The sequence below is a fragment of the Primulina eburnea genome, chromosome 14 (genome assembly GCF_022965805.1).
Source record: "Primulina eburnea isolate SZY01 chromosome 14, ASM2296580v1, whole genome shotgun sequence".
NCBI lineage: Eukaryota > Viridiplantae > Streptophyta > Magnoliopsida > Lamiales > Gesneriaceae > Primulina > Primulina eburnea.
The window spans coordinates 32,951,066-33,023,154 of record NC_133114.1 but is presented as its reverse complement, the minus strand read 5'-3'; the positions used below and the strand labels follow the sequence as shown (position 1 = coordinate 33,023,154).

At 37.4% G+C, this 72,089-nt stretch overlaps 7 protein-coding genes and 1 pseudogene across 7 annotated transcripts; 6 read left to right on the top strand and 2 right to left on the bottom strand.

Moving 5' to 3' along the window:
- Positions 1–2,176: 2,176 nt before the first annotated feature.
- LOC140812433 (tetrahydroberberine oxidase-like) lies at positions 2,177–3,887 on the top strand. Its single transcript, XM_073170693.1, has one exon. It carries the CDS (start codon positions 2,200–2,202, stop codon positions 3,811–3,813), a length of 1,614 nt encoding a protein of 537 aa, XP_073026794.1. The 5' UTR covers positions 2,177–2,199; the 3' UTR covers positions 3,814–3,887.
- Positions 3,888–13,157: 9,270 nt separating this feature from the next.
- On the top strand, positions 13,158–14,907 carry LOC140813275 (tetrahydroberberine oxidase-like). The gene has a single exon (XM_073171767.1). The coding sequence runs from the start codon at positions 13,165–13,167 to the stop codon at positions 14,782–14,784; it is 1,620 nt and encodes a 539-aa protein (XP_073027868.1). The 5' UTR covers positions 13,158–13,164; the 3' UTR covers positions 14,785–14,907.
- A 21,914-nt stretch (positions 14,908–36,821) lies between these two features.
- LOC140813111 (berberine bridge enzyme-like 8) lies at positions 36,822–38,583 on the top strand. The gene has a single exon (XM_073171544.1). It carries the CDS (start codon positions 36,840–36,842, stop codon positions 38,448–38,450), a length of 1,611 nt encoding a protein of 536 aa, XP_073027645.1. The 5' UTR covers positions 36,822–36,839; the 3' UTR covers positions 38,451–38,583.
- A 5,344-nt stretch (positions 38,584–43,927) lies between these two features.
- On the top strand, positions 43,928–45,677 carry LOC140812502 (berberine bridge enzyme-like 21). The gene has a single exon (XM_073170778.1). The coding sequence runs from the start codon at positions 43,952–43,954 to the stop codon at positions 45,569–45,571; it is 1,620 nt and encodes a 539-aa protein (XP_073026879.1). The 5' UTR covers positions 43,928–43,951; the 3' UTR covers positions 45,572–45,677.
- Positions 45,678–45,680: 3 nt separating this feature from the next.
- On the top strand, positions 45,681–47,159 carry LOC140811376 (O-acetylstemmadenine oxidase-like; annotated as a pseudogene).
- Positions 47,160–47,778: 619 nt separating this feature from the next.
- Positions 47,779–49,980, bottom strand: LOC140812999 (dihydroceramide fatty acyl 2-hydroxylase FAH1-like). Its single transcript, XM_073171401.1, has 7 exons — positions 49,786–49,980; positions 49,437–49,495; positions 49,259–49,348; positions 48,976–49,172; positions 48,701–48,806; positions 48,301–48,447; positions 47,779–48,217 (listed from the first exon to the last, which is right to left on the bottom strand). Exons 2-7 carry the CDS (start codon positions 49,485–49,487, stop codon positions 48,098–48,100), a joined length of 711 nt encoding a protein of 236 aa, XP_073027502.1. The 5' UTR covers positions 49,488–49,495; positions 49,786–49,980; the 3' UTR covers positions 47,779–48,097.
- A 7,158-nt stretch (positions 49,981–57,138) lies between these two features.
- LOC140811375 (uncharacterized) lies at positions 57,139–61,041 on the top strand. Its single transcript, XM_073169218.1, has one exon. The coding sequence runs from the start codon at positions 57,139–57,141 to the stop codon at positions 61,039–61,041; it is 3,903 nt and encodes a 1,300-aa protein (XP_073025319.1).
- A 3,026-nt stretch (positions 61,042–64,067) lies between these two features.
- LOC140812820 (uncharacterized) lies at positions 64,068–65,639 on the bottom strand. Its single transcript, XM_073171188.1, has one exon. It carries the CDS (start codon positions 65,495–65,497, stop codon positions 64,151–64,153), a length of 1,347 nt encoding a protein of 448 aa, XP_073027289.1. The 5' UTR covers positions 65,498–65,639; the 3' UTR covers positions 64,068–64,150.
- Positions 65,640–72,089: the final 6,450 nt, after the last annotated feature.

Here is a 72,089-nt window from a genome sequence, read left to right as displayed (position 1 = left end):
AAAGTGTGTTAACGACCATTAAAAATAGCTGAAATGATTACCCTTTAGCTACCAATCAAATCTTATATATATCCTCTCAAAATCATGCAGCATTCCTTCAGCATATTCTGTCAGCTTTTTAAAGCTGTCAACAACATCATTCTGCACATTTTTAAGCAATCATATGCAAGCAAAGTTTTGTCCAAATATGATTTCACTGTTCAAAATATATTTTTTTAATATCATATCCAAACTTTAATCAAATCTAATGGTATACTTTTGTATATGGTCTTCAAAATAAAACTGCTAAATTTCTAGACGAGAATGCTAGAACTATTATTTATCGTCCATAAACTAGTCCAAACAAAAAACAAATCCAATATTTACCGTTCACAATTTAGTTCACTACTTGAGAAAGTGTTGTCTAAATTTATGCTCGATTCAATGGTTCAATTAGTCGCAAATGTCTCTGCAAAGTGACTGATTTCTGATGACGAAATTTCATCTTGTTCCTTAAAATTTTGGAGCATAAATCTGTAAGTGGGCTTACTACTGTTTTTTTATAGAAATGATATATGTAAGTACTTGAAAATTCGATTTACATGATATATTTGTTTCTATTTGATATGTTATCTTTGAATTTGTTTTTTTATCGATATTAGATATGATATTCGGAAGCATGTTTGAAATATTTGAAATGGACTGAATTGATTTGAGTTAGAAATGATAAAAGAAATTTTGATGTTTGATTTGATATGATATGAACATGATGCATTGGGGTATAATAAATATTTATTTGGCATCGTCTCTTAGAGGAGTAACATATAAGGAACTGGTCAGTAAACCATGGAAAATTAATTGGTTTTCAGTATTGTGTGTATTTTTGTTTGTATTAGATTCAGCATGATTATAATTGAAATTATAATTATGTATACCTATATGTATCCTTGATATTTGTTGTGAATGATCGGCCCCCGCTTACCGAGTGTTTTCCCAAACACTCACCCCTCACTCTCCATCTCCAGATAAAAATGAAGATCAATTAGACGAGGATGAGTAAGCCATGTTTTGGGGCTAGTGATAAAAGATCAGGTCGAGATCTAATCTATTTAAATTCTGTTATGTTAAGATATAATTCATTTCCGCATTTCCGTATTTACATTGTAAAAACAATGATTTATATTATGAAATAGACTAGGTTTTGGCAAAATTTGTATGACGAAGCTTGTTGTTTACGATTGTATGATTAATAAACAACGTCAGTGTCGTGTGACAAACATGATTTCCTTTGCATATGTGTCGTATAGTTACATATTCAGTATTAGTAATATTAGAGCTTATTTGATTTTTTAAACCTGGGTAAATATATATTTATATTATTTATATACATGTTTAAGATTTTTAAAATTTAAATATATTATTTAATATATTATAAATAATATAACAGTTTTCCGGTTCAATCATCATGTTGAATCGTTCCAACCGATTAAATTGATGTTTTAAAATAGAAAGATTCGATCACGAGTCCGATTATGAAAACATTACTCGGGTCCGTGAAAATATTTTAATTTATAAGTTTATCTTCAATAGTTTCGCATGTTACACTCCAAAAGTTTTAAAGCAAGTTTATGATCGAGCATAATTTTATGGAACCTTATATTTAACTTATGCGGTTATGCCTGTGGTCGGTCAAAATTATTTAATATATTAAAATATTGGTATAAGGTAGTCAAAAATGGCGGGTGAGTATGCCTGCAGCCAGTCATTGGTCAAGCAAAGATCACTATAATAATAACGAATGAAAGAAATCAAAACCCATATCGAAACGTCACCTATGACATATATATTGTATATGCCAATGGCTGTGAGTCAAATTTGGCTGGTAAACAAGTCGCCCATCAGAATGAGACCTTCCATACTTTAATAACAACACACTCAAACCATCAATAATAAGCTTTTCTATTGAGGTTTTAATATGTTATTTTTTTGACAATTTTAATATTTTTTTCTTTCTAAAATGACGTTAATATCACACAAAGTATTTGTCACATTAGCACTTTTTACGAAAAGTTCAAAATTCTAAAAAATGGGAAGACAATGAACTTAAATAATATAGAGAACCAAAATTGAAAAAAATAAATATAGATGACAAAATTAAAACCTTTATAAATATACAAATGATGGCATGCATCTCATTTCATAGACATTAATGATGTATCAATGAAGACTAGTAGTGCTCCGACCATGATCTCTTCACTTGCTAATTTTACTCTTCTTGTTATCCTTACTATCTCATGGGCAGCTTCCGCCTATGGGCATGAATATTTTCTGGAATGTCTCCAAAATGAATTCAAAAACTTCACCTTATTCTCCAACACTGTTCACACCCCGACCAAGTCCTCCTACAAATCCGTCCTTGAATCTTCAATCCAGAACTTAAGATTCAAGTCGGAATCTACTAAAAAACCGCTGGTGATCGTGACCCCAGAATATGAAACCCAAATCCCACCGGTCATCCACTGTGCCAAAGAAAATGACTTGCAGATTAGAATTAGAAGTGGTGGCCATGACTTGGAGGGACTTTCCTCTGTCTCACAGGTCCCTTTTATGATTCTTGATATGATCAACCTCAGTGAAGTTGCAATTGATGCTGAGCAGAAAACCGCTTGGGTTCAGTCTGGAGCAACTCTAGGCTCTTTGTATTATAGAATTGCAGAGAAAAGCCAAACTCTAGGATTTCCTGGAGGCCTTTGCCCCTCTGTTGGCGTTGGCGGGCACTTGAGTGGAGGAGGGTACGGTACCATGCTGAGAAAATATGGTCTTGCTGCCGATAATGTCATTGATGCAAGAATAGCTGTCGTTAATGGCAGGATTCTTGATAGAGAATCCATGGGTGAAGATCTATTCTGGGCTATCAGAGGTAGCGGAGGTTCCAGCTTCGGAGTGATTCTTTCATGGAAGATAAAATTGGTGGACGTTCCTGAAAGAGTCACTGTTTTCACAATTGATAGAACTTCGGAACAAAATGCAACCCAACTCGTTCAAAAGTTGCAATATGTCGCCCACAAAATAGATGAAAATATATTCTTCAGAACTGTCATAAGAAAGATCCCCAGTGGCACCATTCAGGCGTCTTTTCATTCGCTTTTCCTTGGCGGGATCGATGAGCTACTGCCAATTATGCAAGAAAGTTTCCCTGAGTTGGGTTTAGTGCGAGAAGATTGCACTGAAATGAGATGGATTGAATCTGTCCTTCACTTTGCCATGTTTCCTGCAGACCAACCACTGGAAGTGTTGCTGAGCAGAATCCAACCATTTGTGCCCCACTTCAAAGTAAAAACAGATTACGTGCAGGAATCCATCTCGGAACATGATCTTGAAGGGATTTGGAGATTGCTAGACGAAATTGAAACGGGAGAGATCGACATAATCCCGTACGGAGGAAGAATGGATGCGATCTCAGAGTCATCCATTCCCTTTCCTCACAGAGCTGGAAATCTTTACCAGATCGAGTATATCGTGTTTTGGTTAACAGAAGAGGGAAATAATGCGGAGAAGTGCGTGAATTGGGTCAGAAAGCTTCACAGCTACATGACTCCTTACGTTTCAATTTCCCCGAGAGCTGCGTACATCAACTATAGGGATCTTGATCTTGGAGTTAATAATAAGAGTAAAGCTGGGATCACAAGTTATGAAGAGGCAAGAATCTGGGGAGCCAAGTATTTCAAGAACAATTTCGAGAGATTGGTGGAAGTGAAGTCGAGGGTCGATCCAAAGAATTTCTTCAGAGATGAGCAAAGCATTCCTCCGTTAACTAACATGTGTGATGCATGATGCATATAAGCCAAACATTATGAGTATTTTTAAATAAACAGTAACGTAGCTAGGCCCGGCCACTTTTGCCTCCAGTTGTCATCTATATTATTAATTCAATTACAAGTAAGAATTGTTCAAAATAATAAAAAAAAAATTAGTATATTTAAATAAGAACTTACAAAAAAATATATTGATTCATTTGAAATCCTTCAAACTGACCATTTCTCTTGGTTATTTTGCAGTCACAAATAAAATATCATACTAGTTGATACCAATGTTTGTTACAATCACAGCCATATACTAGAACTTCTTATGGTGATCTTTTCGTATGCCCCTGTTTGGCTAAAATTGCTTTGGCCACGATGTTGGCAAGGAATCGAAGTTCCATCTTGAGATCATGTTTCTCTGCCTAGATATAGATAGGGACACCGACCATAGAGAACCCAGTGCTCCAAATATCGACATTTCCGTCTGGAACATTTGAAACTTTTGTCAAACCGGTTGTCGGCAGTTTCAGAGCATCTCCGAAAAACTGTTGGGAGATGATGTAGTTTGACCCTCTGATGATGCAAATGATGCTCTCATGCTTCATTTTGGTAGAGGCGCAAAACTTCTTAACAAATAGATTGAAAGTGGAGCTACAGGTAAAAAACTTCCTCAGACCGGAAGCTTCGAGCATCTTCAGAACAGAAGAGATAGCATCATTCTTAATGGAGGTGATGGCTTCAAAATCGATGACATGATTTGTCTTAAGATAGATCTATCAAATTAAGAATGTTTCTAAAGTAAAAAAAACTTAGCGTCCGATAACGGTTTGATACGAATATTTGTTGTCTATTTATCGGTTGAGATGTGTTCCAATCAAATCTTTTTCTTCATGACATGATCTCTTATGAAATAATTTCTTGCATCAGTGTGCTTTGTTCTGGAATGCAACATGAGATTATATATTATGGCAATAACACTTGTATTGTCACAAAACATGGGAACTTTATTGACTGGACCCCATAGTCTCTAAGCAATTGTTAAATTCATAGGATTTGTACACAACAACTTCCGGCTGCGAGATATTCTGCTTCAGCGGTTAAGTGAATATGAATGTTTGCTTCTTGCTAAAACATAATATCAGTCTGTCGATAAGGAATTTATATGAACCACTGGTGCTCTTTCAGTCAATCATTCAACCCGCATAATTTGCATCATAATATCCAATAAGAATAAAACTTGAGTCTTTGGAATACCAAAGACCCACATTGATAGTTACTTTAAGATATTTAAGAATACGTTTAGCTGCAGTATAATGAGATTGTTTGGGAGCAGCTTGAAATCTAGCACAGGCAGACTAGAAACATAATATTTGGTTGACTAATAGTTAGATATATCATTGATCTTATTAAACCGCGATACATAGTTACCTTGATCGGAATTCCCTCTTTATCTTTATCTAACTTGATTGATACGCTCATGGTGGTGGATGTAACAGAGCAATTGTTCATTCCAAATTTCTTGATGAGCTCTTTGGTATACTTGGATTGATTGTTGAATATGCCTTTGTCAAGCTATTTGACTTGGAGTCAAAGAAAAATGTAAGATCACCCATCATGATCATCTCAAACTTTTCTTGTGTAAGTATATAAAATTTCTCACAAAGTTTGGGGTTAGTTGACCCAAAAATAATATCATCAAGGTAGATTTACATTATAAATATATGATTTCCCTTGTTGAATTTGAACAAGGTCTTATCGAACATTCCTATCACAAAATCGTGATCAAGTAAAAAATTTTGGAGAGTATCATACCAAGCTATAGTTGCATGTTTAAGTCCATACAAAATTTTATCTAATTTAGAAAGATAACTAGTACAAATATGATTGATAAAATATGGATGTTGTTTAACATAAACTTCTTCTTACAAGAGACCTATCATGAATACTTACTTTACATTCATTTGATAGAGTTTAAAGTCTTTGAAAGCCGTGGAGGCCCGTATTCCTAATTATCGTTCAATGATCAAACCACCAGAATTCGTTAATGTAAACAACAAAAGCAATTAAAAATTTCTTTTAAGGACAACAGAAGTTTCGGCATGATCTTCCCGTAAGTAGGACATCCCAAAGTGAATGACTCATCAAAGTCAATACATTCTTCTTTTTTGTACCCTTGAGCTATAAGACGGGCCTTGTTTCTTTCAACCCTTTCATTCTCATCTATTTTGTTTCTGAACACCTATCTGGTATCAATAATATTTTGCATGTCCGGTCGAAGGACTAATGCCAAACTTTGTTGCGCTCAAACTGGTTGCGTTCCTCTTGCATGGCCTCTATTTAGTTAGTATATGCTAATACTTCATCAACCTTCTTTAGCTCAAGTTGAGAGAGAAAAGTTGTATAAAAAAACTCATCAATTATCCGTTTCTTAATTCTAAAAAGAGCAGACGGGTGAGTTACCAATGATCAAATTGGGTGGATGATTTCTACTCCACCGGTACTTTTGTCCAAGATGATGTGTATCTTGTAATGTCCCGAAAATCGGAAAGTCCACATGAACCACATGCATGCAAGTTATTAAATTTCTTAGGTATTTTATTAAATTGTTTTAAAGAATTAAATGCATGATTATTTTATTAAATTGTGTTTAATTATTTTTATGCATTTTATGTATTATTATTGCATGATAGGATTTATTTTATGAAATCTTAAAGGTTCATGTATTAAAGATTTTTAAATTTGCAATTCACGCTGGAACGAAGAACGGAGACAGATAAATTTTAAAGAAAATTATTTTTATTACACGATTAATTTTTATTAATTAATATAAGATGTTTTAAAGTTATTTTTCAAAAATTGGGATTTATTGGGTATTTTTACCCGTAAGATTTTAATTTTTAACGGTGCGTAAATTTTATCAAATCGGGGGATTTTTGAGGGTTCGGCTAATATTTTCAAAAACTTTTCAACATGAAATATTTTTCGGGAGTGTGTTTGGATTTAATGAGACAACTTTTAAGCTCGTTGGACTTAAAACTCTTTTAATCTTTTAATTAAACCATTTAGGGTCATTAGTTATTTGATTAATAATTAATTAAAGATTATAATTGCTACCCTACAACCATTATCACCCACCACCACCTGCCGACACCCCATTTATATTTTAGTACTCGGTTTCAAATAAATACACCAGCTGAAGGCCACAGTTGTTGGCTTGTTCTTGCATCCAAGGCTATCCGGCGTCTCCTCCGTCTCGTTTTCGTTCATCAACTATCTAAGGCACGCATTTGTATCATTCTTTTCTCATCACACACTCCATATTAGGCTGTTATATGTGCATCCTCGTAGGGGTTAAAGGCATTGCAGGTTATGTTGTTTATGCATCGGTTTTCAAGAATTTGTACATACTATATTATGCAAACTCACGTTTCCATGCATGCTGGTGTAAGGGGTTGCTGTCTTGGGTGGTTAGGAAGCTGTTTTGGTCAAGGATATCAGTGGAAAGGGGCTGGAATTAAAGCTGTTGATGAGTGGAAGGAAAGTTGAAAGAGGTTGCCGAGAGTTGGGGTTTGAGGTGTTGTGATGGTTGTGGGGCACGGTCTGGTGTATGGGTCGGCTGGGGGCCTGGGGCTAGGGTCTGGTGTGTGTTTAAGGGTCCTAGGATGAGTCTCTTTATGGTGGTTCATGGCCTGGAGCGGCAGCTAAGAGACTGAACAAAGAAAGCTGCGGCTGTGCACTTTGGGTTCTTGTAGAGCAAGTCACGGCTGTGGGTTTTAAGGCGGTTGTTGGACGGGGTCTGGGCGTGGGGCAGTGTTTTGGGTCGTTCCTTAGGGTCCTAGGGAGGGCCTGGTGGTGTTGGTTCAGGGCTGGGTTGGCTAGGGAAGGTGGCTAGACTAGGAAGCAACCAGCTGCACCTATGGGAGACGGGTTAGGCTAGTCACGGCTTTTGCTTGCTTTGGGGCTCAGGAATTAGTTCTGAGTTTGAAAGGGGTGTATCATGGTCTTAATTTATGCCTAAGGGTTGGGTCTAGGGCCTGGTTTGGGTCCGGTTCAAGTCGGTTTAAGCATGAGAGTCGAATTAAGGAAAGATGGTGACTAAGGCTTTCGGGTTTGCACATGCTGGAAATTCCAGCAGCTTGCTGCCCTATTATTCGAGTTTCTAAAGGTCTGGTTTTGAGGTTTTTAAGATATGACAAAAAGTTGGGAAAAATTTGGTTAAGTTTCGGTTCGATTCGGGTTAAAACCGGGACTCCGGTCCAAGTTTTTAAAATAAATCAATTAAGTTTTGAAATGGGCTCGAGCTTACGTCTAGGGATACTTTTAAATATGTTTTGGGACATTTTAAGGAGTTTGGTAAGCTTCGGGTCAATTTTAGGGGTCCAGGCGTGAAACGATAATTTTTGGGTTCCTAGGGGCGAAATAGTCATTTTACCCGGGGTGAGGTTTTGGTCCTGGCAGCGCCCTGAGCACAAATTTACTATATTTTAAAGGTTTATGCATCATGATCACGATTTTTAAGATTTTATGAAAATATACATTGCATGTTTGGTTTAAAAGAAAAATTACGTATATGCATGTTTTTATTAAGTGGTGAATATGATGATGTTTTTGAAGGATGGGAGTTGGTTGTGACTGACGATGTATATGTATACGATGATATGATTGGAGATATCGTGAGGGAAAAGGCCCCAAAGGGAGCCCGTTTACGGGAGAAGGCCCTAGAGAGAGCCCGACGATCGTATTTCCATTGACATGATATGATGAGCTGAGGCCCGGGCTCAGTGGACGGGTAATGCTGTCGCTGATGTCCCTCGCCGCCGGGTACCACGGTTACATGTAGATGGATCCATCGATAGAGCTGATACAAAAGTCATAACTAATGAACTGAATTCAATTAAAAAGAAAATGTATACGTATATGACGACATGAGATGACATGCTTTAATACGATATGATTTTACATGACACATTTACGTATATGATGACATGAGATGACATTCTTTAATACGATGTGATTTTACACGACATGCTTATGTATATGATGACATGAGATGACATGTTTTGAGATGAAATGATTTTACACAACACGTTTACATTATGCTTTTAAGTTCTTTAAAGGTATGTTGGCATTAATCTTTTTAAGTTCATGAAATATATGTTGACTATGATATTTTCAATGTTATGTGCCTGTATATGTACTTGTTATTCCTGGTACAGGCATGCTGAGTCTTTAGACTCACTAGGCGTGTGTGATGCAGGTGAGCTGAATGCTGAGGAGACTGGAGGTGCCGAACTCTGAGTAGGCAGACTTGGTGGGTGATACGACCCGAGGACCACATGTTTTCCGCATTACTATTTATGAGATTGAGAGGAGATGAATATTTTCATACGTTGATGATTTTAAGAATTTTTATACGTTTATGTTTACGTATGATTTTAGACGAGTTGGGTTATTTTTGGGTTATTTTAAACTGCGCTATTTTTACTGACAAATATTTAAGATCATTTTTATATGTTATTTCAAAAATGCGAGCTTTTATTAAAAAAAATGTCCAATAGAATTTTAAAAAAAAATGAGTGAGACGTCACATATCTTGTTGATCTTATTGAAGTTGATCATCTTCTTCAGTGATAACCTCTTCTTCTCATATTCCTGGATCAGTCTCTATGACAGATTCTATGAGCTATGGATCAGGTCCTGTCAGATTGTTCTCTATGATTAATGTACCCGTAGGGACATCTTCAGTTTGCCTCAGTAGCTCAATCTCACTACCACTCTCATAGATGAGATTTGTATTTCAAATTTTTGACTTAACTAAGTGACATTCACATGTTCTTTAGCTGCACATACGGTTGATTCGTCAAAGAAAATATGAATGATTTCTTCAATTGTCAGAGACTTGTTACTAAAGACTCTATAAGCTTCGCTGACCAATGAGGAACCAATATATATTCTTTCAGCTTTAGCATCGAAAATAGTTAAGTGAGTTTTGTCATTTTTGTGAATAAAACATTTGCAGCCAAAATTTTTAAATAGGAGATATTTTGTTTCTATTCCATATCTCATAAGAAGTTTTGTTATGTCTTTTATTAACCATAAATCTGTTTTGAGTATAACAAATTGTGTTGATTGCTTCTGCCCAGCTTTTAAGAAACCTTTGAATCAGTAATCATTGTTCTACCCGCCTTGTTTAAAAGTCTGATTCCTTCTCTCATCAGCATCATCCTGTTGAAGAGACAAGACAGCTGAGAACTCATGTTTGATTCTCTGATCATCTAGATAAGATCCAAGAATTTTTTTTGTAAACTTAGTACCCGTTTCACTCTTTATCTTATCTATCATAGCAGATTTCCCATTTTGCAACCGTTTTAAAACTCGATCAAATTTAAATCAGCTTGATCTTTGGATGGTAGAATGTTTACCCAAGTGTATTGGGAGTAATAATCAACTATTACTAGAGTATGCATCATTCTCGCTATGCTCTTTACCAGTATAGGACCAAATAGATCCATATATAATAAATCTAAGCATTTAGTAGAGGAGTTACACCATTTGCTTTTAAAAGTAGATCTTATTTTCTTTCCCAACTGACATGTGGTGCAAATCTTATTTTTGATTAAAAAAAGCTTTTAGGCCAACCGGTCACCAACTGTTGTTTACTCATATTTTCAATGGATTTTAAATTAAGATGATGCGGTTGCTTGTGCCACAACCAATGCTTGTCACTATTCTGAGCAACAAAACATGTAGGAAAATGAAGTTGATTATCTTTTAACTTATCATATATGTGTTTCGTTCTCTTAGACCGATTAACATAACATCACAATTAGATTTCACAATGCAAGTGTGTTGGTGAAATTCAACTGAGTAGCCATTGTTACACAACTTACTTATGCTAATTAAATTATAGAAAAAAATTTCAACTAGTATGCCATATTTAATAATCACTCTATCATGGATAATCTGACCCTTACCAACGGTAGATTTATCACCAAATGTGATTCTTGGTCCTTTGCATTCAATCACTTCCGTTAGAAGCTTCTTTTTTCGATCATGTGCCTTGAGCATCCACTGTCAAAGTACCAGGTTGACTCTTCGACCGTTTTAGCCTTATATACCTTTCTATAGCAAAAAAACATTTTTGGTACTCACATCTAGTTGGGTCCATATCGGATTAGTTCTTTCAGGACCCACACATAAATTATCCTAACAGGTCGACTAGTGTGTTTGTCCAGAAATTCAATCGATCGAATTAAGTTGTGTGCATTGCTATCTTGTGTTCTCTATTTAATCATATGTTGTTTAGGTCGTTTGTCCTTACAATCTAGTTTATAACTAATTTGAATTGGCCTGAAATTAAAATATTATCATGGTTTCACCTTTTGGATACTTTGTCTAGATTGAATCGACTTCTTCCAAGACCGGTTGGAACTTGACCGGTTACCATGTCCAGTTCCATTTAATCTTGGCTTTAACCATGTCTTTCCAGACTTAGCGATCTGAGGCTCAATGTATTCTTGTCCTCTATGCTTAGCTTTGTTATCATAATGCACGTTTTAGCTGCTTGGATTTCGGGTTTATCATTTTCTTATATCGCACTGGACCGGAAAAAGTTTATCATATTAGACTTGCTTTTGTCTATATGAGATTGAGTAGTCGTTTCAGTATGATTGCAATCAACATTGCCAAGTATAGGCTGGTTTTATCACTAGCTTGCTTTTGCTTTTCATGCATCTTATTGATGAAATCGAATATTGGTTCCACGTGTTGATTACTTTAAGAAACTTTTGGTTTTCATTCAAAGTGGTTTGAAACATTATTCTCATGTTATCGTTCTCAGTGTCTAGTAAACTTATTTTTACCTTAAGACCGTCAAGTTCCTTTCATCATAAGCAATTGGATTCACTTTGCTTATATTTTGGGCAAATTTTTCTGTCTTTCACTTCCTCAAATGATTGAGAGAGAATCTTGTACTCTATTACCATATCATGCAGTGACAAGGTCTTCTCATGTAAATTCACTAGAACCGAAATCATATACTTCATCATCATTTTCTTCTGGTTCTGAGTGTGCCATCAAGCACTTGACCGACTCATCATTACTGTCACTTGAGCTGAATTACAATCCAATGGACTCACTCTCTGAGTCTGCCTTTTTGCTCTTGTTCTCCTCAACAAGAAGAACCCTCTTATCTTTCTTCTTCTTGAAATATCTTTTCACATCCTTCGACCGTCTTTTCTCAAACGGTTTATTTTCATCTTTTTGGACTTGTTACAGTCTTCAATAAAGTAGTTTTCTTGCCATTTATAACAAGCTTAACCATCCTATGTCTGGTCCTTTTTATAATAAGGTTTAGTAAATTTAGATTGATTTTTGAACATTAATTTACTAAACTTCCTGACAAATAAAGACATGGCCTTGTTTCTTAGTTGCTCAGCAGACTTCTTGCTTGAAGTTTCTTCGACCGGAGAAACAACAAAGATCGCAACTAGAGCCTTTGTTGGGATGTTTGTATTGTTCTGAAACTTTTTGGATGTCCCACTTACAAAGAAATTATGTCGAAATTTCTGTTTGTTCAAAAGAATTTTTTTTAATCGTTTTCGTTGTTTACGTTAATTAATCCTAGTTGTTTGGTCACTAAACGTTAATCAAGACCAACAAGTAAAATAAAATATAACAAAATTGTGTTGATAATTTGTTATAAAACAATATAAAAGATTAACCAAAAAATAATATAAATACAAGTAAATTCAATATATGAAAATGTTACACGGGTTACCTATTTATAGGTGCAAGAATTCTGAGGTATGATAGCTATGACATTATAAAATCATGATTCTTTGTCATCTTTTGAAAATTTGATAACGATTTTCTCTGATCATAATATTGTAATAAAGTTGATTAGAAATTTGTGATAATTTGAAATTTATAAAACCCAATTATTTATACTTTTCAAAAGAAAGTTCATTAATGTACAACTTGCCGGGTAATAATATTAATTTCAAAGGGGGAAATTCTCGATCAATTTACACACCCCAATTGAATGGTTGGTACGAACTTAATATATGAAACGTTCAAATAAATATTTTTTTCCCAAAATATAAGCAGAAGAGTATTTTTAGATTCAATTACTCATCAAATAAAACAATGTTCTATTTAAATTAAAGTTCGTTTGATATGTAATATTTTTTTTATTTAATAAATAAGGAAAAACAGAATTAAGAAGATCAATAATTTTCAACGGGCATTTAAATCTAGATAACACAAATTCTAGGCTAGCCCAGAGGTCACATCTGAAGACTAGCTAGTTTCCCTCCTTGGCAGCCGCAGCTGCAAGTATAAATTCACGAGCTTCTTCTCATCTCATGCACATCTCTAAATCATGAAGTTTCTAAACATTTCTGCGCTCATTCTTCTTCTTATTTTTTCGACTTCTCTGGCAGTTTCTGCTGCCGAACACGACCCTGATTTTGATGATTTTCTTGAATGTCTAGGAGATGAACTAAAAAATGACACCTCGTTCTCTGATGATGTTTACACACCAAACAACTCCTCCTACACATCCATTCTCAGATTCTCCATCCAAAACCTCAGATTCGGGACACCGTCTACTCCCAAACCGTGGTTGATTATAACCCCACAGCAAGAATCACAGATCCCGCCTGTTATTTACTGTGCCAAGGAAAATGGAATGGAAATTAGAACACGAAGTGGAGGCCATGACTATGAGGGACTTTCTTACGTATCTAAACTCCCTTTTTTGGTCCTTGATTTGATCAATTTTAGCCAAGTAACTGTTGATGCTGAGGCAAAAACCGCTTGGGTCCAGTCCGGAGCAACTCTGGGCTCTCTATATTATAGCATTGCAGAGAATAGCCAAACCTTAGGGTTTCCGGCGGGTGTGTGCCCAACTATTGGCGTTGGTGGACACTTCAGTGGAGGAGGATACGGCACGATGCTGAGGAAATATGGTCTCGCAGCTGATAATGTCATTGATGCGAGAATAATAGACGTTAATGGAAAAATTCTTAATAGAGAAACCATGGGTGAAGATCTTTTTTGGGCCATCAGAGGTGGTGGAGGCGCCAGCTTTGGTGTAATTCTTGCATGGAAAGTGCAATTAGTGGATGTTCCTGAACACGTCACCGTATTCACAATTGCTAGAACTTTGGAGCAGAATGCAACTCAGCTTCTTCACAAGTGGCAGTATATAGCGCATCAATTTGATAAAGACCTATTCATGAGAGTCCTCTTATCCAGGATGAACTCCAACCAAGATGGAAGAAATTATACGATTCAGGCGTCATTTAATTCTCTTTTTCTTGGTGGAATCGATAGGTTGCTTCCAATTATGCAAGAAAGTTTCCCTGAACTGGGTTTGGTGAGAGAAGACTGCACCGAAATGAGCTGGATTCAATCGACATTGTATTTTGCTGGGTTCCCCATAGATTCACGTGAGATCCTACTCAACCGGACCCAACCCAGTGTTCGATACTTCAAAGCAAAATCAGACTATGTGCAGAATCCCATTCCTGAATATGGACTTGAAGGAATCTGGAGATTGTTTTATGAAGCTGAAGCAAATGAAGCAGTCCTGATCTTGAGCCCGTATGGTGGAAGAATGGATGAAATCCCTGCATCCTCGATTCCATTTCCTCACAGAGCTGGTAATTTGTATAAAATCCAGCATTTGGTGTATTGGGAAGAAGCGGAAGCACAAAATTCAGACAGTTACATAAGCTGGATTAGAAGACTTTACAGTTACATGGCTCCTTATGTTTCAAAATTACCTCGGGCAGCATACATAAATTACAGGGATCTCGATATTGGAGTCAATAATGATAATGGAGCCACAAGTTATCCACAAGCTAGCATTTGGGGTTTTAAGTATTTCAAGAACAATTTCGACAGGTTGGTTCGGGTGAAAACCATTGCTGATCCTGAGAATTTCTTCAAGAATGACCAAAGTATTCCCTCACTTCTCTCTCAGTGGAAAAATTAGATGGTGCATGGGAAATAAAAAATATTTGCTCTTCATTTATGTGATATATTATTTATAACCATATTAATTAAGATTTGTTTGAATAAGTATTGTACAATAACTTGATGTAATAAATAAACTAGATCTCCTAGTTCTTTGAAATCATATGTAACAATAAATTTATTTGTATATTATTAATTTCTATAATTATGGGTTTTCATTCATGTATGCTTCCTCAATCAGGTCATATTATATCCGAAGCAAGAAAAGCCATATATGGCCCTGCCACAGTTGACATGTACGGTACTTGATAAATTGTGACATCCAACTATTAGAAGATCGGTGGGTTGTGACTGAAGAGATAACCAAATGTGAATGGTTGGTTGAAAGTGCCCTTCGGTTGTAATTCTTGAAGGCTGGCAGTAATGTTCATATATAATATATCGTGGGGTTCTTAATTCTTAATCGTTATTATAATGCAATTTGATTATAGTTAATTAATTACAGCGGAAAAAACGAATAAAAATTTTCTATACAATGAACCTAAAATGTGTCAACTATAATTATAATACTAAAAATAGTATATAATAAAGTCGCGTCTAAACATATCACATTTTAAAATAAGCCCACACATGACTGACATCAACTACATCCAAACAACTCATATTCTGGGAACATGCTCCTGTATATAGATACATATATGTACTGGTATAGACCACTCAACCTCAACTCAGATGTGACTCCCTCTAGAAGTATCTTCTCTGGTCTCCTGATAACTTGTAGTATGTAAAATCCAAGATTTGCTTTAATCATGATAATATTTGGTAATTGTAGGATACTAGGATTTTCGCAAATCGTCGGGTGTCTATTTCATTTTAAGATGTAAGATTTGCTAGATTTTCTAAAGGTTGAGTGGATAATTCTATCGTGTATATATTTTCGAACTTTTGAGCAGATAAAAGATCTAAGATTCGAGATAATATTGAGATACCGAGATAAAGATCAAGCAAAGGATAATATAATCCCTAAAATTCGAATTCCATAGTGTATATATTATATAATTTCGAAATTTATTTGGATAAAAGATTTAGATTTCGGTTATCACCCAAGATCACGGATAGATCACCCAAGATCACACCTTAAAACTCAGCATATATATTTTCGAGTTTCTTTCCCCCTAGTCTCCTGTGCTGAGTAGCGAAGAGCTGTTGCAGTCCAGCCACTGAAGTAGGAATTTCGAAAATTCCAGTGCAAGAAACCCCTTTTCTTTCACGTTTTCCAGCAAGATCTAAGGTAAGTGGGCTATTTTAAATGATTAAATTTTCAGTTTACGCATGTGCTCGTTTTTTTTTAAAAAAATAATCGATCGAGCACCTCCGTTCTATCTTTACGTTTTTAATTGTTGGTACGTTTATGTGTTGGCACTGTGGTGATTCCTCGAAAATGGATGAAATTCCAACATATAGCCCTTCACGGTGGGATAGAACCATTTTATGGCCTCGCCCCTTTAGAGAATTAAAACTTAAGGACTGATATCAGTAAACCATAGCAGGTGGAAAAATCGCAGTGCTGTTATGTTATTAATACGAAGTTACGTTACGAAAAGTATGATGTATGTATGTGTTGTTCTTTTTCGAAAATGGAATAAATATTTTTGTTTTGCTCGATATGCCCTCACTTGCTGAGTATTTCCCAAAATACTCACTCCTTACTCTCCCCTCCCCAGATTTATCCGAAGAACAAGTCGAGGAAGAAGAATCCGAACGATTTTGGGGCTGGTGATTTACGAAATTTTATTAGTCATGTTTAGTTATTTCGGATTTTCGTCTTTCCTATTCCTTGTATACGTTTCCGAATTAATTAATTATTTTCAGTTGTAAAGACGTTGGTATTTTTTTGAATTTATGAAATAAATTGGTTTCGGTTTATACTGTGCTACGAGGCTGGTTGTTTTTCTATTGTGCGATTGATGATCAACGCCGATGTCGACTAACCCCGATCTCGGGGCATGACATAGTACCTGTCATTGTCCATACACAATGATATATGATATACAATGCATGTCGTGGAGATATCAGGTCAAATTCTCATCCACTGAGCAAGTATTGGAACCAATCGAATCGCTATCAAATCAATGTTCGAGCTGGCACACCGGCCTCAGTCAAGTATCAGGGATGATCCGTATGATAGCATCGGCAAAGCGCCATAAAATCTCAAATCTCAACCAATCAATCAGAGGGCCAGAAATGGCTATGTTTTATGGGTCACATGATGCCAAACATAGTATCGTGCTCAAAACCCAGAACCAAAATCCAATGGTATCAAAGTATCCAAGGATTATATCTCAACATGCATGTCATGTTTCGATGTACGTATAAAACGATGTGTGTTAACAAAATAATTATTTTATACATCAATCTACTAATCAAGAATGTCGTGTATGTCATATCAACTCAACAAATAAGGCATATAGACACATATTTCAGTCAAATCAATCAAGCATATATCATATGACACAGATACATGTCGTATGTTACTCGGTCGCAACATACATCAATTCTTCGTTTCCAACTCAATGTAGCTTTAAGATTTTAGTACAGAAAATATATCTACATAATCAAAATATTTATCTCAATCAATTAATTCATTCAAATTCAATACTAATAGCGTACTTGAATGCATCAATTCTTTCTACACTATTCAGTTTAACCTTTTCATTATTAGGATAATTATATCGCATTATAAATCTTAATAACTCAGTTATTATAAAATCATTATTATACATCCATTCATTTACAATCAAAAGTCAAGTTTCAAATATCGTTTTGAAACTTTGAAAAATCATATAAAATTGAAATCATAATATAATTCAATTCCGACTTTGAAAGTTAGTTTCTCGTCGTTTATTCTATCGCATATATTAATTTCAAATTCAAATATATGCTTCTCCGGCAATTCAATAGTAAAAGTGCTGAAACCAAAAGAAATTTACCTCAAAATAACGCTCTCAATACGAGGATTCCAAGTATATACTTTGTTTCGAGTTTCGACAACGTTTCAAGGTAGATTCGGACGATAAAACTTGGTTTTCTCGTTTTTCTCTCGAAGCTTCAAAGGAAATAGAGAGTAAATTCATTCTTATCAGCCTTAAATCATGTGTAACTAAGGGCGTGCACACAGGGGCGCGAGAACTGGCGCAGTCGCATGTCCTATTCTGTCCGAAAGGTGTTCTAAGATGTCTTGATCCAGGGATGGAAAGAACAACGATAAGTGGAGATGTAACATTTGTTGAAAATGAATTTCCCATGATGATGAGTAAAACACTGTCACAAAAGAAGATATTAATGATACTAATGATACATTAATTGAGGTGTAGTTGCAACCAATCGCATCAACAAAGGAGATAATAGAAATTGATGTGGGTATTGACATTCATATAGAACCAGATAAAAAACCACAACCTCGAGACTATCGACTTACTAGAGATAGGCCTCGAAGGGATATTAGACCACCAAATAAATTTGGATATGCAGACATGGTGTCATATGTACTAACAGTGGCCTCATCAATAAATGAAGATGAACCCATCTTTGTCCAACAAGTTTTAAATTCTCATGAGAGGTTAAGGTGACAGCAAGCTATGAGGGAAGAACTTGACTCTTTGAATAAGAGTCATATATGGGATCTTGTTCCAAGACCAGCAAATACCAGAATAATTGGTTCCAAATTAGTATTTAAGAGGAAAGATGGGTTTCTAGGAGTAGAGGAGGCAAGATTCGAACTTCGTCTGGTTGCAAAGGTACTCAAACTTAATGAATAAACTTTCATGAAATATTTTTTCCAATTGCAAAACATAGGTCGATACATATCATGATATCTATTGTGGCTAAAGATAACCTTGAATTAGAACAGGCTAGACGTCAAAACTGCATTATTTCATAACGAACGCAAAGAATTGATTTACATGAGCCAACTAGAAAATTTTGAATTCAAATCAAATGTTCAAATGTGCCATTGGTATGCAGATTAAATAAATTTGTGTACTGGCTTAAACAAGCCTCTAGACAATGGTATAAGAAATTTGATGATTTATGGTTAACTATTGGGTTTAAGAAGAGTGAATATGATTGGTGCGTGTAAACAAATACAATGGATGCAGGTGTAAATATGTATCTACTCCTCTACGTGCATGACATGCTACTAGCATGCAGCGACAAGCAAGAAATAAGTTCTCTCAAAAATCAGCTCTCTACAGCTTTCCTTGGGGCAGAAAAGAGGATTTTAGGTATGGATATCCATAAAAAAGGTGTTGTGAAGGAACTTCCACTCAATCAAAGCAGATACCTAGATAATATACTTGAATGTTTCAACATGTAAAATACAAGATAGTACGAGGTCATGTAGCTTCACACATTAAACTCACATCAGCACAATCACCACAAACTGAGGAAGAGTGGAATGTAAATGGATAAAGTCAAGTGTTGTGGGTAGCGTTATGTATGCTATGATCTGCACTAGGCCACACTTAACATATGATTAATAGATTCATGGCAAACCCAAGCAAGAAATATTGGGAAGTCATGAAATGGATACTTAGGTACATCAAAGGATCCTTGAATGGCGTGAAATTTAAAATGGACAGTGGAAACAATGAGGTGACAACAGATTACGTGAATTCAGACTTTGCTGGGAATATTAACACTTGAATGTCTCTCACGAGATATGTGTTCGCGGTCTATGGAACAACAACAAGCTGGAAATCCATGCCGTAATCTGTTGTGGCCCTGTCAACCACATAAGTGGAATACATATGCGGCCACGTGCTATTCACCTTACAAAACATCAGGTCTTCCATGAACGGTCTAAGCATGTCGATGTTAAGCTACACAAAGTAATGATTTAATGTGACAATCAAAGCGATATTTGTTGGTATATCGGGTAAATAAACGACGTAACATCACAGCGAAACATTATAAGTAATATCAACAATAAATAAGATGAACACCAATATTTATAGTGATTCACCCCAAGATTGAGCTACGTCACTCTAAACCTCTCAAAAAGATCACTTCAAAGAAGACAAGAAAATTGAGAATACAAAGTATTTCATTCAGAATACTCTGATTTTAACACTCACTTTTTCTCCACTAATCATATTCTTCCAAGGATAAACACTCCTTAATAAATCTCACACTAAATCATTTATCTCACTTATACAATTAAGATTGTAGATGAGAGGATTTTGTGTTTTGATGTGATCTTGAAATGAAGAATGAATGAGTATGTAACGTCCGAAAAACCAACCTACGTAAACTACATGTATGCAAAATTATTTTAATTGCTTAATTGTTTTATTTAATTACTTTTAAATGCTAGCATGATATTTATTATATGATTCAATATATTATTGGCTGATTAAATGATAATATGGCATGATTACATGAAAGTAAGGATGTTACCCGAATATTCGATAATAGGCAAGGGAAAGAAGACCGGGGACGACCAAGACAAGAATATTTATTTTTCATTAAATAATGGCAAGGCTTCCTAATATGATTTAAAAATGATTTAATTTTTCTAAAAACATTGGAGTTCGAATTATTTTACGAGTCGAGCTTGATTTTTCCCGGGAAGCCGGTTTTGGGCAAACAAGGAGTTTTAAAAGATCGAAAATATTACTTTTGAGAAACTAATTTTATAAACTTTTATTATTTAATTAATAAGTGTTATTGGTTCCAATTTAATTATTTAAAGAAGGCCCAATTACCCTTAAACTTGCAAGCCCAAAACTAAAGCCCATTAACATGTTAATTATTTTATAAATAAGTTTCCAAAGCTTGAAAAACACCACAACTCACCCTTGAATCAGCCGAAATTCATCTCAAAGCACACACAAAATTTTTGAAAAATAGGAGGAAGAAAAAGGCTTGTGTTCTTCGTCGTTCGGTCGTCCAACGTCGCACCCTCGCCATAGATCGTATATTCGAGTGTTATAAACGCAAAGTCACGTTCCTACACTCTTTTAAACATCATACAAATCATATAATGCATGATTTAATTGTTTATATATGAAAAAAAATGTGTTTGAATATTTTTACGAAGGGACGTTTATTTTCAAAAACACGTTGCTTTTACGCTTGTTTTGAAAAATGTTTTTGAATCCAACAGACACACTGCAAAACATGATAAATTATGATAGAATATGAACAAAACATGATAAATATTGAAGAGAAACCAAGCTGGAACAGCTGAGAGAAAACAAAAAAAAAGGTTGTGGGGTTTTTGAAGGCTTGTGTACTTGTGGTGGTTCAAGAGGTTCGGCTCTTATGCATGGGGCTTTGGGGCTCGACCAAGTCTGTGGGTTGGGTCCTAAGGGTCGTGTTCTAGGGCTGGGTTGGGTCATAGGGCGGCTAGGTGCGTGGGAGTGGCTAGGGAAGAGTCCTAGTGAACTAGGAATCTCCCCCAAGCTAGAACGCGCTGATGTGCTTCGGGAGAGGGGTGCAGCGGGGCTAAAGGCGAGCCAGGCTGGTCAAGTAGGGTTCTAGGGTGATGGGCAGGGGTTGGACCAGGGGCTGGAGTGGCTGGGTGCGCTTTGGCTCGAGCCAAACGTTGAAAACGTGAAGGAAGAACCATCAGACGCGTGCAGGCTATTGCTTTCTTCAGGTGGCTTGTGCGCTGGTTCAAGGGCTGGGGCTGGTCTGGGCGTGGTCCGTTGATGGTTAGAGTCAGGTGGGCTCGATGGTGGCTCGACTGGAGTAGTCCTAGTGTTTGAGTTTATAGGCGTGATTTCCAACCAAGCGCAGGTTGGTGTCTCTGTCCAGGAGTGTTTGAGCACCTTAGGGGTTGATTCTAGGGGCTGGGATTGGTCAGGAGGGTGCCTAGGTGGGTTTGGCTCAGGCGTGGCTCGAGTATTGTAGGAGTTGGTCGGGTGGTTCGATCATGGGTCATTATTTCGAATTAAAAGAATTAAATTGGAACCATGGGTCCACTGGTGTGGTTCATGTCTCACAAAGGTAGAATAAATAATAAAAATGTGAAGTTTAAAATTTGAGATCAAAATAATGAGTTTTGGATTTATCCGGGATTTAATCGCCGCACGAAACGTTAATTAAAGAATTAATTGAAAAGCATAGTTTTAGGCTTTATAAATTATAGAAAATTATATTTAAACTTAAATAATTATTTAGAATAAACCCATGTCATTAAAAGTGATAAAAATATAAATTCAACCCAAGGACAAAACAGTAATTTTACACATAGGAAAAAACGTAAAAGCTTGGTAGCGTCCCGAAGGATCATAACGCAGGTTAAATGATATTTTATGAATTAAAATGATGATTTTGATGATAATACATTATTTTATGATTTATTATTAAAGTTGTGCAATTTCTACTGTTTAAAATGCTATTTTTGAAAAGTATGTTATTTTTTATTTTTAAAGAAAAGAAAAAATATTTTGAGGGATGTGAATTGACTGTGACATATGATATATGATTTGTGGGGGTTCCGTTTATGTGAAGATGGTGAACTTACAATTTTATGGAGATGTCGTGAGGAGAAAAGGCCCTAGAGGGAGCCCATTTCGTGAATTTGATTAGACATGCAATATCTCTGCAGTATTCAAACTACCATTTCGGCAATACCTTGGTCACCATATCAGATCCATTTTCAAATGTGTGAATCTTCTCAAGTTTTAACAACTTCTTCTCCAATACATCATGTATCTAATAATAGTGAACTTCAATATGCTTAGATCTTGAATGATTCTTTCCGAGATGAATTGTACTCTGACTGTCACATAAAAACTTGCATTAATCTTGCACAAAACATAATTCCTCCAAAAATTGTTTCATCCATAACAGCTCCTTGCATGCTTCAGTTGATGCAATGAAATCCACTTCAATGGTTGACAACGCTACACACTTTGGCAACTTTGACCGCCATGACACAGCTCCTCCTGCAAATTTAATCAGGTACCCCGATATCGATTTTTTGGAGTCAACATCTCCTACCATGTCTGCATATGCGTAGCCTACAAGCTCAAGTCTGGATCCTCCAAAAATTAATTTATGTTTAAAGGTTCCCCGTAAATATCTTAATATTCATTTTATTGTAGTCCAATGTTCTTTTCTCGATTTTGAAAGGAATCTACTCACTAAACCTATAGAATGAGCTAAATCCGGCTGAACACAATGGCATACATCAGACTTCAAACAACTAAAGCATATGGGACAATTTTCATTTCTTCTTCCTCATCCTCCTTAATAGGACTCTGCTTGAGTTCAACTTGAAATGTTTGTCAAGAGGACATCCAACCACTTTGCCCTAGTGCATGTTGGACCTCTGAAGTACATTCTCAATACACTTCTCCTGAGAAAACCAAGCCTTCTTGGCATCCATGTCTCGATGGATTTCCATGCAAATAATTCTTTTTGTTGGCCCTGAGTCTTTCATATGAAAAAAATCTTGCTTAGTTGTTTCTTTAGGCCTTCGATTTCAGAAGCATTTTCGTCAACAATCAACATATCATCTACATGTAGCAGAAACGCCGTCAAATCATCATCAGAAGTATTTTTGACAAACACACAATGGTCTGCAATGGTTTTCTTGTATCCATCTTGAGTTATCATTGATGCAAACTTCTTGTACTACTGTCTTGGTGATTACTTGAGACAGTGTAAACTCTTCTTTAGTTTGCACACGAGGTCCTCTTTCCCCTTCTCTGCAAACTCCTCTGGTTGTTCCATGTAGATTTCTTCCTCCAAATCCTCATGAAAGAATGCAGTCTTGAAATCCATTTGTTCCACCTCCAGATCAAGCTTAGTTGCTAACCCTAGCACAATCCAGATGGATGTCATCTTCACCACATGTGAAAATATTTCGTCAAAGTCGTCCCCATCTTTCTACTCGAAACCTATGACGACAATTCTAGCTTTGAATCTTGGTTGACTAATGTGTTCTTCGTGCTTCAACCTAAACATCACTATTCTTCAAAGTTTTCATACCTTTCGGTATCTTCACCAGCTCAAATATCTCATTCTCATGCAAGGATTTTATTTCATCTTGCATGGCCTCCATCCACTTATCCTTGTGTTCACTCGTAGTAGCTTCCTCGAAGCTCTCAAGTTCTTCCTCGTCAGTTAGTAAAATATATTTATTTGAAGAATATCTATTGAGGGTCACATTTCTCTTCTAGAACGCGTGATCATTGTACCACGAGAACTTTCTGCTTGTGTTTCAATGTGAACACAGATTTCATCAACATCCTCATGATCGTTCTACAGTCCTTCACCTTCAACCGGTTGAAGATTTACCGTTGAAGGCCACCATTCCAGATCTTGTTCAGATCCAGGATTCTCCTTTCCCGCAGTCTCCAAGAATTCATTCTCCTGAAATATAGCATCACGACTTCTTATAGGCTTTTTGAGATCTGTATTGTAAAACTTGTAACCAAGTTGATCCTCGACATAGCCTATAAATGTGCACTTTCTTATTTTAACATCCAACTTCTGTCTTTCATTCTTTGATATTACATACAAGCAACACACCCAAATATCCATCCCAATTTCGGGAAGAAAAAAAAAAAGAATTGTAGTCCCTTACTTCATACCGATACCACGAGGTTTGTCCTAATTAAGTTGTAGAAGTCGAAGGTGGGATCGTGCTTAATTTTAGCCTGGATTACTCGCTCACGGAGATCATTGTGAAGGCTAGTATTGTTCTGGTTCTACAGATATTTCATGGGATGGTTGTAAAGATCACCATCGTGAAATTTTTACAACCAATTATAAGTTGGAAAATCGAGAACTTTAAGTAAGAGTAGCCAATTATCGGCGTTGAAACTAAAGAAAATGGGAGAGTGATCGAAAGAATTTTAAAGAAAGAACGTGAGTCTAGAAATTGTTATTTCGTTTGTAAAACTTTTTATCTTATTAACAATCTCCATCATTCTCGAATGAATGGAAATAAAGACAAAGTCTATCTCTTTTGTAGTCGGATTCGTAGGTAGGACAACAATTTAATCCAATTTTCATCCCGATATAATTAAATTCAGTCAAAAAACTTTAACATCATAATTAAATTCTTTGCAGTGTGTCGGAGGCGGCGGACAACGTCTTCAATTGTGAGATATTGGAGATTTTTAGAAATACAAAAACCTTACAACGAAAGCAAAAGAAAATATTGATACAAAAACATAGGAAGGAAAGCAAAAGAAAATGTAGAATTTCGTGTATATGTGGGTTATTATGGCGATATTTTGGTCTACAAAGTATTAAAATAAGATCTTGAAAAATAAGTTCGGATTTTTAAAGAGCTTATATTTTTCAATGGATAAGCTCTTTAAAGCTTCCAATATTAGACTTTGACATTTCCAAATTTGAAATTTCAACAACTTATAAATAATTAATTGGTGGATGGAAACTAATCAGCATAGATACGTGACTAATTCGCCTTTTATCTTTATCACTTACAAATGAATTATAGCTACCAAATCAAATTTGATTTGAACACCATCAATCAAAATTTAGCTTATGAGAGGATCTCATTTGAGACCATCTCACGGATCATAATCTGTGAGACGGGTCAACCCTACCCATATTCACAATCAAAAGTAATACTCTTAGCATAAAAAGTAATACTTTTTCATGAGTGACCCAAATAAGATATCCCTCTCACAAATATGACCTGCGAGACCGTCTCATACAAGTTTTTGTCTTAGCTTAAGGCTCATCTGACACCACCAAAGTCTCGAGTTCGAGATCTAGTTATAATAAACTCATCTGAAGCTCAAAATAAAAATGTTCAAATCAAAACAATTGGCTCAAATTTATTTACTTATTGCATGACAATAACGTCTGATCAATTTATATACAATTATTAAATATTACTTACCCAAACATATTTTGAAAATTTTAAAGTTGAACGGTAACTTCATCAAAATTAATTCGTGAACGAAGTCGAAAATCAGATCAAACGATACCCCCATATTATTTAAGATATATATCGTTTGAGTAATAAATGAAAACTTTGACAGAATCATAATAATAATAAAAATAATTTTAGAAAAAGACGTTGATTTTGTGGGAAAAAAAAATCATTCATAATAACGTGTGATTGTGATCATAATATATATCATATGTAAGAGGTTATGGGAATTCAAACAACTTAATCATTTCATTGGTGAAGATTTACTCCATATAATGATTAAAAGTTAAAAATGGAAAGATATGCTTTAACATATTAAGTAAGGAGTGAGTCTCATGTGAGACCGTCTCACGGATCTTAATCTGTGAGACGGGTCAACTCTACTCATATTCACAAAAAAAAGTAATACTCTTAGCATAAAAAATAATACTTTTTCATGGATAACCCAAATAAGATACCAGTCTCACAAATACGACTCGTGAGACCGTCTCACACAAGTTTTTGCCTTAAGTAAGAAACAATAATATAATAGGAGATCCATTGCAATTTCATTCACGTACCGCATATATAACATGCAGCACGTGTGAAATATTTTATCTCACTACAAGAAAAATAGTGTAAGGACCGTGTATCGTATTATCGCAAATCTTGTATGATTATCGATAATTAATGAAATTGTCATGGATTATGTATATTGATGTATATCGTGACAATGAATTGAGAAATGAGATTGAAAAACGAATATTGTATATGAATTGAGGTGGTATGAATTGATTTGATAGGCCGGACGCCAATTTAATACAAAACCAATCTTTTGTACAGAACGTGTGGCGCCCGAGCGGTAGAAAATTACCGCCCGAGCGCCAGGATATCTGGAAGGTGATGTTCGGGCAGAACATGCGGCGCCCGAGCGGTAACTTTCGACCGCTCGAGCGCGGCACAAATGAAACTCGGGGACAGAATGTCTCGCGCTCGGGCGCGAGAATTCTACCGCCCGAGCGCGAGAGCGGTGGCAAGATAAGAATGATTTCTGCTGTTCGAATTCTTCATTTCATTTACGTAGCTTCGAGAGAACACGAGAGATTTTCATTTTCTTTCGTCTGATTCGACTTCGAAACGCTGTCTAAACGCGAAACAAATTATATATTTGTGATCTGCGCGTTGAGGGCTTCTGATTGAGGTAATTTTCTTCCAGTTCCATCAGCTTTAAATAGCAAGGTTCTGGAATATTATGTATTTGAAGTTGAATTTCTGATATGTAGTAGAATATCCGACAATAAATTCGTATTCGAAGTCGGACTTGAATTATGATATGATTTTGATTTGATATGAATTTTTGAAGTTTCAAATGATATTTGAAACTCATATTAATGATTTTGAGGTATGTTATTGATTGAAATGAATATGTTATTGATGTAGATAGATTATTATACTGCAATCTAAAGCTACATCAACTGGAAACGAAGAATTGAGGTATGTTGCGACCGGGTAACATACGACAGGTATCTGTATTATATGATATATGATTGGATTGATTTGATTGGATTGGATTGGATTGGAATATGTGTCTATGTGCCTATTTGATACTTTGATGCGGCATACATGACATTGAGATTGGAGTATCGATGTATAAAATAAATGTTTTGTTAACACACATCATTTTATGCATACATCGATACATGACATGCACGTTGAGCTATGATCCTTGGATACCCTGATATGATTTGATTGGATTCCGGGGTTTGTGAACACAATCGCTATGCCGGTATTATATGACCCGTAAAGCATAGACAATTGTGGCCCCCATATGATTGGATATGAGATGTGGGATTGATGGCGCTTCGTCGACGCTATCATATGTGTATTCCCATATCGGCCGGTGTGCCAGCTCGAGCATTGATTTGATTTGATAGCGATTCGATTGATTCTGACATGTGCTCAGTGGATGGGCATTTGACCCTATACCTCCACGACATACATGCATTGCATACCATATATCATTGTTTAGATACTTGTGGTATATATTGTGGTTGTTCCATACGGAGCTTTGCTCACCCCCAAGGGGGGCTGTTGTTGTCTTTGTGTGTGGACAATGGCAGGTACTCCAGGATATCAGGAGACCAGAGAGGGTACTTCTGGTGGGAGCCACAGCTTGGGCTGAGGTTTATGTTTATGTCTTGTTCCCAGTATATATATGTATATATATCTATATACCGGGGCATGTCCCGAGGATATGAGATGTTTGTATGTGATTGATTACGTGTGGGCGTGTTTATGATTTGAATTTAGATACTATTTTTAGTATTTAAATATCAGAAGAGATATTTTGGGCTCATTGTAAAGAAATTTTAAACCCGTTTTCCGCTGTGATTAATTAAATCCTAATCAGATTGCATTGTAATAACGATTAGGAGTTAAGGGCCCCACACTAGATGGTATCAGAGCATAGCTGGGAATGCTCTATTGAGTCTTGTGTACACTTGAATAGGCACAAATGAATTGTGCGTATGTGTTTGACTTATTTGTATTACTTGCTCTTATGTGATTTGATTTGAGTAAGTATCTGATGAGATTGATGATATGAGGTGATGAGATTATGAAATTGATATGAAATTGTGATATTCATCTTTTGATTTGTAGATGGATCACACAAATGAAACTGCGAGTAGCAGTACTGAGAGGATTGTTGGGCAATTTGAAGGATTGTCCATGGATGTCGTGATGGCTCGATTCCAGGATCTGAAACCACCGAGGTTCTTTGGCACTGAGAGTGCTGAAAGAGCTGAGGCCTGGCTAAAGGATATCGAGCACTTGTTTAATATTGTTGAGTATTCCACGGCTCGGAGACTGAAACTTGCTCTTTATCAGTTGAAGGACCGAGCTAAATCTTGGTGGGAAGCCGCTGAGATTGGACTGAAAGAGGCTGCGACTGAAGTCACATGGGATGTCTTCAAGGCCCAGTTTTTGGAGCAGTATTCCCCTCCTTCCTATTATACTGCTCAGGAGAATGAATTCAATAATCTGCAGCAGGGAACGATGACTGTTGCAGAGTATGCTTCGAAATTTTCTACGTTATTGAAGTATGCACCTCACGTGGCTGGGAATGCGAGGGCAAAATATAACAGGTTTGTAAATGGTTTACATCCTGTCTTGTATACATATGTTGTTTCGGGATTGCCTACCAGCTACGCAGAGGCAGTTGAACGAGCCAAGGCAGCCGAGGCTGGACTTAGGCGGGGAGGTCCACAGTATACTCCTCCACCACCGGTGTCAGCTCAGCAGCCTACTTTGCGACCGAGGGGTAAGAAGTTCAAGAAGACTGGATCTGCTTCTTCGTCTTCTTCGAGCTCTAGTGGATCACAGCGAGGGAGTCCTGTGATAGCTCCCTACTGTAGTCATTTTGGAGGCAAACATACTATCGAGCAGTGTCGAGGTATGTTTGGTACTTGTTATCAATGTGGGCAGGAAGACCATTTCTCTCGAGTATGTCCGAACAGGGGTACGACTTCTGCTCAACCCCAGCCAGGATTTAGAGGTGGCCCTATTATGATGAGACCTGCTGTTCCTGTTCCATCTTTTCAGCAGTCGAGTGTCCCACGATATCGAGGACCAGGTGGTCAGAGTGCCCAAGTTCCTCCTCAAGTGAGAGTGTACGCCATGACTGAGGATCAGGCAAGAGAAGCTCCTGGAGGTGTGATTGCAGGTATTTGCACGCTTTGCGATTATCCTGCACGTGTTTTATTTGATACAGGAGCATCTCATTCATTCATATCTCATGCATTTGTTGCATCTCACGATATTGAGTGTACCCCGTTGTATGATACTTTGTCGATAGCCACGCCAGCAGGGAAGATTATATTGTCTGAGAAAGTTGTGCATAATTGTGTATTGATATATGAGGATAATGTGATATTTCTGAATCTGATTGTCCTCCCTATGCACGACTTTGATTGTATTGTTGGCATGGATATCTTGATGACAAATCGAGCTACCGTTGATTGTTGTCACGGAGTGGTTCGATTTCGACCTATTGATGGACCCAAGTGGAATTTTTATGGCAAGGGTTCCCAAGCCAAAATTCCATTGGTATCTTCCTTGGAGATGTCTCGATTGTTGAATAGCGGAGATGAGGGTTATCTTATCTACGCTATTGATATTTCGAAGAAGGAGTCTTCTTTATCTGAGATTCCTGTTGCGAAAGAGTTTCCAGATGTATTTCCCGATGAGATTCCTGATTTTCCTCCTCATCGAGAAGTTGAATTTAGTATTGATCTTGTGCCGGGGACTGCGCCTATTTCTAAAGCTCCCTATCGCATGGCACCATTGGAATTGAAAGAATTGAAAGAACAATTACAGGATCTTCTCGATAAGGGATATATTCGACCGAGTGTATCACCTTGGGGAGCTCCAGTTTTATTTGTTCGAAAGAAAGATGGTACAATGCGAATGTGTATCGATTATAGACAATTGAATCGGGCTACTGTGAAAAACAAGTACCCACTTCCGCGTATTGATGACTTGTTTGATCAGCTTCAAGGTACTTCTGTGTACTCGAAGATTGATCTTCGTTCTGGGTATCATCAAGTACGTGTTCGAGACGAAGATGTACCCAAAACTGCTTTTCGTACGAGGTATGGCCATTATGAATTTCTGGTTATGCCTTTCGGTCTTACGAATGCTCCTGCTATTTTTATGGACTTAATGAATCGGGTCTTTCGAGATTATCTGGACCGATTCGTTATTGTGTTTATCGATGATATTCTTGTGTATTCGAAATCGAGAAAGGAGCATGCTGAACATCTGAGACTGGTACTTTAAACTCTTCGTACTAGTCATTTATATGCTAAATTGTCCAAATGCGAATTCTGGATGAACAAAGTGGTATTTTTGGGCCACGTCATTTCGAGACATGGCATATCTGTTGATCCTACGAAGGTCGAAGCTGTATTGAATTGGCCGAGACCTACGAATGTTCCTGAGATCCGTAGCTTCATGGGTTTAGCTGGATATTATCGTCGTTTTATTGAAGGATTTTCGAAAATAGCTAAACCGATTACTCAACTGACACAGAAGAATCAGAGATTCATTTGGTCAGATGAATGTGAAGCTAGTTTTCTTGAATTGAAGACGAGATTAACCACAGCACCTGTGCTTACTATTCCCTCAGGTACCGGAGGATTTGTGGTTTGTACAGATGCGTCTGGTAAAGGGTTGGGCTGTGTTCTGATGCAACATGGCAAAGTGGTTGCTTATGCGTCTCGTCAATTGAAATCTCATGAAACTCGTTATCCTGTTCATGACCTCGAATTGGCCGCCATTGTGTTCGCTTTGAAGATTTGGCGCCATTACTTGTACGGAGAAAAGTTTGTTATCTATTCGGACCATAAGAGTCTGAAATATCTCTTTTCTCAATCTGATTTGAATATGAGGCAACGCAGGTGGATGGATCTCCTGAAGGATTTTGATTGTGAGATTCAATATCACCCCGGATCGGTGAATGTTACTGCGGATGCCCTGAGCCGTAAAGTTCATGATTCTGTTCTAGCTTCTGTCAGTGTCGCCAAGGTACATGAAGATATATGTACTTCTGGTTGGACTTTTCACTCGAATTGGAATTCTGTCACTGTCTCAGCATTGCAAATTGAGCCGAGTTTGATATCGAAGATACGAAAGGCCCAACGAAGCGATGCTCAGATTCAAAAGTCGAAAGAACTTATATCTGCTGGACATCAGTCTGGATTTCAGATTTCTTCTGATGGTTCTTTACGACTTAATGGTCGGCTGGTAGTTCCTGATGACTCTGATTTGAGATCTACCCTTCTTCGAGAAGCACATTGTAGCAAATATAGTATTCACCCGGGAGGTCGGAAGATGTATTTGACATTGAGACCTCAATTTTGGTGGAAACGTATGAAGAAGGACATTGCTGAATTTATTTCTAAATGTCTTGTCTGCCAGCAAGTGAAAGCCGAGAGAATGAAACCGGGAGGATTACTCCATAGTCTTGAAATCCCAAAATGGAATTGGGAGCATATTGCTATGGATTTTGTGACTCATTTACCTCGTTCGCCCAAGGGTTGTGATGCTATTTGGGTGATTATTGATCGGCTTTCGAAATCTTCACATTTTATTCCGTATGAACGGACTTATTCTTATAAGAGAATGGCCCGTTTATACATTGAGAATGTTGTGAGACTGCACGGGGTGCCAGTCTCAATTGTATCTGATCGTGATCCCAAGTTTGCTTCTAAATTCTGGGGTAGTTTCCAGGAAGCGATGGGTACGCGTTTGGCTATGAGTACTGCTTATCATCCTCAAACTGATGGCCAAACCGAGCGTACAATTCAAACGTTAGAAGATATGTTGCGTGCTATGGTGATGGACTTTAGAATGGGATGGCAAGATGCCTTACCATTGGTTGAATTTTCTTATAACAATAGCTTTCAGACGAGTATCGGTATGGCTCCGTTTGAAGCTCTATATGGGAGACGATGTAGATCACCGTTATTCTGGGATGAGATTGGTGAGAAACAATTGACTGGACCTGAAATGATACAGGAAATGAACGATAAGGTTCAGTTAATTCGGCAGCGGATGAAAGCTGCTCAGGATCGTCAAACGAATTATGCGAATAAACGAAGACGACCCTTGGAATTCCAGAAAGGTGACAGAGTGTTTTTGAAGATATCTCCCTTTAGAGGCACTGTTCGATTCGGCATGCGAGGGAAGTTATCTCCTCGATATGTTGGTCCATACGAGATTCTGGATCGAGTTGGTGATCTTGCGTATCGATTGGCATTGCCACCAGCTCTATCTGCTATTCACGATGTGTTTCATGTTTCTATGTTGAGGAAATTGAACCTGATCCATCACATGTACTTGCACCTGATGAGGTTGAGCTGGATCCTTCTCTTTCCTATGTTGAACAACCTGTTCGCATTATGGATCGAAAGGAAAAGATATTGAGAAATAAATCGATTCCTCTGGTACGAGTGCAATGGACACGACATGGTGTTGAAGAATCAACGTGGGAATTGGAGAGCAAAATGCGAGAATCATATCCGCATTTATTTGATGCTGATCCATCTGTTCCATTGTATTCGATGTATTCTGATCCTTATTCTGATTTTAGTTTTGATATGTACTATAACTGGTGACATATGTATGTTTACCAATGTTATGTATATAGTGATGTTTGAGATTTCGAGGACGAAATCTTTTAAGAAGGGGAGAAATGTAAGGACCGTGTATCGTATTATCGCAAATCTTGTATGATTATCGATAATTAATGAAATTGTCATGGATTATGTATATTGATGTATATCGTGACAATGAATTGAGAAATGAGATTGAAAAACGAATATTGTATATGAATTGAGGTGGTATGAATTGATTTGAGAGGCCGGACGCCAATTTAATACAAAACCAATCTTTTGTACAGAACGTGTGGCGCCCGAGCGGTAGAAAATTACCGCCCGAGCGCCAGGATATCTGGAAGGTGATGTTCGGGCAGAACATGCGGCGCCCGAGCGGTAACTTTCGACCGCTCGAACGCGGCACAAATGAAACTCGGGGACAGAATGTCTCGCGCTCGGGCGCGAGAATTCTACCGCCCGAGCGCGAGAGCGGTGGCAAGATAAGAATGATTTCTGCTGTTCGAATTCTTCATTTCATTTACGTAGCTTCGAGAGAACACGAGAGATTTTCATTTTCTTTCGTCTGATTCGACTTCGAAACGCTGTCTAAACGCGAAACAAATTATATATTTGTGATCTGCGCGTTGAGGCTTCTGATTGAGGTAATTTTCTTCCAGTTCCATCAGCTTTAAATAGCAAGGTTCTGGAATATTATGTATTTGAAGTTGAATTTCTGATATGTAGAAGAATATCCGACAATAAATTCGTATTCGAAGTCGGACTTGAATTATGATATGATTTTGATTTGATATGAATTTTTGAAGTTTCAAATGATATTTGAAACTCATATTAATGATTTTGAGGTATGTTATTGATTGAAATGAATATGTTATTGATGTAGATAGATTATTATACTGCAATCTAAAGCTACATCAACTGGAAACGAAGAATTGAGGTATGTTGCGACCGGGTAACATACGACAGGTATCTGTATTATATGATATATGATTGGATTGATTTGATTGGATTGGATTGGATTGGAATATGTGTCTATGTGCCTATTTGATACTTTGATGCGGCATACATGACATTGAGATTGGAGTATCGATGTATAAAATAAATGTTTTGTTAACACACATCATTTTATGCATACATCGATACATGACATGCACGTTGAGCTATGATCCTTGGATACCCTGATATGATTTGATTGGATTCCGGGGTTTGTGAACACAATCGCTATGCCGGTATTATATGACCCGTAAAGCATAGACAATTGTGGCCCCCATATGATTGGATATGAGATGTGGGATTGATGGCGCTTCGTCGACGCTATCATATGTGTATTCCCATATCGGCCGGTGTGCCAGCTCGAGCATTGATTTGATTTGATAGCGATTCGATTGATTCTGACATGTGCTCAGTGGATGGGCATTTGACCCTATACCTCCACGACATACATGCATTGCATACCATATATCATTGTTTAGATACTTGTGGTATATATTGTGGTTGTTCCATACGGAGCTTTGCTCACCCCCAAGGGGGGCTGTTGTTGTCTTTGTGTGTGGACAATGGCAGGTACTCCAGGATATCAGGAGACCAGAGAGGGTACTTCTGGTGGGAGCCACAGCTTGGGCTGAGGTTTATGTTTATGTCTTGTTCCCAGTATATATATGTATATATATCTATATACCGGGGCATGTCCCGAGGATATGAGATGTTTGTATGTGATTGATTACGTGTGGGCGTGTTTATGATTTGAATTTAGATACTATTTTTAGTATTTAAATATCAGAAGAGATATTTTGGGCTCATTGTAAAGAAATTTTAAACCCGTTTTCCGCTGTGATTAATTAAATCCTAATCAGATTGCATTGTAATAACGATTAGGAGTTAAGGGCCCCACAAATAGCCTTCAACAACGTACCCACGACAACGGTTTTAATAAATACCGTTGTCGTATGCTTTTTAACAACGATTTTAGTGACAATCGTTGTCGTATTTGCGTTTTTTAAGCAAACCGTTGTCTTTTGGGGGTCAATGACGACGGTTTTTAGGGTCAATGACAACGGTTTGGTTTTATAAAACCGTTGTCTTTGAGTATTTTTTCGATTCAAATGAACCGTTGTCTATTAGCGTGTTTTTTTGGATAATCGACAACGAAAATTAGCGACGGTTTCAGCAAAACCGTGGCTAATTTAAAAATACAGATGGTTTTTAAACCGTCGCTAAATTTAGCGATGGTTTATAATCCGTCGCTATATAATAATTAAAATTGTAGCATGTTTTAAATTAGCGACAATTTTACTAAAACTGTCGCTAATGTTAGCGATGGTTTTAGCACAACCGTCGCATAGCGACGGTTGTAAGCAAAATTGCCGCAAATTTAAAACATGGGACGATTTTGCGATTACCGTCGCTTAACCAAAAATCGTCGCAAATTGTCTGTAAATATCCTTTTCCTCCACACCACTCCACAACACTTAAAATTTTTCATTCTTACACGATTACCACTTCACAGCACTTAACATTTTTCTTCTTACACGATTTTAGTTTCGATTTAGGGTAAATTTTTTCGCTTTAATTTTTGATAAATTTTTAAGTGTTAGTTAAAATCATGAATATTGCTAGCATAGTCAAATTGTAAGTTTTTTAAGATTTATTAAATTATTAAAATTAATTTTTTAAAAAAATTTACTGAAAATATTAGCGACAGAAATCATTAAACAACTGTCGCTAGCGACGGACTTTATGGCATACCGTCGCTAATTAGGGACGGTTTTGCATAAATCCGTTGCTAATTTTTTTGCGACGGTTTTTTAAAATCGTCGCAAATTTTAGCTGCAACAACGGATAAAAACTGTTGTCTTTGAGCGTACTTTTAATCACAAGGCTTCTAACAACAGTTTTACAAGACTTTCACCGTTGTCTTAGGCTTTTTTTTTGTAGTGTGTGCAAGATTTCATGTAATAGTCAAAGTCAAGAATTTGGTCCGAATGATTATTACTACGTTGAAATTGCTCTTTAAGATTATTTTTCTAAGTATTATTGATATTCATTATCAATGCAAATTATTGATATTAGTAATTGTCGAATTGAGTTAGAAGCCAGGGTTTCATAATCAAAGAAATGATGGAATTTCATGAAAATCCGATACATATCTACAAAGGAAATGAAATTCTTTTACAAATGCATGCAGTCTTTTTTCTCAAAAAAAAAAAAATCATTTCTTTATTTTTTAGATACGTACGACTTTGTCCAATAATTGTTGCAGCAAAATTTGACTAAAAATCAATCTCAAAAAGTAAAAGATATGTAATTAATTAGACTATAAATCTTGTCAAAATTCCTATTAAAATGTGTTTAAAGAAAACCTAATATATCATCTATATGTTTGCTTACGCGTGCTGTTCTATTAAAACTTGTGATAATCATAATCTACACGACATATATTGAAAACCCAAATTTTTTAAAAAAAAAAAAAAGGGTTATATCATCGACCCATCGACCCACCCTGTCACGTAATCTTGCGTGGCCCCTTTCAACAGGAAAACTTGATGCATGCATGGCCAACAGTTGAGCTACCACGTGATGCCAAATTTAACTAATTATCGATCTTATATGCATAATAATTATCTCTACCAGCTAGCTAGCTTTATAAATTTTTCTGAGTCACAGTGGTTTGTTTTTTCGAAATTCTAATGCGAAAAGAGCATTAGGTTTCGGCTCAAAGAAAAATATATATTATGGGAATGGAAGAACACTGCGCCCATTGACTTTTGGTTATTTTATAGCTCGTTTGAGGTAATATTATTGGAAAAGCAAAATATATATATATATATCTACTAGAATGTCAAAGGCTGATTGTACGTAGTATGCGAGTCTTATTTCCCTTCTCTGAATTCGTCGTTTTCAAATAATTGAATATTTGAATTCTCTCTTAAATATTTGTCTATATAATCCAACCCTAAAATCCTTTCAATTATCATATCATAATTTAGCAACAACAAAATGAAAACTAAATATTCAATAATTGCATTTTCTTTCTTCGTGGCCCAGCTTGTATTTTGTGTCTCATTGGCGAGTTCTAATCCATCTCAATATGAGGCCTTCATCCAATGCCTTGAAAACTACCCTAAACCCTCTTCCGCTCCAATCTCAGCTGTACTCTACACTCCAGATAATTCATCTTATTCATCTGTTTTGCAAACTTACATTAGAAATTTAAGGTTTAATGAATCCACCAGCCCCAAACCACGTCTCATTATCACAGCATTGCATGTTTCTCACATCCAAGCGGCCATTATTTGCGCTAAAGCATACAATTTCCAGATGAAGATCAGAAGCGGCGGCCACGACTACGAAGGTGTTTCGTACGTGTCCGAGCATCCCAACTTCTTCGTTCTTGACATGTTCAATCTACGGGCTATTAACGTCAGCATTGCCGACGAGTCCGCCTGGGTTGAATGTGGCGCCACTCTTGGTGAAGTTTACTACAGGATTGCTGAAAAAAGCAACGTTCATGGCTTCCCCGCCGGAGTTTGCCCCACTGTTGGCGTTGGTGGCCATTTCAGCGGTGGCGGTTATGGTAACATGATGCGAAAATACGGCCTTTCGGTTGACAATATACTTGATGCTCAGATTATCGACGTCAACGGGCAGCTTCTCGACAGAAAGTCAATGGGAGAAGATCTTTTCTGGGCCATCACCGGCGGAGGAGGATCAAGCTATGGAGTCGTGCTGTCGTACAAAATCAAGCTCCCCCGAGTCCCACCGACGGTAACCGTTTTCAGGATTCGTAGAACTTTCGATGCGAACTTCACAAATCTAATCTATCGTTACCAAGTAGTTGCACCCAATTTTCCGGATGAATTATTCGTGAGACTCACGCTGGACGTGGTAAACAGCACCTCCGGACAAAAAACAAATAGGGCCACATTTCGCGCTCTGTATCTGGGAAGTTCGCAAGACCTTGTTTCTCTGACAAAAGCGAGTTTTCCGGAATTAGGAATAGAGCAGGCAGACTGCATTGAAATGAGCTGGGTTGAATCAGTTCTTTTCTGGACTGATTTCTCGACAGGGACCCCGGTAAACGCCCTTCTCAGTAGGGTTCCTCAAGTTCTGAATTACCTGAAAAGAAAATCCGACTACGTGAAGAAACCGGTGCCAAAGCCAGGGCTTGAATTCATATTCAAAAAAATGGTGGAACTGCAATTCCCAATGCTGACATTCAACCCTTACGGAGGTGAAATGGGTAGGATCCCAGCTTCTTCAAAACCCTTCCCGCATAGAGCAGGAAACCTCTTCAAACTGCAGTACGCAACAAACTGGAACGACGGCGGAGTCGAGGTTGCAGACTACTACATAAATCTGACGAGAGCGCTGCATACTTACATGACCCCGTTCGTGTCAATGAACCCAAGGGAAGCCTTCTTGAATTACAGGGATCTCGATATCGGAACGACCGATAATGGAAGGGACAGTTACAGGGAGGGACAGGTTTATGGCTTCAAGTACTTCAAGGATAATTTGAACAGGCTGGTCAGAATTAAGACCATGGTTGATCCACAAAACTTCTTCAGAAACGAGCAAAGCATTCCTGTCTTCCCCCGGACTAAATAGTATTCATAACGTACGAGTGTTATTTCTTAATTAACAATTCTGCTGTAATATATATGTATCCACGATGTTTACTCGATGATTTGGTTTGTGTACGAATGAAATAAATGAATAATTTATTAAGGTCTTCGTTTTATAGTAAAGTTTTTCACTGTACACAATATATCTATTATATAAATATATAAGATTTACATTATATTTAATTAAATAAATAAAATAAGTTGGTGAATATTCCATTTTTTATTAGAATGAGAATGAGGCACTTATATATAGTATATACTCATTTTATTAGATTCAATTAAGTTGCGTGAGACGGTCTTACGGGTCGTATTTTGTGATACGAATCTCTTATTTGGGTCATCCATGAAAAAGTATTATTTTTTATGCTAAAAGTATTACTTTTGACTCGTCTCACAGATAAAGATTCGTGAGATCGTCTCACAAGAGACCTACTCTGTTTTGTATTGTTGTGTTTTGACTAAGCTTATGCAAAACGTACAAATCAAGTATTATTGTCACATAGCTACTTGAGATTTTTATACGAACCATGGATACTAGCAATATTATCGTTCACTCATTGCAAGTTGCCACTTTCTCCAAGGAAAATCTGGAAATGTGGGGAAGCCAACTCAAACACAAAATGAAAAGAAAGAAAGAAAGATAAATATATAAAAAGCTTCTCCAAGATATTAAAGGGAGTGTGTAGCACATGTCTCACATTTCTAATGAAATATCTCCCAAAAAAAGGTGATGGAGCCCTTATATTCAACCCTTGTGTCGGCAATTAGCAAATCTGAAACCGCTCAAACGTTGATGGAATTGTTAACAGAACCGTACCTTTTATGAGGCCAACCAAACGGTTGCCTCAGGGCCCGACCCAATAAAAGGCCCTATATACATAAATATATATGATATATTTTATTTATTCTTTAACTCACTCCAAATCTCAACCTTGATTTTTGTTCTCATTCAACAAATAAAGTTTATGGTCCCCTACTTCTATTAAGCTTGAAGGTAAGTAATTTTCTTCATGAATTAAATAATTTTTTTCATGAATTATGCTTTATTTCTATTTCAATCTTCTTTATAAATACATATTTATATTTATATTTATACTTGTAGATTAATCTATCAAATAATACTCACTGAAAATGAAACTTACTTGCGATATGAGCAATGTAATGTGCTTAGGGATCATAATAATTAAATATATAACTTAAAGCACACATCACATTATTTAAATTATTTATGAGTTATAATTGAATTATGAGTTTTATATAAATTTAATGTGCGACTTATATAATTAATAAGTAGACAGTCTAAGGAAATAAAGTAAATTGTGAATAGAGCTTGAATGTGTGGACCGCTGAAAGATGAAATTCATTGTTTTTTGGGATTTCTTTGTCCTTTCATTTTGTGATTTGTTATTTCGACTCAAAGAATTCCTTGATTTTGTAGTTTTTACTATCATAGAGACTAAAAGTGTAGTTTCTACAAGAATTATCTTCGATCACCAATATCGCAAGATAAACTAAATGGGCCAACTATGTTGACAATTGGATTACACAGATTTGATAAATATTTTCGCTTCTAAAAACTAGACGACGAGTAGTATTTATGTAGTTATTTTAAATATTTATTGAGTTGTTATTGATGTAATATATTGATTTTGATATATTTATGTATTTATTAGTATATTTGTTATTTGCAAATTGAATTTTATATTTATTACTACAACAAGAGGGCTCATTTTTCAATTTTCGTTTCAAGCCTCATTCAACACAGGTACGGCTCTGATTGTTAATTCCACTCGTCGGGAATTGGTCCAATTACTGGGCTCCGCTACCTGACGTTTCACCAAACCCGTCAAAGCCTCTTCGATAACATGCTATGTTATCAAAAACAACCACAGCATAAAAAAAAATAGGATCAGGTCTCAGTACAACGAACCAGTAAAATTATGACAAATATAACTGTCATGAAATAAAATCAAGTAAAATACAATGAAATGCAATTAAATGTGTGTTGGCAACAACGAAATAACGGATACCAAAACGGAGTCCAAATGAAACACATCAGCAACAGGAACAGTGCTCACATGTGCCAAGAATGCAGCAACGAAACATCAAGCCGCCGCTAATCCATGCATGTAGCATCGAGGGTCCTGTAGTGACTCGGTCAGTCCTCATGCAGTCATCAGGAGTATGCTAATCCTATCACTCGCTCCATAGATGACTCAATATCTCAACAGATCAATAATGATATTAATCAATGGAGTCAAGACTCGAAATTTATTCATAAATAGTTAATATGACTATTCAACAAATGTCTCAAATATTCCCTTCAAAATAAACATATTTTTATTTTATTATTTTCAAAATATAAAAATAGGGAATATTTATCAACCAGAGCATATCAACTCAAAAATATCGTGAATGCAACCATGTTATTCACATAAACATATAAGGCACATCACAACTCGGTACAAAATACTTAACGTCATTCCACATCATTATGGATGTCATAATGAAACAGTTCATGCGTACCTCAACTCATATTTAATTTACCACCGAAATATCCTAAGGATTTTCCCGAAGAATCCGATCATGTGGCAAATAATTTATTTTATATCGACTTTCATTTATTTTTCCAATATTCACCAATTTAACCTAAAATTCCAAAAATCCATAATTTAGACTTTAATATTTCTAAAATTAATGTAAGACAATTCTATGTCATCTAAACATCTAATTATTGAACACTAATATTCGAAAACTCAATTATAAAATTCTGAATTTTCGAAATTATGCCCAAATAAATTCTGAAATTTTATGAATACCTCCAGCTAACTCTGATATAGCACCTACAAGCAACAATATCGGCGAAAATAGGCGACGGTCTCCGACGGATTTACGGGAGTCGCAAGTTTTCCTAGCAAAAGGTATTAATAGATAGCCCTTTTCGGGAGCTTTCCGAAACTATGCTTACTTTCGAAAAACGATCACCGATGACAAAGATATGACCGGTCAAATATTCAAGAATTGTTGAAGAAGAAGAATAAGCTTTCAACATATTCATGATTATTCTTGTTTTATTATTATTATTTTATTTAACTTAGTTACTAAAATGGGCTAGGCTTGGGGTGTAAATTGGGCTGGGCTCTCACAACTTTGCTCCTCACTTATTACAAATAACATATTGACCAATACATATATATACAAATATAAAGAAATTTCATATGTAAACATGATATACAAATTAGAAACCTGAAATTTTTGGGAGATTTGACATTGTAGCTGGCTCATAATTAGTTGTTCTGGTGTGAGCTGGCTCATTGTTTCTTGTGTTGCAACTATTTCTTCAATTATAACGGGAGCTGGTGATTCAATATATGTCTCGCAAGTTTTTCTATTGTGGTCTGCAACTCATGCGAGTTTCATTCAAAGGACCTTTGGCCTTCTCAACAGACTTTACTTGCCCTATTTCTTCTGACTCAAACTCTTTTCTAAGCCACTCAGTTTCATTATCCACATTCTGTTCGAAAAGTTTATCATCACCATGAGAACTCTCACTAAGATCATTGTCTTTATCAATGCATTTATCATTCAATATACCATCAGTGTCATCTTTGCCTCCTTTGTCACACCCTCATTAGTTATCTCAATCACTCTCGCCATCTACTGTCCAATTAAGCCCAGCTTCATCCTTATCTTTCTTCCTAAATAATTAAAAAGTACATATGAACAAAATATGTGTACCTCCTCAATTGATATATGAATTTCTCTAGTAAATTTTATCTTCTCCTCCCAAGTTTTAATCAAATCATTGTCATTTTCGATCCATCTAAAACCATGATGTTCAACATTCGCGAAAACCCTCATAGATTTCTTAACATCTTAAAGTTCAAGCTACCTTTTTAAACTGATTTAAAGCGAACATATCAAATTTAAGTGGAATATTTAAATAGGTAAGCTACATAGATTTCCTCCTGCCAAGCTCTACCAAGTAGTCGGGTTATGTTTTAGCCCATCATTTCACGACTGATCCTGGTAAAAATGAAATTCCTAATTTTGATATTCAATATTTTTGATAAATTACTATTGATGTATTTTTGACAAATTACTATTGATGTGGCGCTATGTCAAACTCACGCATCACAGAAAAAACAAATTAAAATTGTGACAGAAACAAATAAATATAGTGGACTAAATAGCAAATATCAGAATCGCAAAAATCTAAACATACAATACCTAAAATGCAATTTTCCAAAATGAAATCCCTAGGTAAGGATTTGAGTTGTGGATAAATTAATATTAAATTTATGTCTATTTTTCAAATTTCATAATAAAATTACATTTAATATACATTTCCCAAAATCTATGTTACCGATGTATGCACAATTTATTATATATTTTGAACAAGTCATTTAAAAAAAATTAAAATATTTTTATATTTAAAAACTTCTATATATTGTTTATTCCTCTTAAAAATATCCATTATTTTTAATACTAAATCCTAATGTATCAAAAAAATTGGCAACTTTTTCTCGATCTTCTCTTGATTAACTTTTTTTAATTTCCTAAAAAATATTTAAACAAATATGAGTATTTACATAAATATTATTTATGAACCATGTATTTAAAAAAGAGTGAGTCTCATGTGATACCGTCTCGCGGATCATAATCTTTGAGACGGGTCAGATCTACCCATATTCACAATAAAAAGTAATACTCTTAGCATAAAAAGTAATACTTTTTCATGAGTGATCCAAATAAGAGATCCGTCTCACAAATACAACCCGTGAGACCGTCTCACATAAGTTTTTGCTTTTAAAAAATAAGTAATATCATATTTAATTGTCCAATAAAATTTGTAGATAGGATTTTAGATTTTATCCCAATATCAAAATGAAATTTTAAATTCATAGATTTTGAAATGCAATTCCAATTCAAAATTCTATATTTTATTCAGCCAAAAGTTAAATGATAGTGTAAATCAATGGCTAATCAAATCTTTAAAAAAATTGTAACCTCTTTATCAGTGTCCTCTTGATTTAATTTTTTTTCCTCATTTCCTAGAGAAACTATTTAATGCAAATTATATGATTTGTCTTTATAAATAATATGATTAGTTACATAAATATTATTTAGAATTTAAAAAATAAAAGTAATATGATTTTTTAATAACAAACAATAATATTTTTATTATCCAATCCAAAATGAAATTCTAAAATTCAATTTCAATCCTATTTTTATTAAGTCAAAATACAAAGTAAATCATAAAATGTTCATTTCGTAATCTGCGGAATTTTGACTTTGGAATTAATAAGAAATCACGGAATCATATATTAATCCGATTTCCATATTTCTCAAAAAATCTTCCTTTAATATGGCATTAATAAACGCATACCCTCGTAGGTTTTGGTAGTGAATATATATATACATAACGCAAGGACTTTGGGAAAACACCCAGAAATGTCTTCTGATCTTTTCATCCCTCTCTCAATGCTGCTGCTGCTGCTTTTCTTTTCGAGCAGCCTCAGCTTTTCCTCTGCGGCAACCTCGGATAATTCGGTTTACGATACCTTCGTCCGGTGCTTATCAGACAACATAAAACCCAAGGATCAAATCTCTAAGATAGTCTACGGTCCTCAGAATTCTTCCTTCGCCAAACTTCTACAAGATTACATCAGAAATCCTCGTTTCAGCACTTCGACCACAAGAAAACCCCTGCTTTTGGTGACCCCTTCTCAAGAATCGCAAGTGCCAGCAACAATAATCTGTACAAAAAAGATAGGTGTGCAGCTCAGAATCCGCAGTGGTGGCCATGATTATGAAGGTATCTCCTATGTTTCTAACGTCCCGTTTATCATTCTTGACATGTTCAATCTTAGATCTATCGATATCAACATAAAGGATGAAACTGCTTGGGTACAATCTGGGGCAATACTTGGTGAACTCTACTATGCAATCTGGGAAAAAAGCAAAGTACATGGATATCCTGCAGGCGTGTGCCCCACTGTTGGTGTCGGCGGGCACATAAGCGGGGCTGGTTATGGTAACATGTTACGTAAATTTGGCCTTACGGTTGATAATTTGTTGGATGCACGGATTGTTGATGCGAAAGGTCAAATGTTGGATCGAAAAGGGATGGGAAAAGACCTTTTCTGGGCAATCAAAGGTGGTGGGGGTGCTAGTTTTGGAGTTGTAACAGCATACAAGATTAAACTAGTGCGTGTGCCACACGTTGTGACAGTTTTTAGGGTCCAGAAAACGTTGGAAGAAAATGTTACAGACATTGTTTACCGTTGGCAATTCGTAGCAAACAAGATAGCTGATGATCTCTTCATAAGACTTCTTGTACAACCAGGTACTAAGAAAGATAAGAATTCAGAAAAAGAATCAGCAGATGGCCATGAGGGGAAGACTGTCAAAGTGACTTTTATTGCACTATTTCTTGGCGATTCTGATAGATTAGTATCTGTAATGAAATCCCAATTCCCAGAACTGGGATTGACAAAACAAGATTGCACAGAAATGAGCTGGATTCAATCAGTTCTATTCTGGGCAAATTTCGATAATGGAACATCAGAAAAGGTTTTACTTGAAAGGAAACTCGATTCCATCAGCTTCAACAAGAGGAAATCAGATTACCTGAAAACTCCGATGCCAAAAGATGGGTTGGAAGGGCTGTGGAAGCAGATTATGACGTTAGGAAAAGCCGGAATGGTTTTCAATCCTTATGGTGGGAGAATGAACACAATTGCCGAGTCAAAAACACCATTTCCACATAGAAAAGGGAACATATTCAAGATTCAGTATTTTGCCAACTGGAAGGAAGCAGGTTTTGAAGCCGAAAACAAGTACCTTGCACAGACAAGACGTCTCTATAGTTACATGACTCCTTTCGTGTCAAAGAATCCAAGAGAAGCATATCTCAATTATAGGGATTTTGATATCGGCATCACCGATAATGGTAACAATACTTACCACCAAGCAAAGGTATACGGGTTGAAGTATTTCAAAGGGAATTTTGATAGACTGGTTAAGGTAAAGACAGCAGTTGATCCAGAAAATTTCTTCAGGAGCGAGCAGAGCATTCCCCCTCTTCCTTCATTCCATTAATGCAAGACAAAAAAATGTTTAACATTACAAGATCATATGCATTGAAAATAACTTCTTTGTAATTTATGTATTCTGCCACCGAATGTAGAATTAAAGAGATTTTATGTTCATGCATCCCCTTCTCTACAAGAAAATTCTAGCTATTTTCTTTAATTGTCCATCAACTGTGTAAGACAACAAAAAAAGATTCAAATAATCGTCTGAAAGTATAATTAAGGATTATCATGCTTTACTTATCCAAACTTAATTCCGACTAAAATGCAAAATGACAGATAAAAAAATTCCATGAAATTTAACTAATTTATAATGTTCTTAGGAATCATCGTTTTTTAGAGGTAAAATACATGTCATTGTCATAAAGTTCGAACTTTCCGACTTGCTATAAACCCGTGCTTTTTACTTCTCCAAATAAAAATATGGCCTGAAAAATTTACCATTAACTAATCTGCGTCATCGGTACTTATCTAAGAGATAATGGAATAGTGATCTCTCATTCAGTCCGAGTCTGCCACCGAAACATGAAGAATTTGTCGGAGTGCAAGTCAATTTTTTCGCGTTTGCTTTGATTTTTCTTACATTTTGTGATGCGGAACATGAAGAATTTGTCGGAGTGCATGTCAATTTATTCTGCTAAAACATACAATAAATTCTTTAACACACACACACTCCAAGGTCTAAATCATATTTCAATCTATTACAATCCGCAGAACAAAATATCAGATGGTTAAACTCAACGTCCTCTATACCTAGATTCATAATCACACCATACGATGCTGATGAAATCCGAGCAGCCATCCTTTGTAGCAAGAAGCATGATTTGCAAATCAGAGTCAAGAGTGAAGGCGATATGACTATGAGGACCTATCGTTCCTTTGCAAAACACAATATATAATAATCGATATTATCAATCTCCATTCCATTAGCATTGATTTGGAGAAGGAAACAGCATGGGTTCAGTCAAGGGCAACGCTTGATTAGTAATATTACAGCATCGCTAAGAAGAGCTGAGTTCTTGGATTTCCTGCAGGAGTGTGCTCGAGTATGGGTCTTGGAGACCATTTTAGTGGAGGAGGGCTTGGAACCATGATCAGAAAATATGGCCTAGCTGCAGATGACATCATTGATGCTTATTTCATGGATGCCGAGGGAGAGATTCTTGATCGAAAATCAATGGAGGAAGATCTGTTTTGGGCCATTCGAGCAGGTGGAGGTGGTAGCTTTGGGGTAATAATTGGTTGGAAAATCAAGCTGGTTTGAGTTCCACCAGTTGTGACTGTTTTACACCACACAAGACTCCAAATCAAGAAGATACAGGACTTGTCCATAAATGGCAACACTTGGCAACTAAGCTGCCGGAAGATTTATTCATCAGAGTTGTGATTCAAGGTTCAGAAAAAAATGGCAAAGCGAAGCAGAAAACGGTAGAGGTCTTGTTTAACTCCTTAGTCCTCGGACCTGTGATTGAATTAATTCCATTGATGAGTAAGAGTTTTCCAGAATTAAGCTTAAGAGAAATAAATTGTAGCGGAATGGGTTTAGTCCTGTGCAGCGGTTGGGCTTAAAATCTTCTCAAATATTGAAACTCGAGCTCTGAGCCGATTTAGTCAAAAAATTTAAATTTTCCCACATTTGAAAATCAAGCTCGAACTCAAATATATCTAATTCGAGTCAAATTCAAGTCTTAAAATTTTCTTTACTCCCTAGCTGCAACACGATGTGCCAAAAGAGGGTTTTGGACTTTTGGTAGGTCTATAAACATGCACCACCTAACCATTTTTTGCCATTGTTATTGCTGATAAAGTTATATATTAAATATTAATAAAAGTGTCATGATTTATTACTGTGAAATAAAATAATTAGTCAATCTTTGCTTCCCGTGTTTTCACTTTTGGTAGGACAACAATAAATTTAATTTACAAATATGATTATGAATCTAAATTTTAAAAGGTTCAGCACCAAATTATTCAAGACCAAATAAAATGTGATATTGTTACTAAATTGTTTTGACAAAGGAAGCGAATGAAAACGTCACCATTTATTTTAAGGACAATCACAAGAATCTAGCAAAAAATTATATCGTGGCCATAGATCAAGAGTGCACAAAACTTGTCAACAGGCTTATAATGTAGGAGACGACAATGGCATTGGCAAACAGAAGATCTGTTTTAAGCATATAAACGGCAATAATCTGGCAATACAAGGACTCATGACTGAACCCAATAATAACACATACATTACAGTTTCAAAAATTCCGCTTCCGTAGAATGTGCAACATATTTTTGGCATAAAGCCCAACATAACCCTTCGCACATATTTTTGGGTACATGCTGAGGATTGATATTTCAAACAAAACAATAAAATAACTAACACAGTTCCCACAGAAGTGTGCACATGATCAACATTCCAAACTTGCTCAGAAGAAACAACACATACACACGAAAGATGGAGTAAAAATTGGCGATATGAAAAGCTTGACAGGAATTTGCATGACTATTCATGATATGAATGATGAATCTAAAGAATAAATTAACTACTCTTTTGAGCTTGTTTTGATGAAGGTAGGGTTCCGAAGATCTTGTCCCAGAGCGAGGAAGTTATGCCAAAACCTTTATTCTGGATGCGGAAATGATGATTTAGATGATATTTCTGTGTTGCAGAAAAAGAAAAGTCATTTGAAAATCATCACCACTGAATTACTGATAAGATAGTTTAATCATATGAGCCTTCACCTTGAGAGCCTTTGATACTTTACTGGTTGGCTGGCCATGGTGCAAGTAGTAATGAGTTACATCATACATCACATAGCCAAGAAGACCACCACTAAAAAACGCAGGAGCAGTGGAAGGAGTAGACAAGAGTTTTATCAAGTGCCAAAACTGCAATTCACATAGGTAAACATGGACGATCAACAAGTAAAACAGATATAAAACGACACCACGAATTCCATAATTTTTATTGGATTCATACTTCATTGTACGTTGAATTGTGTTCATTACAGCTTGTTTTATTTCTGAATCATTTAAGTACATTTTTTTACACACATGCAGATGGATAAAACTAGCACTAGTTGGTAAATTTGGTTGAACTGTAAAATGATTGTTGAGAAGAAAGTTAGGATGCAATATATACCGGTACCAAGAGAACAGCAGTTGCAGCGGGAGGGAAAACAAGTCGTAAACCGTCCATTGGGTGCTTATGATGACAACCATGAAGTAGATAATGAAGTGTGTTGCCCCTGCAAGGAGAGCATCTAATCAAGACTCGAGAGACGACCACAAGAAGTGGAAAACTGTATCAAAATTTGAGTCTCGACCGGCAATAGGGGTTAAAAACCATGCTCCTGATACAGCACGCACAACAGGAGAACCTAATTGGATCAAGAGACCGCACAAGAGCAAACTAACCAATAACTCGTTGTCTTAATGTGGAAAAGGAAGCGATGCAGAGTATATTCTAGCAATGTCCAGGCAAAAATGCCAAATGCTACCATCAGTAACAACTGAGGGATTGAATTTCCATTACTAACAGCGATCGAGAGGGACCATCCGACCACTGGGAGCCAAATAAGGGGAATTACCCACCAATCATTCTTTGTCAGAAACTGTTCGAAGAAGAATAAACATCTTATTAACTCGAGAACAACAAATAACCAGTGTCCTTGGCGCAAAAAAAGAAAAAGAATGACACCTCCAAAACATCATTTTCAAAAAATCGGGGTTCCTTTCCCACAATTGGCTGATGAACCCAGTCCTGATAAGCCTCTCCAAGATGCCCAACCTGTGGAATGTCGGCACAAGTGGTGGTCTTTTTGGGACAGCCAGATTACACAAAAATTTAATAGTGGATAAGATAATACATCAGTTACCTGGAAGACAAGGGGCTTATCTAAGTCCACGGTAAATCCCTGTGCAACCATCTTGGTTTCTATTAACAAAGTAAGTTAAAACATAAGTTCCAAACAGCAATCCAGCAAATAAAAAGGGCAATGGCTTAGCAATAGACTATTATAGATGGTGTGACAAGTCTTTTTACTTTCCATCAAGGATTTGACAGCATTTCGCAGTCACACCCATCCACATTAACATTATCACTTTCCCTAATCTACTCCGCCCGATTGCCATTATAATTGAAAACAACAAACGTGACGCGCCATAAAATCAACAAAGCGATAAGGCAGAATTCTGAAAGAAACCACAGATCCGATACAAACTAACCAAGCACAATGGCGATCAAATCTTGAAGTTTAGCCGAACTGAGGGCGAGGAAGTTGAACCACAGAGTGCACTTTTTTGAAAATGAATCTCTGAGGACTGAAAATTCCTATTTACTTTTCAAAATAAAAGAAGATCATTAGAGAGAGGAAGCATTAGATTTTCTTTGAAAAGATCTTGACCGCTGATTTGGGGGAATCGGCCAAACACAGCCAGGCTGGTGTACAGCTCGATATTTCCCCATTGGGCCGAACCTTAATGGGCTCGCTTGGCCCCTGTACCTATGGGCTGCCCAGGGCCAAAACTTCCCAATAGCCCCTCTCTCTTTTTTTAATATCATAATCAAATGTTTGCTGGATTTTATGTTTGGAATTGTACGTACGACTTGAATTTGCTAAGATATTTCAATCCCTTATTTAACAATTTCATTATAAAAATTAATTTGACGGAGTGCAGCGCGAAGAAGATCAGGATCCACACGAAAAGAGAAAACACAAAAACCAATCGCTATATTTAGCAACAATTTTGCCTAAACCATTCGCAAATTCGAATTTTCTCACGGTTTTATTAAAATTGTGGGCAATTACCACGGTTCTTGATAAATGTCACATGTACAAAATATTGAGAGCATTATAGACATAGTGACAGTTCATGTATTATTGTCGTCGTTAATTAGCGACGTAATTTAATTGTTTGTTTTCATCGCAATTTCAAATTTGAATTTTAGACGAAATATTGCAACGGATTTAATAAAATTGTCGCTATTTAGCTGTCCTTTTTCAAAATTGATCACATATGGTGACGGTTTTAGTCAAAAATCGTCGGAAAACATCTATAAAAACCTTTTGCTCTTCATTTTTTTCTTCGATTTTTGCCAATTTCCTCTGGTATGGATGATTTTTTCCTTTTTTTTTCAAAATTCATACACTTTAATTATATTTTAACATTTGTTTCTGCCAATAATTTTATGTCTGATGGTCGGCTTCAATTTTACTTCAGTCTTCAACAATATGTGGTCAGAGCTCATCAGTAATTTAATTGATTTGAATAAATCAAAGTGCGTACAAACAAAAAGAGATCGTGGAGAGATAATGTGCAAAGTCGTTGATTAGTGAAGGAGTGGGAAAAACCACCCAATCATATGATAGAAAAGAAGAGCATCATCGAAATGAGAGGGACACAACACACATATGACAAACTCCTACAAACTTCATGCTGAATTTTCATAGTCTTAGTCAAGTGTTTTCATAATTTTCATTCCAGATTTCAGTAATTCAAATAATTTGTTCAGATTTCAGCAACGTTCTTTTTATCATATGTTAATATTTTGTAAAGATAAATCATGGTAGGAGTTATCTCTCAATTTCCATTTTTTTCCTTAGTTTTCTCATTTTATGGTGTTGTAGTTGTTTAGAAAATTATAACGGACGATCAAATTTAGTATCCACAACCGTTGTGTTTTCAGAAGTTAGATTTTTATCATTTTCACATAAATTGATGCATTGCTAGGTACATACCACAACACATGATAAAAATTTAACTTCTAAAAATACAACGATTGTGTATACTAAATTTGAATCTTAAAAGATAAGCAGAAAATGAGGTACATACCACCACACATGAAGGATGAGACCTTAGAGGAGAGTCCAACCATATTCACGTGCTAATGGAGTGGCAAGTTCAATACAACTTGTCAATCAAGTGTACAGTATGACAAACTATTTGTACCAACTATAGGCTTATGATGACATCACACATATGGATTATCAAGGAGTGGATGTGAGTTTCTCAATCGGTAATGTCGGTTTCAATGTTGTTTCCAAACTCAGTGGCACACTACTGCCATCATTCACTCCCAGCACGAAATTTCCCAATGTGATTTCAGTAGGCGTCCTAGGCTTTTCCGAGGGTTCTAAACAGCTTGATTTGGGTTTAAACGGGATTAGTTAGGTGTTAATAAGCTATGGTTCAATTTTTGTAAAGTGTGGTTAAGTTATCGATTCGGGTTAAAACCGAGATGTTGGTTCAAGTTTTAAATGAATTAGGAAATTAGTCGAGGAGCTTAAATTTACGCCTAAGAAATTTTTATAGATATATTTTAAGGTGTTATATTAAGTTTAGATGGATTTGGGTCGTCGTTTTAAGGTATAAGGGAAAATTGAGAAAGTTGGGGTTTCGGGACAAAACAATAAAAAATGTTAGACGTCCTGACAATATCCTGAATACTGAAATGAATGTTAAAATGTTTATTTTAAAATATTATACAATTTTTATGATGGAAAATGATAATGCTAAAAAAGGTGTTGCATTATTGGTTTAAAAGAAAAAATGATATTTGTGCATTAATTTTTATAAGTGATGGATATAATGAAAGGTTTGAAGGAGGTGACTTGATTGTGACTAATATGAATACGAAAGGATACGATGATATGTAAGGTCAAGGCTCAATTGACGGGTGAGAGTGTCGCTGATGTCTCCGCCGCTGGTATTATGGTTATACATAAGATTGATCGATCTGCCAAAAGCTGAAACTAATGTCACCATTAATTATCTGAATTCAATAAAAAATAAACATATACATATGTGATGAAAAGAAAATGATATGATGAAAGAAAAATGTTTAAAATTTATGCATGTTCATGAAAAGCTATTTTATTAAAATTATTTTTAACTGTTGCATCTAAAAGTATATGTACTACTTATTATAACGGTTAAGGTTTGCTGAGTCATTAGACTAATTAGATGTGAATATGCAGGTGAGAATAACTTTGATGATGATGGATGACTTGATGGTTGAACTAGCTGGACTACTGGTGCACATAATCTGAGAACCTTTGTTAGTTTTCCGCATTAGTACGATTTTATGACTTTTATGCTTTTGAATGATTTTGAGAGGGTCTAAGAGTTTTTGCCATCTTGAAAAATGCTAGTTTTAGGTTTGGTTTGGCGGATTACGATTTTATGTTTTGCATTACGTTCTTTTGGATTTTCAAACAATAGGTCCGTTGAATTATTTTAAATGGCAAAATTATATATATATATATATATATATATATATATATATATATAAATGACTATTTCGGCCAAAATCATATATGAAAAGAACTTCCATTATATTTTAAAAAAAACGAGTAGTAGACGTTCATGATCTTTTTCTGTTGTTGCAAAAATACTAACTCTGTTCAGCTGAATTATTTCTCTACATATAATTCCTGAAAATGTATCTATTGATTTGTGTCTATTGGCTTGTTTTTTAGTCCATGTCGACATGTTTCTGACCATCGTACAATGTTGTGATCAGCTTTGTATAGTACACTGTTGCGATCAGTTTTGTATGTTGGCTCAAACTGATTCCGGTATACTGAATGTAGGTAAACTGAAATGAAGAAAACTGATATTCTGATAAGAACTATTTCAGTTGAAGTTGGGGACACATCAGTTTTGTTCAACTAGACCAGTTCAGCTTAGTTATTTACTAACACAAAAACAAGAAATTTCTTGTTCCAACAATTTCTCCGTTTTTGGTATTTGACAAAATAAAGATAATCGTCATTGTAGACTATTGAAACTGATGAGCAAATAAATAAACTGACACAATGATATCAACTTAGCACGAAATGATCCTCAAACGATTAGAGAGAATCTTTTAACATGTGTTGAACTGATTCAGTTTCGCTCATGTATATCAAGGATTTTGAAGGCTTAATCTTGTTAGTGAAAAATGATAATTTTTTTCCTTGAATTAAACTCTTCCTTTATTTATACTCTCAAAAATAGATCTGTTCAATCATAAGTGTCTGTTGGCTTGTTTTAGTCCATATCAACACTTTTATGATAGTTCGTATACTGTTACAATCAGTTTTAACTCGTACACTGTTATGATCAGTTTTTTCAGACTACTTGATGTGGACAAAATTTTAGTGTTTTGCCGTGGACTGACTTTGATGTTTGGTAAACTGAAATCTTTTAGACTTATTTATTCAGTTTAAAATGATATCAGTTTAATTTAATTGTACTAGTTTCTATTAAATCAGTTTTGCCTTGATATTATTTGTTAACCACGAAAATATTACAAATTCATGATCCAACAATAGTAATAACAATGGATAATTAATTCTATTAATTATTAATTAAATTTCCTAACAATCATTGCTAGCACAACTGGTGATTCACGTTACACCAACATAACTTCTAACTTAGTGATAATGACATTATATTAAGAACTATTTGTGAGAATATCTTGCCCCTACTTCTTTTTGACTCATTTTGTCATTTTTTAATAAAAATTTCATTATAATCTTATCTATATATCATAAGACTCTTAACATTTCTTTTGGCATAAAATAGATACAGTCGTTGTTTTTTTTTAAAGAAAAATAAGTTGAAAAATTATCAATGATGATTTTTGTGAACTTTAGATAATATGTTTTATAATTTATTATTATTATTATTTAAATAATACTAATAGAAACTTGGGATTTTATCATTAAAATGTTCAATTCTTTGTAGTTTATATACATTTATATCATTTTAATAATAATAATAATTATTTACATTTATATTATATATAAAGTTGAAAGCATGTTTTCTTGTTGCTAAAATGGAAAAAAAAATCATAAATTAAAGTTATTTATTAATTATTAAATTTCTTAACTATAACTGTTCATTATCTATCAATCGATTTGACATGATTAACAATTAAAAAAGCATAATTCCATTTAACACAGTAATGTCCCTAACACATAATATATTTGCAAAAATATCAATATAATGTCTAATATTTTACACAAACTCTTTATTTTCTTTGTAGCTTGTATATATTTATATCTTTTTAATAATTATTATTATTTACATTTATATTTATATGATAAATAAAATTGAAAACTTGTTTTATCGTGGTTAAAATGGGAAAAATAAAAAATTAAATTTATTTATTTATTATTAAATTCCTCAACTATCCGTTTTGACATGGTCAATAATTGAAAAATCATAATTTTATTTAAAATGATGATGATGTTTTACTATGTATGTCTCTAGCACATAAATATATTTTCAAAAACATCAATGTAATGTCTAATCTTTTACATATATGGATGGCTAGTCTGGTCAATGTACAATGGAAAAACATTGCTCTATGTCCACAATTTTATAGTTTTGACATGTTCAAGAATTGAAAAACCATAATTTCATTTAAAGAGGCAATGATATTTTAATATGTCTGTCTCAAGTACATAAATATATTTACAAAAATATCAGTACAACGTCTAACGTTTTACACATATGGATGGCTAATTTGGTCAATTCACAATTAGAAAACATTGTCAAATATTCATACTTTTATAGGTACTACAATGAAGTATGTCTGATGCATGCAAATATCCATTATATAATAAAAATTAAAAAAACCTGATTTTCTAATAAAATAATTTGAATATTTTGTTATTTATCAAGTTTAATCTTTTGTCATATTAGACGAATAAATTAATTAAAAACTTATATAATTTACTTTCAAAATTGAAATTCAATGTATTGATTTTATATTATATAATAAATTATAACTAACATAATATATAGAACGGAATAAACTGAAACGAATTTTAAAAAATTATATATCCAAACACCACTTATAAAACATAATAATATAAAAATCAATATAATTATGGATTTTATCAATACATACATTATAATTTATATAAGGGAAGTACACATCAAAGACAGATAATTATCAATGTAAAATCTTTGTGAGCAACTCATCAAAACAATATCAAAATTAATGAAATAATAATATTGATAATAAAATATAACTAATAATGTTCAATTTAAATTATAATTATCATCTTACGAAATTTTTTACTTTTTATTTTTAGAAGTTTATATCAAGGATAATTATATTTTGCACTGCTCGGAATAAGTATGTTCGGAACAAGAATCTGAGTTCAGAACTCACCAATGTTCGTCTCATTAGCAGAGAAACAGTACTTGCATTCAACATGAGATGCATACCAAACAGTGCAACTGTCACTATCACACACCAACAAGCAACTAAAACCTCTACTCTAGGGAAGAGTAGAAGAAGGAATGGGGATACAAAAGGCTAAAAAACGCAACTTTACATTCATCGTATCACACGAGTTTCCAACCTCAACATAAATATGAGTTCATTTACTTTCACAAGTCTATATTCCCAATCAAACTTCGGAGAAGCATAACAAATAGATTGAACCAACACGTAATAGCGGAGATTGTACTTGTTATGGATGTAAGGAATTGTCCATTACTTTTTTTTTTTTGGAGAAAACAAAACTGATACACCTATAAGGGCCCGGGTCATGGAGGACCCGGGAAGTTTCATTGAGTAGCCCATATAGAAACCGGGAGGGCGATTGTTACCCACGCGACTGGGCGCTTCATGCATGACCGGGTATTTACTTACCTCCCGGGCAACTAGGGACCGGGCTTTCATGCTAAAGCCGAGGGCTCAATACTCGAATAACTTACTTAGAGGATCTTATAGATTGTATGGAAGAAAGCGACTGGGCGGGAAGTCAACGTCTTTCGCCTGAACGTATCCCCGAAAATATGGAGAAGAAAGGGACTGGACATGCAGTCAACGTCCCTTATTCTTGGAGTACCCACGAAGCTATCGGGTAGAAAGGGACCCGACAGGCCGTCAACGTCCGAGGGTACAAGTAGTAGGTAAGCACGCGCATCAAGGTAACCCTAGCTTCTCTTCAAATAGCAGGCATCGTTGACATTTTTCAGGTCTGAAATTTCTTCACTCTCAAGCATCCATACATATTGCTTTAAGTTCCTCTCTCGACAAACCTGCTGACTTAAGCATCGGAGTGGTCACGCCGGACACCCTTCCGGCGCTCATTCACGAGTTCCTTTCATTGTTTGCAGGTCACGATCGAAGCCATCTACCTTGTTCATTTTCCTAACAACATTATAAATTCTTGATTTGACCCGGCGGAGCACCCGACCCTGCTCATCCATTTTACCTGGATCACATCATTGGCGCCGTCTGTGGGAAATTGAGACTAAGGCGTCGATATGGCTCACACGAGGAAAACTAACCAGAACACTTCCCGGGTTCAGGGAGTTGACGCGAATCATTCGAGACAAGAGGACGCTCCTCCCGATCTTATCACTATGACTCCAGCGGAGTTTGATAAACGCATTAATGAAGCCGTAGAAAGAGCTATGGCTAGGCGGGAAGCTTCCCACCATGATATACCACTCGAGAAGGAACCAGAAAAAGAGCAGGAGTAGCAGCAAGAATTGAGGGAGGAGGAGAAGAGGGGAGAAGTGGAGGAATCCTCTGCTGGTTCTAAGTCACCAACAATAGTCGAGGAGATGCTGGAGTTAAAACAGAAAATGAAAGTCTTGGAAGGACAGCTGGAAAATCGTGGAACTTCTCGAGCGTCTGTCAAAGGACGCCCGTTTGCTGAGGCTATCATCCGGGAACCTCTTCCTGGAAACTTTAAATCTGCTAAAGTAAGGGCGTATGATGGAAACGAGGACCCGGAAGAACACTTGGCCAGGTTCGAAAATATGGCTATGCTGCACTGTTACACTGATAGGATCAAGTGTAAAGTGTTTTTAACCACGCTGGTGGACTCAGCTCAGAGATGGTTTGATGGATTGGCTCCGTTGAGTATTAAATCATTTGAGGATTTTCGGAAAGCCTTCTTACACCATTTCAGCAGCAGTAAGAAGTATATTAAAACTGCTTTCAGTTTGTTCGAAGTGAGACAGGGACCGGAGGAAAGTTTGAGGATGTATATCAAGAGGTTTAACAAAGTGGCTTTGGATGTGCCAACTTGTTCTGCGGAAACAAAAACTACTGCCTTCACTCAAGGCCTCAAAGAGAGTGAGTTTTTCAAGTCATTAACGAAAAAAGTGCCTGAAGATTTTGAGGTTTTGCTGTCTCGGGCAGAGAAGTATATCAATATGGAAGAAGCCCAGAAACAAAAAAGGGAAGCCATCAGGAAGGAAATAGGGGACCGGGCACCTAAGCCCGAGGAGAGGGGACCACGGCGGGGTAATCCATGGCACTTTTCCCCGCATGTGCCTTTGAAAATTATCCGTGAAAGAGAAGTGCAGGAATGCAGTAGGGATCCGGTTCCCAGTCATCAGCTGTCCCAACCCGGGAAAAGTGGATTTTGCACCAGGCATGGTGTGTGTCAGCATAGCACCGAGAATTGTAAAGCTTTGAAAAGAAGTTATGTCCCGCCCACCAATCAGGGGCACGACCAGTACACCAAAAGGTCGAGAGGTCCACCTTGGACCCCCCGGCCGCAAGTATCTCATGCTCGAGTAGACTCAAGAAACAACCCGGGAAACCATATGGGTAGGAGGAGGGAGCCAGAACCTGAGAAGAGGAGCCCTTCGTCCCCTGTTGCTGGATTGATTAAAATGATATCCGGAGGCTCTACTGATGGAGACTCCAATCGAGCGAGGAAGTCAAGGAGTAGGAGAGAGTGTTTGGAGGTGGAAGGATCGAGGAAGAGTGAGGCAACCATCAGTTTCGGCTCGGAGGACCTAAGAGGGGTGAATCTACCCCACAACGATGCCTTGGTGATCCAAGCCCGAGTGGCGAATTATGACATTCTGCGGGTCTTCGTGGACTCAGGCAGTTCTGTGAATGTAATTTTCAAAGATGCTTTTGAGCAGATGGATTTACAGGGCTATCACCTTGAAACAGTGGAAACTGCTCTTTTTGGCTTCGCCGGGCACGTGGTTTATCCGGAAGGGGAGATTATTTTACCTCTGACCCTGGGCTCTCACGATCTCAAGAGAATAGTGATGACTTCCTTCACTATGGTGGACTCCCTCTCATCGTATAACATCATCCTTGGGAGGCCGGCCATGAATGAGTTAAGGGCTGTAGCGTCTACCTACCACCAGAAAATAAAATTTCCTGTGGGAGCAAGGGTAGGAGAAGTCCGGGGAGATCAACCCTCTTCTAGAAAGTGTTATGTGGAAGCGGTCCGAGCGGATCAGAACAGATCTAAGAAGGAGGGGAAGAGGACTAAGATAGGTGAGACAGGAGGGAGGATAGTGGAGGAAGGGGAGATACACTTTGTGGCCGAGGAAGAGCAGGAGGCGGTGGAAATTGGGCCAGGACAGCAGATCCGGGTGGCTCGGGATCTCAGCACGACCACCCGGGTAAGTTTAATTAAATGTTTAAAAACTAACATTCATGTGTTTGCCTGGTCCCAGCAGGAGCTTACGGGGATTTCCCCCTTTTTATCGGAGCATCATTTAAACATCCTCCCGGGGTCTCACCCCGTGAAGCAGAAAAAGAGGCACTTTGGTCCTGAAAAGGACAAAGTCATAGCAGAACAAGTCAAGGAGCTCCTGAAGGCGGGGCATATTCGGGAAATTCAATTCCCTACTTGGCTTTCCAATGTGGTTTTAGTACCTAAATCCACTGGCAAATGGCGCATGTGCGTAGACTTCCGCGATCTAAACAAAGCGTGCCCCAAAGATCATTATCCGCTGCCCCGGATTGACCAGCTGGTAGATTCCACCTCGGGCTATGAGCTGTTGAGCTTTATGGATGCATACCAGGGGTATCATCAGATTCCCTTGGCCAAAAAAGATCAAGATAAAGCTAGCTTCGTCACCTCGGGAGGTACATTTTGTTATATTGTAATGCCTTTCGGGTTGAAGAATGCAGGGGCCACTTATCAGCGTCTTATGGACAAAGTGTTCGAGAAACAGCTGGGGCGGAACGTGGAGGTCTATGTGGATGATATCTTAAGCAAGACCCGGGAGGTCACCACTTTTATTGATGATCTACAGGAAACTTTTGCCACCCTCATGCAACATGGGATCAAGCTTAACCCGACCAAATGTATTTTTGGCGTAAAGAGTGGCAAATTTCTGGGATTCATGGTAACAGATCGGGGAATTGAGGTAAACCCAGAGAAGGTAAAGTCTGTCTTGTGTATGCCCTCTCCCCAGTCTGTAAAAGAGGTGCAAAAGTTGACGGGAAGGATTGCTTCCCTTTCTCGATTTATATCCCGATCAGCACACAGAAGTTATCCTTTCTTTCAAGTCTTGAGAAAGGCCAAGCACTTCGGATGGGACGATAAATGTGAACAAGCCTTCCAGGACTTGAAAGCCCATCTTGCAGAGCTCCCGGTGTTAGTAAAGCCCGAGCCCGGGGAGCGATTATTCCTGTATTTATCCTCTACAGAGCATGCTGTCTATTCAGTGTTAATCAAAGAAGAAGGCTCTGATCAGAAGCCTGTCTATTATGTCAGCCACGCTCTAAGAGGGCCCGAGCTCCGATATACAGAGTTGGAGAAGATTGCATTGGCTTTGATCGTGACCGCTCGGAAGCTAAGACCTTACTTCTTATCGCATCAAATAGTGGTTCTTACCAACAGCCCTCTTGGTAGAATCATGACCCATGCTGAGGTATCCGGACGAATGATTAAGTGGACGGTGGAATTGGGGGAGTACGATATCGAATACAAACCACGAGTGGCTATCAAGGCACAAGCTTTATCAGACTTTTTATCTGAGATGATCCAGCCTAGTAGAGAAGAAGTGTGGAGAGTTTTTGTAGATGGGGCGTCTAGCCTTGCGGGGTGCGGAGTAGGAGTCGTGATGATATCTCCCCCGGGAGAAAAAATCAAATTGGCAATAAGGATTGACTCCCGAGTAACTAATAATGAGGCCGAGTATGAGGCTGTGCTAGCTGGAATACGAGCTGCTCAAGAAGTCGGGGCTTCCCGGATAATTATATATTCTGATTCACAACTCGTAACACAGCAGATAAAGGGTGTGTATGAAGCTAAAGATGATAGGATGCTGAAATATCTACAACTTATTAGAGCTCGAGCAGAAGGCTTTTCGGATTGGAGTATCGAACAAATCCCCCGAGAGGAAAACGACGAGGCAGATATTCTAGCAAAAATGGCAGCATCCCTAAGTGAAGTAAGCACTCGGGAGGTATTGCATGTCTCCCGCTTGATCCCCTCGATGGACGAAGAAGGAACACCCGATCCAAAGGACTCCTGGATGACGCCCTTAATCAGATTTATTGAGAAGGGTGCACTACCCGAGGACAGAGGTCAAGCTCAGAAGATCAAGAGACAAGCTCCCAGGTTTGTGCTCTTAAATGCAATCTTGTATAAAAGATCATTCCAGGGGCCTCTTTTAAAATGCTTGCCTAAAAAGGAGGTAGATTATGTACTCCGGGAAATTCGAGGCCTCGACATTTTCTTCCAAACAAAGCTCTAATGCTTTGTTTAAAGTAGGTGAGATTTTTGTTCTAGGTGATTCAATCGCGTATTTACGAATTATACTCGATTTATTATGGATTAACATGCGAAGAAGAGAATGAAACAAGTAAATAGATTTTATTCATAAAGAAATCGCTCATGCCTAGCCCCAATTATTAGTACACCTACAACATGCTGCCACTCATGGATCCAGTGGGTTAGTTCAGGAGACTGGGCGATGTTAAAGGACTCAGAGGAGGAAATCTTTTCCAGTTGACGCCCTTCCTTCAGCAGCATCGCATGGAGCAGGACTTCATCAGTAGCTAGCTCGACAACATGGTTGACTTCGAGCTCCCGTTTATACCTCCTCGCCACCGCTCTTTGTGCCCGAGTGAAGGCCAAACCCTCTCGGAGCGTGGCATTAAGATCTTGAATCTTATGTCAAGTGGACATCACCTTCGACAGGACCAACTCCTCAATGGTCCTCTTCAGGTCCTCCATATGAGGAGGTAGGGTATTGGGCGCTGGAACGTAGATGCCACTGCAGACCGTAGATTCGCTCGAACTTGCCATGTTGAATATGTTATCTCTTACCTTCCATTGCCTTCGTGTATTTATAGGCACATAGCATTTATTATCGAGGTAGGCGAAGAGACTGTTACGAATATCGAGGTACGAAAGTGTTAATCTTCAGAAGAGGAAAGGACCAACTCCTCAATGGTCCTCTTCAGGTCCTCCATATGAGGAGGTAGGGTATTGGGCGCTGGAACGTAGATGCCACTGCAGACCGTAGATTCGCTCGAACTTGCCATGTTGAAGATGTTATCTCTTACCTTCCATTGCCTTCGTGTATTTATAGGCACATAGCATTTATTATCGAGGTAGGCGAAGAGACTGTTACGAATATCGAGGTACTAAAGTGTTAATCGTCAGAAGAGGAAAGGACACACGTGATTACCGAGGCGTTAGACTTATTTCTTTCCCGAAATACGAAGCGTCTCCAGGAAGGAGTTAAGGTTTACACCTGTTATCATAACAACCGGGACATCCGGGTAAGCGAGGAAATATTTGTATTGAGTCCGGGAGGTTTAAGGCCCCGGCATTTTATCTTCAGACCGGGAGATTCGAGGTCCCGGCATATTATTGCAAACCCGAGAGATGCGGAGCTTGGGCGTCCTTTTTGTTTTAAATACGAAATCCTCACGTCTCCGTTCGTTACTTATTATTAGTTAATCTTGTCAGTCGAGTTATGCAACCCGTGGGATATGCATCAGATAAAGTGGTGCAAAGACAGTAAACTCGGATAATAATTTTATTTAACGAAATTACTTCGGATTACATCGAAATATGCCTCCTCTACGAAGGCTTTCCACAGGAACATCCAACGTCTCACTTCTCGTGTAGCCCTTCCTTCATAGCCCTTGATGTCAGTGATATCGTTGAGAGTGTTCCTCTCTTTTCGAAGCATCAGTTCGTACATGCGGTCCTCTTCAAAAGGATCCTTCAACTCGGAAATATTTAGATACTCCCGATACTTCTCCAATTTCGCCAGAAGCCGAGGAGTATTAGCCTCACCGCAGTAGTAGAGAAGCTGTAACTCCTGCAGTGCCTCCCAGAAGGCAAGAATCTTGTGAAAGACCTCCTCCTCTATTTCCGTCTTATGCCTCTCCGTAGATGCATTCATGAACTCTTCCGCCAGATCAGGGACGCTGGGATTGCTAGCACCTGCCATTGTATCTTCCTAACAACACTTTACTGGTATGATGGCGGATCGGTAAGACACTATTTATAATAAGAACAAATTAATAATGACCGTTGATCTTCAAGATGCCTGAACGGTTGAGATAAGTTTTGGAAATTGTGCCGGGAGGTGAAAAGACGTGCACAGCTGTCGAGGTGTCAGACTTATCCATCTCTCGAGATATGGAGCGTTTTCTAGTAGGAATTAATTGTGGGTGCATCTCATTATAACGAATGCAATATCCAGGAAGGCTGGATAACAATTCATTCGGGTCCAGGAGACAAATCATCCAGGCGTGACATCTCTTCTACGAGATATTTAAAGGCTCCGATGCTATTATACACCGTGAATTATTTCACACCAATCGGGACAGCGAGTGAGACTCTAGCCCGACTATTTTAGGGATGGGTGGTGATACCCCTATAAGGGCCCGGGTCATGGAGGACCCGGGAAGTTTCATTGAGTAGCCCATATAGAAACCGGAAGGGCGATTGTTACCCACGCGACTGGGCGCTTCATGCATGACCGGGTATTTACTTACCTCCCGGGCAACTAGGGACCGGGCTTTCATGCTAAAGCCGAGGGCTCAATACTCGAATAACTTACTTAGAGGATCTTATAGATTGTAGGGAAGAAAGCGACTGGGCGGGAAGTCAACGTCTTTCGCCTGAATGTATCCCCGAAAATATGGAGAAGAAAGGGACTGGACATGCAGTCAACGTCCCTTATTCTTGGAGTACCCACGAAGCTATCGGGTAGAAAGGGACCCGACAGGCCGTCAACGTCCGAGGGTACAAGTAGTAGGTAAGCACGCGCATCAAGGTATCCCTAGCTTCTCTTCAAATAGCAGGCATCGTTGACATTTTACAGGTCTGAAATTTCTTCACTCTCAAGCATCCATACATATTGCTTTAAGTTCCTCTCTCGACAAACCTGCTGACTTAAGCATCGGAGTGGTCACGCCGGACACCCTTCCGGCGCCCATTCACGAGTTCCTTTCATTGTTTGCAGGTCACGATCGAAGCCATCTACCTTGTTCATTTTCCTAACAACATTATAAATTCTTGATTTGACCCGGCGGAGCACCCGACCCTGCTCATCCATTTTACCCGGATCACATCAAAAACTATTGCAACTTTTCGAATAACTTACATTATGATTTTTTTATCTATAAATTTACAGGTGACAGGCTGACAGCCACAACACCCCAATTCAGTGGCCACCAAAAGGTTGAATAACCCTCTTAAGCCTAAAGAGAACGTCCAAAGAAAAAAACAAACATACAAAGAACAGAGAACAATAAGTTGAAACCAGAAGCTTCTGTGAGAAAAGGGATCCAAATATTCTAACCAGACCTATCGTCAAAAGACTTGATCATGGGCACCTCTCAGTACCCAGGAAGTGTTTTGCCAAATTTCAACACAATAAACCATGATAAGGTAAGCAAGAGAGCAACTGGCCGACCTCCAATGAGTCCAATAAGAACAGTTAAACAGGGCACGAAGTTACTCCAACTCATTCCAGATTTTGTTTCTTTGCTCCCCGCTTCATTGTTTTTGGCTACTTCCTCATCAATCTCAGGCAAACCACCAACTGCATATATTGAATTCATGACATCTTCTTTGAATATTCCGTTTGAAGTAGATGATAATCTGGTACTAGTCTCTGATTCCCATTCATCCTCGCATTCATCCATTCCTTGTTCTCCACAGACGGTAACTTTATCCTCTTGAACGATTTTTAGCCTTCTAAAGTTGTGATCTTTTCTTAAACTCCAAAATTTATTTGGTACAATTAACTTCATCTTTGATTCTATTTTATCTTTCCGTAATTTTCTCCTCAGTTTTGCCACTCCAAAGAGACGCTTTTCTTTCCCAATCACCACCTCATTTGACTCAGTTTTCTGATTCCTAGATCTCCCTATAGAAAAGGAATCCTCCATTATTTCCTTCTCTGATTGTATTTCATCAATAAGAATAATCGGATAATGATCAATTTCGATCATTTGAGTCTGATGCATGGAGTCACAACCATTCAGAGAAGGATCAAATTCCTTTTGCCGCACCTTCCACAAATCCTTGTATCTGAATTTCGGAACCTTTTGCACCACCGATATTAACCACCCTCTAGCCTTTGAACATGGCTTGCACAATTCACGCAGATGTTTCCCAGCACACTCCAGGAAACACAAGAATAAGGCAGACATGGTAATTCCTACTGTCAGTTTCTTTGCCCATAACGCCAAAACAGCCACCAAAAATATCTTTACTGCCACCAAGATAACTCCATTTGCATTCACAACCCTTTCAACACCACACTTGCTCTCAGCTCCACCGCCATCACGATCTCCAACGTCAATTTCATTCACACCCAAAGGTAAGTGCAAAAGCGAGGCGCTTCTTCGCAAGGGAGAAGAACAATTTAAAGGCAGTCCCGCGATTACCTGTGAATTACTACGAGAGGGCGACTGCGGAGGAGATGGGAAAAGAGTAGGCGATCCTGACGCGATCACCGGATCATTCTGGGACGGTACAGATAAGGAAGTTTCACGCTTTTTCTTGGAATAATTTTTCAATTTTTCTCGATTCTTGATGAATAGATCGATTAGGGAAGTCGGAAAGCCCGTTTGTACCACAAGCGAAGAGCCATCGCGCCGCTTCTGAGAGTTGTGCAGATGATCGTTCAGCAATCGAGAAATTCTGGTGCTCTTCACCTTCTTCCATGGGAATGGCATGGTGAGAGTAGGAGATCCAAGATAAAACTCACATCAGCACTGAGATGATTCCATGTGAACAATAAGGGAAATTTCTGAGCAAAACCCCATCTGGAAGGGTTTGGAATAAATATATTGAAGAAAATACTAAAAATTATTATTTTGCAAACAGATTAATTTATTTGTGGAAGAAATTTAAAAAAAAATCCATTACCAATTCTTGTTAGTAAAATAAATAATTTTTTGGACAAAAATATATAAACATTTTCACGTTTATTTATAATAAATATAACTCCATTTTTGATCTTTCGAGATAATAATATATTTATGACGATAAGATCACTAGGTTGTTACATCAAACAACAAAAAGAACAAAGGCCTGGCCTTCCTCTCCATGACTATTAATGATTTTTTTTATTTTTTTGTGTTATTTAAGAAAAACGAGATCAAAATTTCATTTGTCATATATTGGATTGGTAACGACGTTTCGTGGAATGTCCAAATCATTAGATATCAACAAAGACCTCGTACATATTTCTCTTTCTTTCTCTTCTTTTTTAATAATAATAATAATAACAATAATATATATATATATATATGTATATATATATATATATACTATGTTTCAAATTGATTGTAAATATAATAAGAAACAAGTAGTCCGACTTATGATGGATATTTAATTAATAATGATGTATTTGCATATTCCCCTTATTATTGTATGGATTAATTAGTTTATTGTATTCCATGTGAAACCAGTAATATTGCAATATCGACATTTCAAACCATTTTTAAGTTCCTCGCTCCATATATTATCAGGACAAATATAGGAAAATCTGCGTAGGTCATGAATAATTTTGGCTGCAAAGTTATGTAACATTAATTATAGGGAAAACGTGCAGGAGACGGTGCAGAACTTGCGGAGCGTATCCAAACCAATGGTACAAAAGAAACAAATGGAGAGATTATCAGTTTCTACAACTAGCTACTAGTACACGTTGCTCCTCGTAACAGCGAGACTTCTGCTTCTTGGGAACAAGAATTCACTCTTCACAGTTACATTTTCGTAAAAATCACAAGGCTCTTCTTCATCTATCCTTCTCATTTTCCCCATCGCGATACTATAACTCCTATCCATCGTAAGATATCCTTTCGCCCTGTCCGTGTCGTCACGCCACTTGCATTTCTTGGATATTGACCTGTAAAGCTCATCTACATCTTTCTCCTTGCCTACGTCTTGTTTGGTCGAATTCGATCTGCCGAAGTTTTTGGGGAGGTGGGGTATATGAGTTGCAACACCACCAACTTTTCCTTCAAAGTTAACCATGGTGTCTATGTACAAATCTCGGGCTTTGACAAAAAATCTCTTGGGTGCACCAACATAATGCCTCAATATGCTCTGTTTGTTTTCTATAATCTTCATGTTCCGATCACTAATATGGGATAATACTAGAACTTCTTTGTGAAATCCTTTTTGTTATTGATTTAATATGGTTATCGATCCTGGGTGCTACGTACTATATATAGAAATAACACCATATCCATTTTCATTCTTGGTCTTGGTTTATTTGGGTAATAACAGTGGTGGAACGATTGTTTCAAAGGTTCTCTGCTTTGGTGTTATAGCAAATGACAAGGGCCGAATCATAAAATTTCTTGGGGGTGAGGTTATAAAGGAGACTTTGTACATCAAGATGGACCAAACTTGAAGCAAGCAATTTCTTGAATTTTTTTTTTTTAAAAAAAATCATTTTGTGATCGTTCGTCTCAGAGAGCAGAAAAGACGCACATGATTCTACTTGAAACACACACAATTATCTTAAAAAACACATACACACACAATTTGAATGTTTATTCTGATACTAATTAAGCTAAAGACGTTTCTGCCCAAGAAAGATATGAGAATTAACAAAGTCGCAATAAATTAAACGAAATTATAATTAAGAAAACTTATATTTATCTAGAACCGATAAGAAAGAAGTTTTAAAGGTGTTATATTCCAGTAATCAACAGGTTTGTTTGGCACCCAGCCATTGAAACTTCGATACAAACAACTTTCCACTCCAAAGAAGGATTCTCAAAGGTAACAAGAGATAATACAATATATGTTTGATGAATTTTAGACAAAAGGAAAATAACATTCATCTGTTACTTCTTACTTCTTTATAATGCTTCATCTCGGTATGTCAATAATTACTTTTATTTCATGCACATGTTATGCATCAGCAAGGAATCCAAAGAACATCAAGAATACAAATACACATCGTGAATTTTCCAATTTGAAACCTCAAGGGATAGATTCGGCCCACTCTCGAATGCCCAAAAAGGTAAAGCCCACAAAAGTATTCAGAAAGTCCTGTAAGATCATCTTAATGACAGAGCCCGTCAGGAGGTCACCTCATTCACACGAAGCTGGTGGGAGTTCATCTAGTCTGATATCCCAAACGCTCGTAATCTCGTCAATCAAAAAGAGGTGACTGACCTCCCATCACGAACCGAGCCGACCTCCCAGATTATGGTAACGTGTTGACCGGAAATGTCTCGACCGAGCTCCCACAAGGTCCAAACTATAGACGAGCTCGTGCCTAGGAGAACTTTTACTCAGACATTATTCTCTGACTTGAGCGTCGGAGGGGCTACGCCGGAACAACCTTCTGGCCCCCTTCTAACGTTCTTGTTTGTGCTTCTACATTTTGAAGGTCTGATCCAAGCTTCCCATGTGAAGATCTGACCTCCCAGCTACCATCCGGATTTCAGCAACATCAATGGGCGCTGTCTATGGTAAATACTGAGCAAAGACGTAGACATGTGAGAATGCAAAAGGAAATTGGGTGGAAGAGCTCTCAAGCGTGCTGTGGTTGTACATTACCACTCCGAAAATTGGCACTGGGGAACACCTTTCAGCTTGGTTGATGGAAATGAAGCAGTCCTTCCAGCAGATATCGTTGAAGAGACCTCTCAAGTAATGTTCTATGATGAGCAAAATGATGAGAGATGGGCGGAAGACCTAGATCTAGTTGAAGAAAAGAGATAAGCCGCAGCCATCAGGATGAAAGCTTACAAAAGATACATAGCCAGGTCCTACAATCGAAGGGTCATTCAGAGGAGCTTTCAAGTTGGGGACCTGGTTTGGAAGAAAATTCAAGATGTGGATGTTGGAAAGCTGGATCCGAGACGGGAGTGGCCATTCAAGGTGGTAGAGAAATTCAGTTCAGGCGCCTGCTATCTGGAGGACTTGGCAGGGAGGAAGTTGAAGAGGTCATGAAATACTTATCACCTCCGAAAGTATTATGCTTAGATGTTATAGCTTTAGGCTCATTTTTTTTGTTAATTAACTTTATTGCAAGAACATCATACTTTGGTTTTACGTCAAGTTATATATGATTATACTTATAAAATTGCACATTTTTATGAGAAAGTATTGTAGATAAAGGGTTTTCACCCGACCTCATCTCAAGAGCTTTGATTACTACAGACCTCACATCGTTTTGGTTACGCCAAGTTTGTAAGGGTTCTCACCCAATCTCAGTTCAGGAACTTCAGAGCTCACCTCATCTTAGTTGCACCAAGTTTATAAGGGTTCTCACCCGATCTCAGTTGAGAAGCTTCAAAGCTCACCTCATCTTGGTTATGCCAAGTTTATAAGGGTTTTCATCCCACCTCAGTTCCGGAGCTTCAGAGCTCACCTCATATTGGTTACACCAAGTTTATAAGGCTTTTCACCCCACCTTAGTTCAGCAGCTTTAGACCTCACCTCATCTTGGTTACGCCAAGTTTATAAGGGTTTTCACCACACCTCAGTTCAGGGACTTCAGAGCTCACCTCATCTTCGTTACGCCAAGTTTATAAGGGTTCTCAGCCCACCTCAGTTCAGGGGCTTCAGAGATCACCTCATCTTGATTACGCCAAGTTATAAGGATTCTCACCCGATCTCAGTTCAGGAGCTTCAGAGCTCAGATCATCTTGGTTACACCAAGTTTATAAAGGTTTTCACCCTATCTTAGTTCAGGAGCTTCAAAGCTCACCTCATCTTGGTTATGCCAAGCTTATAAGGATTTCAACTGATCTCAGTTCCGGAGCTTCAAAGCTCACCTCATATTGGTTACGCAAAGTTTATAAGGGTTTTCACCTCACCTCAGTTCAGGAGCTTCAGAGCTAACCTCATTTTGGTTACGCCAAGTTTATAAGGGTTCTCATCCCACCTCAGTTCAGGAGCTTCAGAGCTCACCTCATCTTGGTTACGCCAAGTTTATAAAGGTTCTCACCCCACCTCAGTTCAGGGGCTTCAGAGCTCACCTCATCTTGGTTAAGCGCCAATTTTATAAGGGTTCTCACCCGATCTCAGTTCAGGAGCTTCAGAGCTCACCTTATCTTGGTTACGCCAAGTTTATAAAGGTTTTCACCCTATCTCAGTTCAGGAGTTTCGGAGCTCAACTCATCTTGGCTATGTCACGCCCCGGGACGGGGGTTGGTTGACACCGGCGTTGCTCTAAAATATTACATTCGAAAACAACAAGCCTCAGAAGTACAGAATTTCAGAAACCAGTCTTTTATTCATAATAATCATTGTCTGTTACAACTCAATGACAAATGTTTTACAGCGAAAATGTAAAACCAAATATTACAGTATCTTAACAGATGCATCGAACAGATGCATCGGAATCAAAAGAAACATAAATCAGAACTAAGAACAACGATCTTCATCACCATCCCCGAAACTGACGTTGCTCCTCTTCTTCTATCAACTCTTCCTCGTTCTTATCTGAGATGGGTTTGGTGGGTGAGTGATATGATTGTCACTCAGTAAGCAGGGGCGGGAATAACTCCCAGTTTTCAAACATCATTTTAATACAGAAACCGTAATACAGTAATATACAGAAAAACTCGTATTTCATAACAGAAATCAGAATTCAGAAATTACAGGTTTCAGAACAGAAATCAGAATTGGTAAGCACTGAACACGTTAGTGAATTTCATGGCTAAACTGATATCAGTCCCCTATATGTTCTCTTCTCTAAGGAGTGAGGCCAGAATCAGAATCAGAATTCAGAAATGTTCAGAATATATATTCCTACCACTAGTTCACTAGGGAGTTTCAGTGCTTCAAAATCATATATCAGAAGTCATACAGAAACTGAACTTTCAAACAGAATTATCGAACGGATTTCAAGATATTTATACATGAGCCCACTTACTGTAATTTGCTAAAAGTGTTTCGGTAGAAGTCTGAAATCTGCTTGTTCTTGCTACTGGTTCTACTGCTCGAAAATCAGCACTCTCTTAGCTCGAAAATTCAAGTGATACTCTCAAGATTTGTGTAACCCAATTCAGAGGTTTGAGAGTGTTATTTATAGGCCGAAATCTGACTGTTAGGCTCCCTATTAATGGTCATAATCTGCATTTAACAGCCTTGATTCCGTTTTAAATGCTTCAGTTACAAGTCCAAGCTGAATCAGTAACTGTCTGCTGCTTCTTTCTCGCTCTTCTGCTGCTGCTGATTTCTCGTTCTTCTCCTGCTGCTGGAAAATGCATGTCTGCTCGAAAAATACCAGCTTCTGAATATTATCTTCTGCTGGAAATTTTGCATTGCTTACTGAAATGCTTTTGCTGGAAATTTTGCTTACTGAAATGCTTTTGCTGGAAATTCGGGTTCTCACAGGCTATGCCAAGCTTATAAGGGTTTTCAACCGATCTCAGTTCCGAAGCTTCAGAGCTCACCTCATCTTGGTTACGCCAAGTTTATAAGGGTTCTCACCCGATCTCATTTCAGGAGTTTCAGAGCTCACCCCATCTTGGTTACGCCAAGTTTTCAAGGATTCTCACCCAACCTCAGTTCGGGAGCTTGGATCACGTCATAGCTCACCTCATCTTGGTTACGCCAAGTTCGCAAGGGTTTTCACCCGACCTCAGTTCAGGAGCTTCGATCACGTCTGCTCATCTCATCTTGGTTACACCAAGTTTATAAGGGTTTTTACCCGACATCAGCTCAGAAGTTGTTAGCGCAAGAACTTATCTGAGCAGTATCTTATATGAGTTTGGCCGACCTCTCTCGGTTATTATTCATTAAGTATTGGGCCGAGCTCCCAGAACCCGGCCGACCTCTTTCAGTATGACCTCCTCGAGTTATTATTTATTAAGTGTTGGGTCGAGCTCTTAGAGCCCGATCGACCTCTCTCAGTATGACTTCATCAGGATAATACTCATTAAATAATGGGCCGAGCTCTAGACCTCTCTCAGTATGACCTCATCATGTTATTATTTAGTGTTTGGCCCAGGAAAACCCATGGGCCACCGAGAGCTCGGACCACCACGAGCTTCTAGTCTACGACGTCAGCTCGACTTGAAAGGGGGGACTTGTGATACCCGAGGGGATAGTCTTGGCCCACTCTCGAAAGCCCACAAAGGTATTCCGAAAGTCCCGGAAGGTCATCTTCATGACATAGCCCGTCAGGAGGTTACCTCATTCATACGAAGCTGGTGGGAGGTCAGCCTAATCTTGTCAATCGGAAAGAGGTGGCCGACCTCCCCTACCGACCTCCCATCACAAACCGAACCGACCTCCCGGATTATGGTAACGTGTTGATCGGAATGTCTCAGCTGAGCTCCCACAGAG

What these genes read in the sequence shown, in the direction of transcription:
- LOC140812433 (XM_073170693.1), top strand. Translation starts at nt 2,200, where the DNA reads ATGAAGACTAGTAGTGCTCCGACCATGATCTCTTCACTTGCTAATTTT.
- LOC140813275 (XM_073171767.1), top strand. Translation starts at nt 13,165, where the DNA reads ATGAAGTTTCTAAACATTTCTGCGCTCATTCTTCTTCTTATTTTTTCG.
- LOC140813111 (XM_073171544.1), top strand. Translation starts at nt 36,840, where the DNA reads ATGAAAACTAAATATTCAATAATTGCATTTTCTTTCTTCGTGGCCCAG.
- LOC140812502 (XM_073170778.1), top strand. Translation starts at nt 43,952, where the DNA reads ATGCTGCTGCTGCTGCTTTTCTTTTCGAGCAGCCTCAGCTTTTCCTCT.
- LOC140812999 (XM_073171401.1), bottom strand. Translation starts at nt 49,487, where the DNA reads ATGGTTGCACAGGGATTTACCGTGGACTTAGATAAGCCCCTTGTCTTC. An exon ending in CTGCTGTTCTCTTGGTACCG is followed by an intron (nt 48,448 to 48,700) that starts GTATATATTGCA and finishes TGTGAATTGCAG; the next exon opens with TTTTGGCACTTGATAAAACT. An exon ending in AAGTATCAAAGGCTCTCAAG is followed by an intron (nt 48,218 to 48,300) that starts GTGAAGGCTCAT and finishes TCTGCAACACAG; the next exon opens with AAATATCATCTAAATCATCA.
- LOC140811375 (XM_073169218.1), top strand. Translation starts at nt 57,139, where the DNA reads ATGCTGGAGTTAAAACAGAAAATGAAAGTCTTGGAAGGACAGCTGGAA.
- LOC140812820 (XM_073171188.1), bottom strand. Translation starts at nt 65,497, where the DNA reads ATGCCATTCCCATGGAAGAAGGTGAAGAGCACCAGAATTTCTCGATTG.